Source organism: Labrus bergylta, chromosome 16 (genome assembly GCF_963930695.1).
Source record: "Labrus bergylta chromosome 16, fLabBer1.1, whole genome shotgun sequence".
In the NCBI taxonomy this organism is placed as follows: domain Eukaryota; kingdom Metazoa; phylum Chordata; class Actinopteri; order Labriformes; family Labridae; genus Labrus; species Labrus bergylta.
The window spans coordinates 5260576-5331396 of NC_089210.1; the positions used below are offsets into that span (position 1 = coordinate 5260576).

General features: G+C 40.4%; 6 protein-coding genes across 9 annotated transcripts in view; 3 read left to right on the top strand and 3 right to left on the bottom strand.

Moving 5' to 3' along the window:
• Nucleotides 1-4681: 4681 nt before the first annotated feature.
• On the bottom strand, nt 4682-14945 carry casc3 (casc3 exon junction complex subunit). 2 transcript variants are annotated; one of them, XM_065965131.1, is made up of 12 exons: nt 14737-14945; nt 12229-12253; nt 11832-11887; nt 11228-11533; nt 10433-10581; nt 10161-10334; nt 9014-9945; nt 7977-8168; nt 7510-7608; nt 7213-7382; nt 6674-6878; nt 4682-6099 (listed from the first exon to the last, which is right to left on the bottom strand). In XM_065965131.1, exons 1-11 carry the CDS (start codon nt 14920-14922, stop codon nt 6735-6737), a joined length of 2433 nt encoding a protein of 810 aa, XP_065821203.1. In that variant the 5' UTR covers nt 14923-14945; the 3' UTR covers nt 4682-6099; nt 6674-6734. The 2 variants fall into 2 exon arrangements, with proteins under 2 accessions (XP_065821203.1, XP_020508368.2); XM_020652712.3 differs by having other exon boundaries at nt 7977-8150; nt 14737-14943.
• Nucleotides 14946-16656: 1711 nt separating this feature from the next.
• On the top strand, nt 16657-22230 carry LOC109997998 (amine sulfotransferase-like). The gene is made up of 6 exons (XM_020652698.3): nt 16657-16699; nt 16798-17003; nt 18678-18804; nt 21199-21293; nt 21398-21572; nt 21806-22230. The coding sequence occupies exons 2-6, from the start codon at nt 16872-16874 to the stop codon at nt 21913-21915; spliced, it is 639 nt and encodes a 212-aa protein (XP_020508354.2). The 5' UTR covers nt 16657-16699; nt 16798-16871; the 3' UTR covers nt 21916-22230.
• Nucleotides 22231-23630: 1400 nt separating this feature from the next.
• sult3st1 (sulfotransferase family 3, cytosolic sulfotransferase 1) lies at nt 23631-26246 on the top strand. The gene is made up of 6 exons (XM_020652699.3): nt 23631-23888; nt 23987-24192; nt 24675-24801; nt 25370-25464; nt 25567-25741; nt 25969-26246. Exons 1-6 carry the CDS (start codon nt 23747-23749, stop codon nt 26076-26078), a joined length of 855 nt encoding a protein of 284 aa, XP_020508355.2. The 5' UTR covers nt 23631-23746; the 3' UTR covers nt 26079-26246.
• A 32-nt stretch (nt 26247-26278) lies between these two features.
• Nucleotides 26279-35104, bottom strand: eif3d (eukaryotic translation initiation factor 3, subunit D). Of its 2 annotated transcripts, none has more exons than XM_065964651.1 (16): nt 34980-35104; nt 33051-33176; nt 32702-32747; nt 32360-32496; nt 32177-32262; nt 31956-32028; nt 31431-31546; nt 31211-31343; nt 30974-31121; nt 29489-29619; nt 29234-29319; nt 28789-28918; nt 28400-28542; nt 28080-28272; nt 27866-27959; nt 26279-26396 (listed from the first exon to the last, which is right to left on the bottom strand). In XM_065964651.1, exons 2-16 carry the CDS (start codon nt 33171-33173, stop codon nt 26383-26385), a joined length of 1653 nt encoding a protein of 550 aa, XP_065820723.1. In that variant the 5' UTR covers nt 33174-33176; nt 34980-35104; the 3' UTR covers nt 26279-26382. The 2 variants fall into 2 exon arrangements, with proteins under 2 accessions (XP_065820723.1, XP_020508353.1); XM_020652697.3 differs by having other exon boundaries at nt 31431-31552.
• Nucleotides 35105-42993: 7889 nt separating this feature from the next.
• sstr3 (somatostatin receptor 3) lies at nt 42994-55735 on the bottom strand. Its single transcript, XM_020652709.2, has 2 exons — nt 55471-55735; nt 42994-48322 (listed from the first exon to the last, which is right to left on the bottom strand). Exon 2 carries the CDS (start codon nt 48232-48234, stop codon nt 46804-46806), a length of 1431 nt encoding a protein of 476 aa, XP_020508365.2. The 5' UTR covers nt 48235-48322; nt 55471-55735; the 3' UTR covers nt 42994-46803.
• A 13843-nt stretch (nt 55736-69578) lies between these two features.
• cyth4a (cytohesin 4a) overlaps nt 69579-70821 on the top strand; it is a 10064-nt gene continuing 8821 nt past the window's right edge. Inside the window, exons 1-2 of one of the 2 annotated variants that reach the window (XM_029280947.2) lie at nt 69579-69683; nt 70584-70645. In XM_029280947.2, the coding sequence (XP_029136780.1) occupies nt 69644-69683; nt 70584-70645 (102 nt within the window). In that variant the 5' untranslated portion in view covers nt 69579-69643. The remainder of the gene's footprint in view (nt 69684-70583; nt 70646-70821) is intronic. The other variant, XM_020652703.3, reaches the window with a different exon arrangement.

The window sequence follows — 70821 nt, forward strand, 5'->3', positions numbered from 1 at the left end:
TATATTCTATAAACGTGGAGTGAGGACCCTCCTGAAATGAGAGGACATTCTTCACATATCAGGGACATGCTGGGGGACGGGAAACAAGGTCATTTTGGGTTGTTGTAAGTATTTATGAGAAATTGAAAGATTCTTTTTTATTGCCGACTTTTTTTGTCTACAAACTTGGGTCATGACGAAAGTTGAGGTTAATCTTCTGACATCGGGACACTGTTTGTGAGGAAAAATAAATCTGGGAAAATGAGGACTCTTTCACGTCAAGATCTTTTTTTTTTTAAATTGAAGATCTTATTCTAAAATAAGCAGTTAAGACTAAACAACCTTTTCATTTTATCTTCACTTGCTACAAGAAGAATCAGGTTCAGGTCAGAGACACTTCACAACAATTCATCACTGTGTATGTACGTGTGTCAACAGCTATATGTAAACATTTGTTGACTATTGATCTTCAGTGTAATCGTATGACCCTTTATTGATCTGTGTGTGGAGTCATTGTTCATGTGTGTGTGGAGTCATTGTGTGGGTGTATGTGAGGAGTCATTGTGTGTGTGGTAATCTGACCTGGTCACAGGTTCATAACCACAACAATCAGCTGGACAGCAAACATGTAACTCGACACACCCTGACATCTCCCTTCTCCTCCCCCTCCTCCTGGAGGATTCTGTAAAGGGACACCTCCTCCATCGACTTTATCGTCCGACTGAAAGTACGGAGGCCAGGACGTGTTAACTCTGACATTTAATTAGAGCCCTTTAAGATCAGAGACAAACGTATTTATTAATCCAAGTTCATACATTGAAAAATAAATAGTTATAATAATTAAGAAAATCAATGATCTTGTTGCACATGATAACTTCAGGTCATGTGTGCAGAAGACTAAATATTCCCACAGTTTTTACGACCTTAAAGGCTCCATGTTTGCCTCTGAAGGGAAACAGTTTAGAAAGTGAGTACTAATACTTTTCTCTGGTGCAGTATGAGTACCTCGGCGTTGTCCTTTCACACAGTACATTAGCTCACGCACTCAGTTAAATTCTTCTGCTGGATCAGACTGATCTGAGGTCTGTTTGTGTTTCACTGAGCAACAACAACAAGACAACAGGACCCTGTGTGTGTGTGTGTGTGTGTGTGTGTTACATAATACAGTATAACAGTGTGCGAGTACGTGAGTATATGTCTGTGTGTGTGTGTGGGAACTCATGTCTGGATTCAAACAGTATGCTAATGTCCAACGCATCACTGAACATGTGTGTAACTGTGTGTGTATGACATCAGCAGGCTGACAGAATGGGAGCTCGCTTCTGCACACGCTCAGTGGCTCAAATGACAGACAGACACATGACTCAGTTTGGGGGAAACACACACACACACACACACACACACACACACACACACACACACACACACACACACACACACACACACACACACACACACAAAACTGAATCACCATTAATAAGTCATGTAGCCTAAATTGGGTATATGTGCGTTGACCTGTTTTTAATTAGCATGTCATTTTAAATAAAAATAAAAAAAATAATATATATATGTTCTCTTTGTTTTTGCTTTGTTTTTTGTTGTTGTTTCCCATCAAAGCGTCTTTGAGTATTTAGAAAAATGCTATATAAATCTAATTTATTATTATTATTATTATTTGTTCGATTTTCTAACTACAGCAAAAATGTAATATTTTCATTATGACCTCATTTATATCCTGTCGTGGTTGATTTCTTTCTGTAACTGTGACATTTTTAACAGTTAGCATGAAGCTACAATTAGCCCGCTGCTTTCTTCCTCGTCCTGCACGCTGGAGGATTTCTGACATTTTTTATCCCGAGTGTTTCAAATGAGGAATAAATTAGAGAAGAATTAATAGAAAGATGACAAAAAGTAAAAAGCTGCACATTTTAAAAAAGTGCTTGTGGGTGCATTTTTTTTTTTTTAATTTGGACGGATCAGGCTAGCAGTTTCCATCCGTTTCCAGTCTTGTGTGTTGAGCTAAGCTAAACACTTTATTTTGAAAATGAGTCTGATGTTTCGCTGAATGTCCAAACAAACATCTAATCACCTGATTAATTAGCAAATTATGACAGGACACACAGAGGAGAGAGGGTGGAGGAAGAGAAGGATGGAAGGAGGGAGAAATAAAAACAGATTATGAAACACTTCAAATCGTTTCTAAAGAATAAAAAGGAAATATTAGAGGGTGAAAAGGAGGAAAGGAAGATAAAATAAAATTCAATAAAAAAATGCAAAGAAAGAGGAGTGTGAAGACCGGGAGGAAGAAAAGAGAAGAAAAAAAAAAAGGAGGTCAAGCAGAGCAGGGGAGAACTGGAGGAAGATATTGTGAGTGTTCTGTTACATCACTGATAAGGAGCCAATCAGAGGGCAGGAGGCTTCAGTTCACTTTGTTTTTTGATGGACGAGTCATTACATCATCACCTACACTGGGATGTCAATTACAGCTCATAGCCGTGCTTACATCAGGGCCCTGGACCAATCAGACGCAGGGAGGACAAAATGAAAACCTGACATTTGACCTCGTCTATCTTTATTCCTCTCCTCCTTCATCCTCTCCTTTCATTCATCCCTTCCCTCTCCATCCCTTTTTGACTTTCTACCATGCTTACTTCCTTTTCTCCACGCTTTCTAGCAATCTCCCTCCTTCCTCTTTTCACTGACCCTTTTCTTCCATCCCTTCTTCCTTACATCGTTCCCCTTTATTCATCCACTTCATTTTTTCCCTTCATTTCTCCCTTGTTTCCTGTTTCTCTTTCCTCAAGACCTTCCCATGTTCAACCCTTTCTTCCTTGAATTGTTCAATGTCTTCCATTCCTTCACCCTCTCTCGGATTCTCACTCCCCATCTCGTCTTCCGCCCCTCATGTTTCAAATGATTTTTCTCTCCTTCATGCTTCTCCTTTCCCCTCACTCTCTTCCTTCCTTTTTTTTTACATTTCTCCATCATGTTTCTTTCCTCAATATCTCTCTTCTCATCTTAATATCCATCCTATATTCCTTTCCTTCAGCCCTTTGCCCATCTTCATTTCCATTTTATCTTCATCCCTTCCTTCCATCACAACCATGGTCTTAATATTTCTCCTTCCTCTTCCCACCATTTATTTACTTCTTCCTCTTCAACCCTGTTTCTCTTTTTCTTCATCCCCTTATGCACTCTTTCTGCATCTCATTTTCTGTCCTTACCCTTCTATTCTTCCTTTTATGCATCCTCTGTTCCTTATTCTTCTTCCATACTGTTTTACTTTTTTCCTCCATGTTCTAACTTTTTCCTTGCACCTTTATTATCCTCTCATCCTTCTTCTGTTCATCTCTTTTCCCCTTATGTTTGTAAGTTGGTTTCTTTAAATGCCCCGTGTTTTTTTTCATTTTTCTTTCACCCTTCCTTCCTCCTGGACAAAGTGATAAAAATAACAGGTATGATAAACTGATAGTGAAGTGTGTGAAGATGTGTTCAGTGTGTTTGGATGCATAGGCCGTCAGACACTTAAAGGGTTAAACAAAATGAGCGGCCTCGCTCCTTTTAACAGCTGAGCCTCTCTTTGTGCTCGGCAGCTGCTGCTGAATATTCACCAACCACCGTCTGCAAGCTGATTGGCTGTGAGAGCCTGCCAATCACACTGTTTATATAAGTGCGGCCCTCCCCCTCCTCTTTATACATATTCATTTTAACCGACAGAGCAGCTGAGGGTGTGCGTGTTTGACTGGGGAGGGGGTAAACAAATTACACCGCCCTCAAATGTGTGTGTTTGCACGGAGAGAGAAGAACAGGTAGTCTAAAGACAGAAGAGAAGAAACAATGGAAGGTAGAAAGAGAGGCTACTTGTTATTTTACATTTGAAGAAAAACTTAATTGAATCAATTTTTCTCTCTGATCAGACCCTGGAGCAAGACTTTAGAGAACAAAAAAAAGGACTTCAGGTGGGGCTGTTTGATTCCTATTGCATTTTAAGGGTCCAATCTCAAAGACATCTACTCAACTAAATAATACAATGACCTTCCTATATCATCAGACATTAGGGAAACGTGCTGTGTTTAAGTGCTGCCTTATCTGACAACAGCGTAGCACACAGTTTGTCCTTCTAAGTTTAGATTCTGGTGCAGAATGGTTTGTTTTTGTTTAGACCCGATACAGACATAAGATCGGATCTGAACCATCTCTACTTTAACTCCCAACTCTACCTGCAATTTTTCCTCCCGGCCCCTCGGTTAAATTTTCACTCAAAGACGGGATGAGCTGATGTTAGAACGCAGCAGGAAATATTCATTCAGTTCCCACGCGAGCCAGTGGGAGGGGGTGGTGACGTTTACATCCAGCGACTGACGCACATCCATAGACTGCATGTACGCTACCGGTGTGATCTGTGTGCACGTGTTGAAACTGCTTCATTATGTTTTCTGCTCACCAGCATGTTCTTCGCTCTGTTGTTGATGAAGTGAAATGTGGAACTACACACAGCACTGATGTAGTTGAAGTTTGTGAATCAGGAACAAGCTTCTTCTTTATAGATCGATTTCTAAAAGATCATCTTGAGTTAAGCCAGGATAGTCCTGGAGGATTTCTGGCTCTTTTATTTGAGAATAAACCATTAACATTGTGTCACTTGAATAGAAAATGAACCGCTGGAATAGAAGGAGAAATGGAAAAATACACAGCAACAACGTTTTCGGGGGTTAATTCCAACTCTGAAAATGTATTTTATTTATCTGTTGAGGAGGAGTTAGTCGTTTCATCTTATAAACTGCTTTCCTCAGTGTGCCTTTAAGGGTTTAAACATGTGAAAACAAAGAAATCAATTCTCTCCTGCATTCACTAGTAATACAAAAAAAAAAAAACAGTATTCAAATCAAACAGTGACAATTGAAAGAAAGACAACAGAAAACAGACAAAGCTAAAGCCACACTGCTTCTTTATCGTCACTACATCTCTAAATTAAATCCATCGTTAACATTCGAGGTCCCTGCCGATGTGTCTTCAATTAGAAGCTGACTGTTCTGTAGCACTTTTATTACAATATGTTTCCTGCTCTATTGTATCTCTTCACACTCCTTCTATATACACATTTTAGATTCATATATACAGCAAACGCTCCATGTAGAGAACGGCAGAGAACGCCAACAATTCACCATTGTTCGATTCATCTACGCTCTACACACAAAGAAAATTGAATGACAACAACTCTTAAAACGGATTAATACTGAAGTCAATTCACCAAATGTATTCCTACTAGGTTGCGGCTTCTCAAAAGTACTCTCTTTTTTTATGATGGTAAATTGAAATCTCTGAGATTTGGAGAACAAAAACAGGACATTTGAAGGCGATTTTTTACTATATCATCCGAGTTTGATCCCCTAAACTATCATAAGTTTGAGATTCTTTAACTTCAAAAACCATCTGTGTGTGTGTGTGTGAATGAGGAGGAACATTTAAAAAAGAAGCAGCCGTCTTCAACTGTAACATGACAGTAACTGGAGGTTTTCAGGAAGCACCGGGTAGACTGAACACTGACACCTGCACTCAAACTACACACACACAAACACCACTCAAACCGTAGATTTACTCTGCTTTAACATAGATATCTATTCACCTCCTGTTGGTCACAAAAACAGCTGCTGTACAGTGTAAAGTAAATGGCTAACAAAAAGTGTCTGCACACTGTTTTATATTGCCTGGATTCAGTCTGACTTCTGTTTGAACCGAACACATCACTATGAAAAGGAGCTAACGGAAAAAAAAAAAAAAAAAAAAACATGATCCCAACACACCTCCCCGACAGCTCAGATTCTAACCGTGTTTGTAACTCTGTATGAAGGTAAATGCTTCAAAGAGGCTCTAAAGGGTTTGAACTCATCAGAGAGACGTTTTCAGGTTCAAAGACACGTTGGTGGGACAGAACCTCCGACGCTGAGTAACAGAACAGTCTGTGCGCGGTTCACCCGCCTGCTACAGGCCCGAAAACTAAGAAAGAAAAGAAAACCAGAGTCTGATTCCACCTGCAGAGTCCGTCCTCTCGTCCCTCCCTGGATATCTGATGGCTGCTGTTGGAGACCGCAGCTCCTCACTGACCCTCCCATCCAGCTCCTGAATCACAGAATACAGACAAAATGTTTTTAAATCTCTGACTATAATCAGACGTCTTCAAAGAGAGAACACATTTATTTTTTTAATACATAAGAACCAGAAAACGTGGCCCTGCAGCATCGCGTTCAGCGGACATTACACAGTTGTCATTTTTCAAAAAAATGAAAAACATCTGTTCAAAAAAAAGTGTCATAATTCAATCAATAAAAGAGGAAATGAAGAGGAACGGAGAAACAGAAAGATATAGTCATCAGGGTTTGTTTTCAATGTCTTTCATACATTCAGTGACAGTTTGAACTACAACAAAATAACATCTGATGTTTGGAGTTTTTCACCTTCATCAGATGCTGAAGGAATGTTTTATCTGGAATCTCTGTTCACTCTTGAGCCAATCACAGTTCAGAATAAAACCCAACATGATGTAGAAACTAGCAGCCTGCATGTCAACATCACAATGAAACAAGGCGTCCAGCAGGTGAACTTTTAAAAAGAACAATGCTGACATGTTTTAGAGATTCTAGAAGACGGAGAACAGGGAGATGTTAGTGATCTTCTTTCATTTCTAAAATCTTACCTGTAGTTTTGCGATCAGAGTGAGGCTGAGACTGGGAGGCGGGGAGGGGTGAGAGGCGAGGTCACTCTGATACGAAGTGCACCTCTGGAGGGGGCTTGATGGTGACGGGCTGGGACGTGCGGCGGGGGGGTGAGGGTTTGGGCTGAGCCTGCTGCTGCATGGTGTCGTAGTACGTTACACCTCCGTAGGTCACTTGTGCCTGAGCCTGTCAAACAAACAAACAACCACAAATTTAAATCCCCTAAAACTTCATTAACCATAGCAGGACACTCAGTCGAGACACAGCAGAGTTCTAAGAATGTTTTAAAGGCGAACTGTTAAGGTACATATAACTTATTCAAAATTTAGACTGCCACAACAGGTACAAATGTATTTCCATTTATAGCTCCTCAGTAGAATCATAAAGATATTATTTAAAAAAGCCAATCATAATAAAACAGAGTTTGGATTGTAAAAGTCAATAACTGTAGTAGAATTGAGCCTTAATTCCATTTTGTCTATTTTATTTAAAGTGACAGTAAAGGATCTAGGGAACATACCTGCGGAGTAGGGTACATGGTGGGGTACGGGAAAGTCATGACACCCGGTGGAGGGTAGAAAGGTGGTGGCAGCAGCTGCTGTGGTGGTTGCCCTGGCGACAGGGAAACAGGAGGGCCTCCATAGAGGGCGGGGTTAGCGATAGGGCCACCTGATTGGTGGGGATGGAGACCTAAGGAGGAGGTGGAGAGGTGAGTATCTCAAACACATCTTTACTGTAGCGCTGTAGCTTCCAGCACTTTATGTCTATAACAGTTTCATCTGCAACTTCACTTTAGAAAAGGAAAAAGCTAACTGACCAGGGTGGGGAAGGTGCATCTCTGGCTGGACCAGCATGCCTTGGGGCGGGATGGGGGCGGGGCCTTCCCCGTGGGCGTAGATTGGTCCCTGGTATGACACTGCAAGGGAAAAGGTTGGTCAATCAAAAGAACATTGTTGTACATTCAATCAAAGTGCAATGAGGTTCAAACAGGTTAGGAGTCTGACATCGGAAACATTTGAAACATCAGCAGACACAGAAGTCACATCAAAAGTGAACAAAGTCGTTGTTTTTAAACACCTTCATTCAAAGAACAGGATGAAAATACTCTTCAGTCTGAGAGATGACACTTGATGGTACCCAACAGATGTGTAAAGCTAGGACTGATCTTTACTGACCTCTGCTGGGGAGGAGGAAGAGCTACACTGAATGCAACTGATTAAAAGTTTTTTTTACTGCAGCTGTCCCAAGAAAGTTTGAAGTTTGTACGTCACATTATATTCTTACTTGGTTCGTAGTAGTGTCCCTCCATCACCCCCAGATGCATGGGCGGTGCTGGCTCTGGTACGGCTCGCTGACGTTGGGAGGAGTAGCGTTTGGCCCGGTTGGAGGCGACACCTATCTCCTCAATGCTGGAGAAGGGAGGCGGGCCGCTGGGGAGGTGCATGGTGTTGGGGAGGCCTGCAGATGGAAATTTAACTTAAATGAACAAAACAAAAAAACATACATTAAGACATCCACTATTTCACAATCGTGTTATGACCTATGATACCCTGCATTCGTTTTTACCAAAGTAAAGATAGTTTTACTCCAGTAAAGAAATACTCTGTTACAAGTGAAACTCCTGCATTCTTACACTGACTCAGTGTTTATTGATGCATCAACAACATGTTCATACGTGAAAGTTGAAGCTCTTTTTAAAGACTGTCCATACTGTTAAGCGTATCTTGTAAATCTCAATCAACCCTAAAAACACAAGACGTCTTGAGCTTCAGTTTAGAGGAGAGACGCTACAGCTACATAAAGCCAAATACCAGTGAGTGGTTGATGTCATCAGGCTCTCTCTGATGCTGCCCAGAGTAAAGTTGACAGGGACAGAAGAGGGATGATGGCAAAGTGTGGCGAAATATTTTCAAAATGTTCTTCTGCTGGTTGTTTGATAGCCTATGAATCATTACAGATTTTTACCAAGAGCATTGTTGCAAACAGGTGACTTGGCACAGGGGTTATATGGGGGGCTTATGTGTGTATACATATTTTAATCAGGCAAATTTTGAGTCTCCTCCAACTGGTCCAGAACGCAGCAGTATTTCTTATTTCGTTGTACAAGTAGTGTCTTTTTACGGTCTGGTGAGAACTTTGGGTTCTTCCTCGACCATTTTTTCAGTCACCTGTGCCCCGACATCTACACCCTGCGACCTGGGAATTAAACTCACTGTGCCAAGCAAAAACAATTTGCAAGTCATATCTAAACTTTTGTACAACCTGCCGTCAATACACCTGAGAGGCTGGTACATAAAGCTGTGTGACACCTGTGTTCTCACCTCTCATTTCAGAGCGGATGTAGGACGTCGGGCTCTGGCTCCAGCTTTGTCCTGCCAGACTGAGTCGAGCAACGTCCTGGTCAAGTTCTGCCAGCGCTCCTCCTCCTCCTCCTCCGGTCTGACTTGAGCTGTCGCCTGTACTCGCCCAGCTCTTCCCTCCCACGCTGCTGGGGGAGGAGGCGTTCCCTCCTGCTGCAGACTCCTCCACAGATGGCTGTTTGCTGCCCAGATCTGCGGGCCGGGAGCGAGTCCTGCGAGCCAGTGCATATGATTTACGCTCCACGGGTCGCTCTGTGGGAGGGGAGGCCTCCCGATTGGTCACTGGGGGTGTAGACGACTGCAGAGCAGGGTCAGTGTTGGAGGAAGGAGCAGCCAATCCTTGTGCAGTTCTGTCCGTGCTTCCTCTATGATCCTGCTGATGTCGTCGTGGCGATGCAGACTGGTAACCACCAGGCTGTGATGCCACAGCTGTGGTTACAGCACTGAGGTCCTGATCCCTAACACCTCCTTGGCTGACTGTAACATCCTCAATGACCACAGAGGGACCGCCCCTGCCCCCACCAGCTCGCCCTCCCCTGCTGAACCGCTCTCCTGTGGGGTCGGACGGAGCTCTAGAGCCCTGGCGTTCTCTGGGATGTGTCTGGGGTCCTTTTGATTCGTGGTTCCTGTACTGGGACTGAGGCGGAAGGTGCATCTGACTCTGGTGGGGGGGTCTGCTGCGGGAAGGGGGAGGTCTGGAGGGATTGCTGCCACGCTGAGCAGAGGAGAGATGGAGAGAGGAAGGGGGTGTAGAGGATGGATGATTGGATGAAGGTTGAGGAGCCCCTCCTCGATTCAGACCACCTCCTCCTCCACCGCCGCTCTGCCAGGATCGGACTGGTCGCTCTCCTCCGTCTCTCCACCGCTTATCTCTGTTGGGAGACATGTTCTGTCTGTAAGGGGACACACAGACATTTATATTTAACATATAATATTATTCAAACTTTATAAAGCTATTTTTAAACAATGAGAGCAAAATGAATCCATATAACGTCTAGGTTGATTTTTTACAAAAGGGTGGAATTCTGTAAACATTAAACTCAAAGATTAATCTCCTTCTGTCGTTCCTTTCTGCTGTTTTGTTAAACTCAGGAAACCCAGAGCTCACCTGGGTCGGCGCTGACGGTATGTTCGGTCCCCGTGCCCGCCTCCGTTCCGGATGTCGTAACCGTACATGGCAACGAGCTCCTCGCGGCTCTTCGGCGCCTGCTCCTCTTCCCTGAACTTGTCGTGTTCCCAGCGACCCTCGTCCTTCCACAACTTCCTGTTGCGACCTTTTGGTCTGAAACATGAAGACGTTGTGAATTTAACTTGCTAGTGACTAAAAACTTGTGCATACCTCATGGTTACGAGCTGGAAAGTTGGATCAATAATATATACCTCTCCTCCTCCTGAGTGTTTCCTCTCACATCGTGCTCGAAGAACAGACCCTTCCTCGGGATGAAGGCCGGGTTCTTTCTGTCCTCGTCATCATCCAGCTTCTGACCCGGTTTTCCTCCCGTCTTTGTTTCAGGGTCATCTGTCGACTCCTGTGTGTGTGTGTGTGTGTGTGTGTGTGTGTTAAATGAAACAGAAAGACACAATGAGGGCAGTGTCTACATGTTAAACTTCAGCTACAACTAGATCTTCACATTTTTGCAGAAAGTATTTTATGAATGAAGCTTGTGTAACAATGCCAGTGGCACAATTTAACTTGAAGTTAAAATAGAAAGAGTGAGAAATGCTTCTTCTAAAATTTGAGCCCAAGAGAGACTCATGGAGACAGACAATATCTAACTATTTGGTTTATTATTATTCTTTTATTAGAAGAGTTATGGGGGCTGAGGGTTTGAGCTCTAAACATTGGATTGATGGAGTGAAACACTGATTGTGTGTATGTGAACCTGAAGGTTGTTTTAACACATTTTGTCTGACTCGGCTCTCTCCGTGTGATGCAATAACAATCGGACTACAATGCAAACTGAACCACGTCCCTATCTGCTCTATCTGGTGTTCTTAGCACCCTGAACTTAAAGAGAAGGAAGCAAAAGGTGTTTGGGGACTATTTTCCAGGGTGGATTAATTTATAGTTCTTCCTGTGATGAGTGTTTAGAATAAAGAACGGTGCTGATAGACAAACAGAAAGATTGAGCAGACACTGAATCGTTTGTAGTAAACCATGAAACAGAATCTCACCTGTCCGTCACCACTCTGTCTCTCTCCGGCCAGGTTTTCCTTTTCCTCGGCTTTACTCTCCTCTTTACTCTCCTCTACCCTCTCCTCCTCTGCCTCCACCTCCTCTTCCACCGCCTCCTCTTCACCCGCCTCATCTTCCCCTTGATGCTGATGCTGCTGCTGCTGCTGCTGCTGCTGCTGCTGCTGCTGCTCATCCTCCTCCTCCTCCTCCGGTGGAACATCAGCAGCGGAAGGTTTGGACTCGCTGGCTGCTGCAGGGGCCTCTTCGTCGCTTACACGTTCAGCCTCCTCTTCCTCCTCCACTCCCTGAGAGGAAACAGGATTATGGTAACTTGTCTCACAAATGTCGGCTGGTGGAGCCCAGAATATCACTCTGATGAAACCGTAGCTTTATATTAAAATCTACTTAATTATTTTAAATAAATCGGGTTTACTATGTTTAATTACGACACAACGGACAAAAGGACACCCTGTCTATATTCTATTATTATTAACGCGTCAGTGAAATTGTTTGCAAAGTAATTTGGTGTGACAGCACTGCTGGAGGTTTGACAGAATGTGACTTCAGCTAAACTTGTCGAGTGTCATGCAGCTTGTGTGGTACCTCTGAATGGGAGCCGTTATCCTCCGGATCGGCGCTGTCGTAGTCGGAGAGGACAGCTGGACAAAGCAGAAAAAGATAACGATAAATCTTTTGAAGTAAATATTTGGAGGCTTCAAAGCTGGAAGCCTGAACAGAACAAATGTCTCATGACATTCAGGTTGGATACGGTTTGGCTTTTGCTAAATCACTGCTTTTTAAACAGCACTGGTGCCTAATCAGTGCCTGAATCAGTACTTTTGAGAATAAAAAACACAAGGCGATGGACGACAGCATAAAAACACTTTGAATTGCAATACATTCAGCTTTATACAAATTACTCTCAACTCAATCATTTAATTTTTGTAACTTTTTCTACTTATCAGATTGTATGCTATTTGTAAGAACTGATGAGTCTTACCTTCTCCTACTCCATCTTCACTCTCCTGCAAAGAGAAAAACACACAGATCAGTATCACTACCTAATGTCCTGTCTGGTTTTTATTTTTTGGAGGAATAAGAACTCTTTCAGCTCTGCTTGGAACAGGGTGAGTTCAAATCAGAAGCAGATCCTTCTAATAAACCATCTGTTTTCTATTAAACTTCATATTTGTTTTTCAACAACACTTTGGATAACCTTAACGGTTTGACATGAGAAGTGCACATTGTTGAGCAGGACCCCTCCTTCCCAGTATTCTGAACCTGCAGATGCTTTCGTTAAATGAACTTAGAGACACTGACTGACATAGATGTGCATTGCTATTGTTAATATGACACATGATATGCAGTCGCTATATGTTTATGCTTTCACTTCCCCCCCATGGTTAAGTGTCAGGAGAAAAAAAACAACCTCATAATTATGATTATAAAAATGCATTTGGGTTAAGCGCAGGTATTGTGTCATAATGAACCAATAAGCACATTCACCCGGTACTAGGGATGTTAAGATTAATCGTAAAATCATGACAAATAGATTCAAACGTGTCAATATTCATATCGGTGCTCTGAAAAATGAATCACAATAACATCGTGAGCGTCAGCAGCTGTAGGGCAAGATTTTGAAATTGAAGACGCACCACTGTCTTTTGAATCAGAGGTGTGGAAGCATTTTGGCTCCCCCAAGACAGAAAATGAACGAGCTGAGACGATAACAGACAAGAAAAAAACTGTGTGCAAACATTAACAAGAACACAGGGAACTACACAAATAGAACAACCAACACGACGCATCATTTAATCGACACTACAATGATAAACTCCAATCGCCTCCCCTTGTTGTGATAATAAACATTTAAAGGCCAGACCACACTGACAATTCTACAATTCACTTAGCAGACGCTTTTATCCAAAGTGACGTACATCAGAGAGGAAGAACAACAAGAAAGAAAGGGAACAATGTCAGTAAGAGCAAACGATCAGCTTTGAGTCTGATTGGACACACAGGTGCTGACAGGAAGTGACCAGAGGCAAAGCACAACATTGAGGGCAGTTCTTGAGAGCTCTAATCAGTATAGAAACCATCTTATAAATCGTCGTTATCAAACAAAAACTATCGTCACAACCATCATCATCATCAATAATATGGAGACCATCATCATTAAGTTAGTAGGTATTCATGAAAGAGCTGGGTCTTTAGCTTTTTCTTAAAGGTGCAGAGGGACTCTGCAGATCCAATGGAGTTTGGAAGTTCATTCCACCACCGGGGGGCGACAGAGGAGAAGAGTCTAGTTAGAGACAATTCAATTTATTTTGTATAGCGTCAACTCATAACACGTGTTATCTCAAGACACTTTACAAAAAGCAGGTAAAATACCTTGCTCTTTTGTAATGTTAACAGACAAAGAGTAGGTAAAAGACCTTACTCATTGTTATGTTACAAAAAGCAGGTAAAAGACCTTACTTATTGTTATGTTACAAAAAGCAGGTAAAAGACCTTACTTATTGCTATATTACAAAAAGCAGGTAAAATACCTTACTTATTGTTATGTTACAAAAAGCAGGTAAAAGACCTTACTTATTGCTATATTACAAAAAGCAGGTAAAAGACCTTACTTATTGCTATATTACAAAAAGCAGGTAAAAAGACCTTACTCACTGTTATGTTACAAAGACCCGGCCTATCCATCATGAGCACTTTAGCAAAGCAGCAAAAGTTACAAAAGACAAGTGGGTTTGCAGCCCCTAAATGAATCTTTTTCAATCATAATGTGTCTACAGTCTAATTTGGTAAAATAAATACTGAGAGAATCCAGTATCGTGAATCCAGTATCGTGAATTGTATCGTGAGTTGAGTGAATAGTTACATCCCTACCCTGTTACTACCTTTTTAATAGTGTATGTGTTTTACCAGACATATACGTGAACTTGAGGTTGAGGCAGTTTTAATTTCAATATGTTTCCACTGCCAGAGAGATGCATTTAGCTGATAAGTCATTCCACAGAGTTAAGACATCTCCTGGTCTCCCCGCAGCGGTAACAGCGTGCTGGACGTGGCAAGCTGACGACATGAAGCGGTACCGTCAGCGTGGCCTAGCTGGGTGCTGAACAAGAAAATCCCAAACCAGAGCAGATTTCCAACAGTGCACTCACAATGACCTGCCCTTACCTAAAGGCAAGCGCGCAAAATAATCCACTGGGAACGAACAGCTTCTTTAATAAGAGTGAAAGTAACCGGGGGCTCTACAGTGTGGGTGTTGTGGTGAAATTTGTGTCCCTGCGAAAAACGTTCCAAGTGGCGCCTTTTCGTCTACGTTTCACAACGAGACCAAATGACTCTGCTTTGATGTGCTCGTCCTGCCTGTGTCAAATACTAAAAGTCAGTTGAACATACATTATAGTTTAAAAAGAGGATGTGTGTGTTCTAACACTACGTTAGAAGCCAAAGAGAGAGACTAGCTCGAGCTAGCCGACGTCCGGACTCCGCTACTCACACACTCGGACTCCGCGTCGCTCTTCACCTCCACCCGTGTCACTGTCGGCTCCGGCGGTTCGGGTTCTTTTCCTCGGTTCTTAGTGGCAGGAGACCCTGACCTCCCGCTGTCCGAACCCGAACCGGACTCGTCGTCGTCGTCGCTGTCCTGGGACGCGCGCTTCCTCCTTCGCCGCCGGTCCGCCATCTTAGGTCTCGAATGGCTGGAACCGGAACAACGCAATGAATTGTGGGTGGTAGAGTTCTTCTTCGCTGACGCAGTACGTTATCGTCAAATAATTTTTTTTTTTTTTAAAATACTGCCATCTTGTGGAGATAATCTCATCATTCCATAGTTTGAAGAGTGGACCAATATTTAAATTATTCATTTTTTATTCAACAATTGCACACAAAAAAACAGTAGGTAAAGCGAAAGCCTCAGTTTAAAGGTGCACTACGTAGTTTTGATAGAAAAATGTGAAATAGAATAGAATAGAATTACTTTATTGATCGAAGCGTACAGATTCTGTGGTTTATGTTCATAGCTCTGTACACAAACTGTCCTCTGAGGAAATTTTTGTCCCTGTAACACTGTTTGAAGATAAAATGCTACCCGAGAAGTTATGGTTGGGGGCCCGCAACAGTGAAACAGTATCTCTCTTTAAGCTCCAAACCCAGGGACCCATTTTTTCCTTTGAGTAAAGTTTGTGTATTTAGTTCAGAAAATACAGCATAGAATTGTTTCACTTCCCCAAATTTCAAATTTCACTACCAAATCTACATAGTGCACCTTTAAGGTATCACAGTAAAAAAGTGCCAAAGTATTCCTCACTAAAGTACACAGATGATTGATGTATTTTCTCTTGTGACCACCAGAGGGTAGCAACCAATAGTCTAAAAACAGTTTCATCCCAGCCTGATGGTAAATGCAACTTTTTGTGAAAAATAAACTATCCGCATCCCCGTGATTGAACATTCATATATAGACAACTTTTCTGAAGATAAAGAAAAAAGGTAAAAGAGTTTATAGCTGCATGTTTTCTTTGAAACATGATTTGATGCAAAGTTGAATTGATCTTTTGGGTCAGTTTCTTGTCAAACATTAAAGTATCATAACATAATTGGTCTCAGACATTTTTAGGTAAACTCCACAGGATAAAGTGAGATGTTATTTATTTTTGAACATCATTGTACACGCTAGCTAAATGTACAAACAGAAACTAAATTAGTGTCATTATTCTCTGGGAACAGCAGACCAAAATGTATTTGTCAGCGAGATTAAAGGCTTCATATGTGATTTTTCACACTTAAATATAATATTAATCAAGTATATCCTCTGAAAATAACTCTGTGAGTCATGACTGTCTACAATGGGTGAAACACCCGAGTCCCACTGTCTGTGATGTTTTCAGAGTTTTCTGAGTCCTATCTTCAGTTTGTTTACATCGCCCAGACGGCCGACTGACTCCTCCCCTTGCGTATAAAAGTTGTTTAATTGAGGGACTAGAGAAAAGAAGAATAACATACTGTACTCACTGCTTAACTGTGTTTCTAGATCACGCTCATTTCAGGTAAATTTACATGCAGTGTGAAGATACGAACATAATAATACTAGCATTAGCATGCTAACACAACAATGCACCGCGAGTTGTTTTGGTTTCATGCTGGTGCTCAAGGGCGACATCTGCTGGATCAAAAAATCGCATATAAAGCCTTTCTCTTGTATTAGGGTAAGCACCGACCCGTTTTTTGATTTTAAATGCATAAAATAAAAAAAAATGCTCTGGTGAAAATGATGACCTTTGTTTTGTTAGGTTCGGTTTCGACCCAGTTATAATATAAGATTATAAAACAATAATTAGTGTCAAAGCTGAATAAACACACTGTCAGCTCACTAACACTGTTAGCCAACAGCCCACTGACAGCAGCCCACTCCTATGAAATACGAGATAGTGATGTCTTCCTGGTTACATATCCAAAGTCAGGTCAGTAAAAAGTTTCTTTGTATTTACAGATTTAAGTCATTTACTGGGAACAGTTTTAGCTGGTAAGATGTGTCATATTTTCTTTTGTCCCTCCTCAGGCACCATATGGACTCAGCAGATCCTCATCTCCATCTGTGAGTTGGACGGAGGTCTGAATGAGTATAAAAACAACATGGCACAGATGCCTTGGATTGAGTACTCAGCGTTTGGAGAGGATTTCTCATTACGACCGTCTCCACATCTTTTCAGCTCCCACCTCACCCCGGCTCTCCTGCCTCCAGGACTGACGGAGAAGAAGGCAAAGGTAAGGAACTGTCAGGAAAATAAAGATGTATATATTTAAGTAAAGTCCTCAATGAAAATAGTGTGATAGTGTAACAGTAAATAGTTTTGTCCATAGGGTGCCAACAGAGGATGAAAATAGGTCTTATTAATACATTTTTTCCCAGCAAAACCAATCGACCGAATTCCAAAGACAATTTAGTCACTTTATTGTAAAATGGGAAAAACAGATATTTTAAAAATCTGGAGTAATCACCATTGTTGGCAAAACAAAGCTTGAACAACACCATTTCATAAAAAAAGGGGTCGCATTTCATCTGTGAATCAATTGGTACGGTGGCCTGTAGTGGTCAAACGCTGCAAATTCAGCCTTAAACGGAAGTGCTCCAGGCCTGTAGGGGCGCTTTGGATCTGTTTATTTATGGGAGAGAGTAAGAGAGACCGCTAGGAACAGAAAGTTATGTTTAGATAGGGAAGTTGTATCATTGAAAGACACAGGATAACTTCAATTTTACCGAAGCATGGAGATAAAGCGAGTCCAACCGGGATTTTGACATCGGGGACGAGAGCCGAGTGTGGGTCCGTGGCTGTAGCCCCGGGATGCCTGGAGCTAGTGCTAGCTTTGGGGCTATGAGCTCCAGCTGCAACTGATCCCTCTGGACCCGCTTTACCAGCCTGACACTTTGTGCTTTTACCATCCCCGGTGTCCGGGTTAAACTCGCTACTCATCTCTTTGCAACAGTTTAACATTCTCCCTGTCATCAAACACTGACACTTCACCCACGGAGAGCCCTCTACCCTGGGCCTGACAAGTTCAAAATTCTGGCGGACTGAAGTCCTGTTGTCAAGCCAGGCAATGGTGCTGGTAGCCGGGCAGCCAACTTAGCAAAGCTACCGCTCAATAAGACCTCATTCCTCAAAGTTGTGTTTTCCCCCCTACATGTTATAAAGTCGTGTTTGCCTACAATAGAAAGTGGGGCATAGCCCCGGCGAAATGCTGCTCCGGTGATGTTTAGATAATAAATTCACTTCCCCATCTCTCTCCCGCATCTGTGAGCGACCTGAGGGGGGATTCAATGAGAGCAGCCCCAACAACAAACGTCCTGTTTGACTCCGGGCAGGACCGTACATGGCCTTGTCTCCTAGCGTACCGGGGCTGCTCTCATTGAATCCCCCCTCAGGTTGCTCACAGATGTGGGAGAGAGACGGCAAAGTAAATTTTTTATCTAAACACCACCACTCTCTCCCGTAAATAAACCGAAATAAACAGATCCACAGCACACCTACAGGCCTGAACTTGCAGCGTTTCTGTGTTTGCTGTGGTTTTCTGGTTGTGTGTGTTTTGACTTAAGTTTCGTTTCTGTACTTGCAGCGTGTTTCTGTCTTTGCAGTGCGTTTCAGCCTTTGCATTTGATGTGGTAGTTTGCATTTGCTTTTGAATGTGCAGCGTTTCCATATATGCTGCACGTTTTTCTAAATGTCTGTCGTTTCATTATTTGCTGAGTGTTTGATCCCTACCGGCCACTGTACAATTGACAAATCATTTCAGATTCAGATTTGAGAGTTAATTATTTCTGAAGTAAGTTTGTACCTGAACTAAAAATCAAAGAATGATGAAACTATAACTACGAGATTGAAAGGAAAATTACGAGTTGGTTTAACCTTTTAGCTGATTGTTTTTTCTGTTTACTGTCAGATTATCTACGTGACGCGGAATCCAAAGGACATCGCCGTCTCTTATTTTCACTTTAGCGCTGGCAGTGGAACCTTTGACACCCCGCAGAGCTTTGAACATTCTTTAGAGGATTATTTGAACGGCAAGGGTGAGGTTTTAATAGTCTATAATAGAGTTTAGTGTGGATACATTTTAACGATGTAAAATCAAGAACAGAAAGTAGTACATCAAAATAAAGTCCTTTAAGATAAGCAGGTCATCAACAGTCACGCTAACTGCTCTGTCCCAGAAGCCAGGATGCTCCAGTGTTCTCAGATTGATATTGTAATTAAAATAAAACACTTTGTGTAACAGATTAGGAAACTCTTCTGCACTCATCTACCCCATTTCTCCTTTTGCAAAAGAAACAGCGACCCTCTGATATGTCACATACAGCTGTAACTTCACTCATTATCATTTTAAAGTTCCCATGACAGAACTTCAAGAGTATGTAACTGCCATGTTGTGGCAATAGATTGGAAATAAACATCGCACAAAATGTAAGGGAATTTGTGTTTGGTAGATTATTTCTTTGTTGTGACAACTCTTCTTGGCAATAAATCTGATAGCGCTGGAAAGCCTGTTTATTTCCCTTTTAAATGGTGCCACATTTGTAAGGAAAATGCATTTTTGGGTTGAGCAGCAGAGCTGAGTATGTAGGTTTCACCCATGAAAAACTTGCCAAATCTTCTCTGCCAATGCCAAACAGCGTATTGTGTTGTTGACTCTTGCTTGGTGTCGTTTAGTGGATTGGATAATTGACATCTGAAAAAACAAGACATATTGGCAATTTAACAATTTATGCATTTAACAAAACTAACCTAAGCAAACAAACATTATCAAGAAAGGCTTGTGGAAGAGGAGTAAGAATGGAGGTGTGTGTGTGTGTGTGTGTGTGTGTGTGTGTGTGTGTGTGTGTGTGTGTGTGTGTGTCTGTGTGTGTGTCTGTGTGTGTGTGTGTGTGGATAAGAGAGAGAGAGGAGGGGGAGAGAGGGGGGAGATGGCTTCGTACCCACGTGGTCGCCCTTACGATGGCACACACGCACACGCACACACCCAGGTCTTTGTTAGGTGACCACATGGGTACGAAGCCATCTCCCCCTCTCTCCCCCTCCTCTCTCACACACACACAACTACATTCTTACTCCTCTTCCACAAGCCTTTATATTTTGGTTATATTTCTCTGATTCCAGGGTGGTGCCCCAAGAGTGATTAAACATAGTTTAATGATATTGTTATTTATATTATTAATAATTAAATATAATTATTAAAGAATATAACCAAAGTTGACTTGATAAAACCCCAACAAATGGTGCCCCATGTGAGGCCTTCAATAAAACCCCAACAGAAATAAACAGGCTTTCCAATAGTATAAGACTTATTGCCAAGACTCATTGTTACAACACAGAAATGAAAATTAGACAATGCTTTATTGAAAACGTCTGCTAAATAGCAGATTAATGAGCATTTAGCACAGGAACGCTGGATTAAAACCGGGAACATGTATTTTTCATTTCATTAAGACTAAAGATAATTCAAAGTTTCTGACCCTTCATCAATATCATCTTCATCGCTATTTGGTTGAGTTGGAACCAATCACTTACAAAGTGTCATTTAAACCCAGCCTCTTAAGAGTCTGTCAACTTGTTTGCAAAACAAAGAATCTTGGAATATGTTGAGTCACAAAGGATGCACTATATCCATCCTGCATGGCCCAGGAAAAGTAAGACGCATTTGAAGGAGCCTTCGAAATGGGACAGCAAAGTTGCAAAGTTTTCAAATGCCCTCTAAAGGATACAGCCCCTGAATTGATCTATATTTGTACAGAGGTAACAAATATAAAGGTAATAAAGTCAATCCACTGTTTCATCGTTCATAGCAGAGAACTACACAACTCAGCTCAGCTTTCTGTGCACCATGCTGGCTGTATTTAAATACTGTAGAATTATATATTTTTTTCTAATGGACAACTTCAAAGGTCACATATTATTCTCCTTTTCAACAACTTTAAATGAGTCTCAGAGCTCCCCAAAACATGTCTGTGAAGTTTTTTCGGCCAAAACATTTCCCCTCTATTTCAGCCCTGCTCAGAAGACACTGTTTCTGTGTCTGTAGCTTTAAATGTAAATGAGTTGTGTCTGACCACATCCCCTCTCTGGAAGGATTTCTATAAAATCGTCTAAAATTGTCTAAAATCATGCCTTTTGTTTAGATGAGAAGGCAGACTCAGAGGGCAGAACAAACACCTAGCTGTGGGAGTGTCAACCACCTGGAGGAGGGGTTACAGCCCTTTGTGATGTCATGAAGGGAAAATCTCCTATTTGAGCACACATTGCCTGAAAAGTGGAGCAGGCAAAAGGCAGGCAGAGGATGGACTTCTCATAATTGAGGGGCTTGAATACAGACTAGGGACACATATTAGTGTTTCAAAAGCATGGTAAAGTGTACTTTGCACTATATGTGACCTTTAAATGACAGACGATTTTATGCCATTGTTTCACAGTTTTTGGATCATCCTGGTTTGACCACACCAGAGAGTGGCACTCAAAGAGAAATCAATACAACATCCTGTTCCTCCGCTACGAGGATATGATCCTGGTAAGATGTTTGTACATTACATTTAAAGGAGCTCAATGATTGGAAAATAAAACTTGGTTGAAAGAAAATGATTTTCCTCTTATGAGTTCTTGTTCTTTTTTTAGGACTTGAAGACGGCTGTGAAAAAGATTTGCACTTTCCTGGGTAAAAACCTGAGCGAGGCAGCCATTGATGAGGTCGTGGAAAAATCTGCATTCAAAACGATGAAGACAGACTCCAAAGCAAACTATGAGTTTGTGCCGGAAATGAAGGTGAAGAAAGGAAGCTTCATGAGAAAAGGTGACAGAGCATGTGTTGCACATGATCATAATTATTATTATTTTTGTTTGTTTACAGAAAATATTCTGTCATTTCAGTGTGTCATAAATGTCAGGTCATTTAGCATGCAGGGTTAATATGATCTGATGTTTTAAAGGTTATTAATAGTCTTTGGACATGCACAGAAGTTAACTGTACATTACTGTAATATATCATCCACATATATCCATATTTGTATTTCTATTCAAATCCAGGTAAGATAGGAGACTGGAAGAACACCTTTACAGCGGCTCAGAGTGACCGAGTGGATCGCCTGCTTCAGGAGAGACTCGGGGATCTGTCTCTGAAGTTTATCTGGGAATAATGAAGAGCACACACAAACCTGGAGATCTTTACACTTCTTCTTACCGCTGAGAATGAATCACAACCATCATTACTGTGTCTGATTTTAATTTAATAAAAAATAGTTACCTGTACCTGTGAGTACAGTATCTTTATATGAATAATTAAAATGTTTGAGGTTCATGTTAGGACTTCTGAAATAAACAAAATGAGCAGAAAATGTGAATGAACTCTGTGAGCCAATCTGTGCTCTTTATTAAAGGTCAGAAATGAAACAGATTTTCTTTATGGAGGGTGATGGCTGCTGGTCACTGGAGCTCCACACTTTAATTCTCTTCATCTGGAAGGAAAAAGAAACAAAACAGAGTTAATATAGAAACACGTTCTCTCTGTAAGCAAAGGAAATCATTCATTTTGGTCCTGACAGGGCGTGACTCAGGAAGTGTTCTCTGTTCAAATTCTCCAGATGACTTGAGTGAAGTATATTATATTAATATAATATAATATTTATTGATTTGAGCTGAAGCAGCTGAATGTTTGGCAGCACTATTAGTCCAAGTCAAATTTCCTCAAGGGGACAATAAAGTGAATCGTATGAATCTCATAGACAACTTTTCTGAAGATAAAGAAAAAAGGTAAAAGAGTTTATAGCTGCATGTTTTCTTTTAAACATGTTTTTAACTGTTTTGATGCAAATAATTGAATTGATCTTTGTAGGATTGGGTCAGTTTCTTGTCAAACATTAAAGTATCATAACATAATTGGTCTCAGACATTTTTAGGTAAACTCCACAGGATAAAGTGAGATGTTATTTATTTTTTGAACATCACTGTACATGCTAGCTAAATGTACAAACAGAAACTAAATTAGTGTCATTATTCTCTGGGAACAGCAGACCAAAATGTATTTGTCAGCGAGATTAAAGTCTTTCTCTTGTGTTAGGGTCAGCACCAACCCGTTTTTAGGTTTTAAATGCATAAAAGTCTAACATAAATTAGTTTATTGCATCAAGGCTTTTTGACTTTGTCAGGAACCTCTATTAAAACAAAATGTTAAACTAATACTAATAATTTCACTAAATTATAAAATGCTCTGGTGAAAATGATGACCTTTGTGTTGTTAGGTTCGGTTTTGACCCAGTTATAATATAAGATTATAAAAACATAATTAGTGCCAAATCAGCTCACTAACACTGTTAGCCAACAGCCCACTGACAGCAGCCCACTCCTACCACTGATGCCTCTCATTCAATCGCTGTCATTACATTATAACAAGTGATGACACTTAAGTGCTGATGATTCTTGAGAAACAATGGATGATTTAGAAAGTCAACTGGCTACACTCCTTCTTTTGCAAGAATGGATCTTTTCCCCCCTAAAACCAGCTGAGAAAAAGGACTAATCTAAAGAAAAACAAAAAGACTGAAAAAAAGACAACCGGGTGTCTCCAGCCCAACTTAAATAAAAAAGCCCAGCAATCTGAACATGCATTGGATAACAGAAACCTGGACAGGAGGGCACTTTAATTTAAATTATTGTTTAACTGTAGTGAATATTAGGAAATGCAACTCTGTCAGATGTCTGCAAACTGTGGTAAATATTTACATCAGATAATCTTTGTTGTTCCACATTTTGGTTACGAGGCCTGGGAGAGTTTTAAGAATTAAACATCAACTTTTAGTGTTATATATTAAACCTGCAGTAGCAGTGGGTATGGCAGTTAGTATTTTATAGTTTCTAATGATAAAACCCCTCTGCTTAAAAAAAGTCCAGAGTCCAGCTGCTGCTCTCTGATCAACTGTGTTCTTATATAAAAACATCAGCCTCTCATCCTGCGTCCGATTCAGAGCAAACATGGAGCACATCTCTGACAAACTTCAAAGGTATAAAAACTATAACTTTGTCATTGGATACACAACTGCAGAGCACATCGATTCTCTGCAGAGATTTGAAATACGAGATAGTGATGTCTTCCTGGTTACATATCCAAAGTCAGGTAAGTAAAAAGTTTCTTTGTATTTACAGTTTTAAGTCATTTACTGGGAACAGTTTTAGCTGGTAAGATGTGTCATATTTTCTTTTGTCCCTCCTCAGGCACCGTATGGACTCAGCAGATCCTCATTTCCATCTGTGAGTTGGACGGAGGTCTGAATGAGTATAAAAACAACATGGCACAGATGCCATGGCTCGAGTTCTCTGAGTTTGGAGAGGATTTCTCATTACGACCGTCTCCACGTCTCTTCACCTCCCACCTCACCCCGGCTCTCCTGCCTCCAGGTCTGGTTGACAAGAAGGCGAAGGTAAGGAACTGCCAGGAAAATAAAAATGTATATATTTAAGGAAAGTCCTCAATGAAAACAGTGTGATAGTGTAACAGTAAATAGTTTTGTCCATAGGGTGCCAACAGAGGATGGAAATAGATCTTCTTAATCACTTTTTCCCAGTAAAACCAATTGACCAAATTCCAAAGACAATTTAGTTACTTTATTGTAAAATGGGGAAAACAGATATTTAAAAAATCTGGAGTAATCACCATTGTTGGCAAAACAAAGCTTAAACAACCCCACTTGATTAAGAAAAAAAGGGGTCGCATTTCATCTGTGAATCAATTGACAAATCATTTCAGATTATGATTTGAGAGTTAATTATTTCTGAAGTAAGTTTGTACGTGAACAAAAAATTGAAGAATGAAGAAACTATAACTACGAGATTGGCTTGAAAGGAAAACATGCATGAGTTGGTTTGACCTTTTGGATTATTGTTTTTTTCTGTTTACTGTCAGATTATCTACGTGATACGGAATCCAAAGGACATCGCCGTCTCTTATTTTCACTTCAGCGCTGGCAGTCGATTACTTGACACCTCGCAGCGCTTTGAAAATTTTTTAGAGGATTATTTGAACGGCAAGGGTGAGGTTTTAATAGTCTGTTTTTTAGAGTTACGTGCTGATACGTTTTAACAGTATAAAATCAAGAACAGAAAGTATAAAGAATTAAACTTCTTTAAAAAAAACTGATCAGCAGTCATGCAAACTACTCTATGAGCTGAAGCACCGACACCAATGTATATTTTTCAAAATACGGTTTAGGTAACTCTTCTGTGCGGCTGCTGCCGTCTCTGGTCTACCCCGTTTCTATTTTTACAAAAGTAAAAGTGACCCTCTTACATCACATAAAACAGGGTTCATCAACTACATTTGTACAAGGGCTTAATCTTTAATCTACTTAACAGCCTGTGATGCAATGTTTTCAAATGCCCTCTGAAGGTTGCAGAACCTGAATTGATCTATTTGTACAGAGGTAACAAATATAAAGGTAATAAAGGTTGGCCCATTGATTCATCGTCCATAGCAGAGAACTACAAAACTCATCTGAGCTTTCTGTGCACCATGCTGGCTGTATTTAAATTGAAAATGAAGATTTATATATTTTTACTGGACAATTTGAAATATCAGATTAATTAATGACATTGTTTCAGTTGTAGGATCATCCTGGTTTGACCACACCAGAGAGTGGCACTCAAAGAGAAATCAATACAACATCCTGTTCCTCCGCTACGAGGATATGATCCTGGTAAGATGTTTGTGCATTACATTTAAAGGAGCTCAATGATTGGAAAATAAATCTTGATAAAAAAAATGATTTTCCTCAAGTGAGTTCTTGTTGTTTTTTTAGGACCTGAAGACGGCTGTGAAAAAGATTTGCACTTTCCTGGGTAAAAACCTGAGCGAGGCAGCCATTGATGAGGTCGTGGAAAAATCTGCATTCAAAACGATGAAGACAGACTCCAAGGCAAACTATGATTTTCTGTCGGAAACGAAGGTGAAGAAAGGAGGCTTCATGAGAAAAGGTGACAGAGCACGTGTTGCACATGATCATAATCATTTTTGTTTGTTTACAGAAAATATTCTGTCATTTCAGTGTGTCATAAATGTCAGGTCATTTAGCATGCAGGGTTAATATGATCTGATGTTTTAAAGGTTATTAATAGTCTTTGGACATGCACAGAAGTTAACTGTACATTACTGTAATATATCATCCACATATATCCATATTTGTATTTCTATTCAAATCCAGGTAAGATAGGAGACTGGAAGAACACCTTTACAGCGGCTCAGAGTGACCGAGTGGATCGCCTGCTTCAGGAGAGACTCTGGGATCTGTCTCTGAAGTTTATCTGGGAATAATGAAGAGCACACACAAACCTGGAGATCTTTACACTTCTTCTTACCGCTGAGAATGAATCACAACCATCATTACTGTGTCTGATTTTAATTTGTATTAAAAGTAGTTACTCTACCTGTGCGTACTGTATCTTTAAATGAAACATTAAAATGATTTAGGTTCATGTTAGGACTTCTGAAATAAACAAAATGAGCAGAAAACATGAATGAACTCTGTTGGCCAATCTGTGCTCTTTATTAAAGGTCAGAAATGAAACAGATTTTCTTTATGGAGGGTGATGGCTGCTGGTCACTGGAGCTCCACACTTTAATTCTCTTCATCTGGAAGGAAAAAGAAACAAAACAGAGTTAATATAGAAACACGTTCTCTCTGTAAGCAAAGGAAATCATTCATTTTGGTCATGACATGGCGTGATTCAGGAAGTGTTCTCTGTTCAAATTCTCCAGATATGACCTGAGCGAACCTGCTTTTTTAACACAAAATAAAGAAGATTATTCTCAGACAAGATTAAAACATCACAGGAAGCGGGAATGTTTAACTTATTATCACCGCATAAAGAAATGGTTTAAAGTTTAAGGAAATCATCTCCAAGATCACTTCACTGCCAACATCATTGACCATAAAAGAAAAGCCCTAGTTACATACACATCAAGTACCGGTAGATACTTGATGGCCCAGAGACCACGGTATCCAGGATGTGGAAACAAAGTGTGATTCTTTAATCCACAGGATAGTTTTCCACTTCACCTCAGTTCAACTTAAATGACCTCAAGTCAAGTGAAAGCGACGGCCTTTCTGGATCTGATTAATATACAGTTTCCTCTTTGCATGATAAGAGTTTCATTCAGTATCTGAGAATGCAGTGATGAGCCGTTTGTTTTCTTGTATTTTTTTTAGATCCCCATTAGCATTATACACAAAACCCACGTACATGTACAGTTACTTTCCAGTTGAGGGACCATCTTGCTCACATTATTTATATTTTTCCACAAGCGGTTGATAACTGTATTTATGGGATCAAAGCAGTAAAAGTATATCTTTCTATCTGTCTACAGATTGAACATAGATCTAAGAAAGATAGAAGAAAGACCTAATTTACACGACGGCATGTCATTTCTGTCTCCACTTGGTCGCACGTTTACAATTCTCCTCTACTCTCAGTGTCGTGCACGGCGGAGTTTCGCCCCGATGTGCGCACGCACGCACGCACGCACGCACGCACGCACGCACGCCTCCAGCGTTTTGGAGGTATCTCGACAATTTGAACCACTTTTTAATTTTATTTAACAAAACCCTGATGTCTGAACTCTTCATAGGATCAAACAATCGTATTCTGTTTGTTTGTGGTCAGAAAATGACTGCATCTTTGGTCTCCTCAAACATGTTCTCAGACCGGCAGAGTGTTGTCTGACCCGCCTCACATCCGAGTATGAGCTTCTACCTTCTGGCAGACAATACAGATACCCCGACGTAAACTGAACCGTTATAAAAACACTTTTGTTCCCACGTCAATCAGAATTCTGTATAATGTTTGTGAGGCTGTGTGGGTTGTGCAATAGCGTCATGGTGTTCTTTTTTTCTATTCTCTTACCTTTGTTCTCTTATCTCTCATGCTGTGTTTTTGCAGATCATGAGCACTATACGTATGTTGTGTTGTCTTGTATTGGTATTTGTTTTTCTATTGTTTTCATTCATTGATTCGAGCTGAAGCAGCTGAATGTTTGGCAGCACTTTGAGTCCAACTCAAATTTTCTCAAGGGGAAAATAAAGTGTCTTGTATGAATCTCACCTTCTTCCTCCTCGTCCTCCTCGTCTTCTTCTTCCTCCTCCTCTTCATCAGAGCTGAAGGTTCCATCAGGCAGGCTGTACACCCGGATCACTTGCTGTTTAGAGAAAACAAAAACAAAACAATCACATTAGCTGTCAGATTCTCCACTGCCTTTCAACAGTTAAGGTTTCTGACTCCTCCCAGCTCAGCGCGGAGCAGGATCTCGTCGACTCGCCTTGTTGGGGTCCTTCAGGATCAGGTACTTCCCCTCGTCCAGCTTGCGGCAGATGTCGATGACACAGCGCAGGATCCCCCAGGCGTTCTCCATGCTCAGGTTGATCTGGCTGGCGAACTCGTTGGGTTTGAACTGCTGGGTGCCCAGGATGACATGACGAGCCGAGTCCTTTGCGTGATAACGGGAGACGTACCTGAAGGACACAGCGATCAAGTTACACTCAGTCCTAACTTTTTAAAAACACTGCTCACTTCAGGTTGTATTTGACTTCTGCAGAGACTGAGAGAAGAGGTTTAGTGCGGTGTGTTTGTGTTCCTCACCCCAGTTTCAGGTACTCTGATCCAGCAAGCATGGCACAGCAAGTCCAGCGGGCCAGTTTGTAGCTGTTGTTCTTCAGCTCGGTGGCGAGCACGGCTCCTCTCTGAGAGTCCAGCTTCTGACGCCAGTCCACCCCGTTACAGTGCTGACAGGGAAAAACACAAGACAGATTAGTTGTTTGGCATGTCAATGATTAGTTTGGTTTAATGAGTAATGCTGATTTAATGTCCTAGATATTATGTATAGACTTCCAGAACTTGATTTTAGCTTTATTATGAAGACACACGTTTGGTCTTATTTCAGATTCAGTTGCCGACCTTGGTCAGTTAAGCAGATAATTAAAAACCAACAAGATGAACCACTTTCAAATCAGCTTCTCCTGCACTCTCACCCTGGAGTCCCACTCGTTCAGAGTCTTCACGTTGATGAAGGAAACCTCTCCGTTGGCGCCGGTCATCACGCCATCGTGCTCACAGCGGACAATCAGATCGATGTCCTCCCCGAGCTTCCAGTGACGATATCTAAAAAAACAAAACCAAACGTCAGGCTGAGAGGACGCTGTGATAACACCCAGTAAAATAAAGAGTGCTAATGTAAGACTCTATAAAAGTTATTAAACCTCCATAATGAGCTCAGAGGGTTAAACTGTCTCATAACCAAAGATCAGACGTCGCTCTGGTTATGAGACAGTTTAACCCTCTGAGCTCATGGAGAGGCTTTAACCATCGATCTGGATAAACTTCAGAGGTCGCTCAATCCAGAATGCATTCAGAGTTTCAGGACTCTTTTTCTGTAAGAGGTGTTTTTAAACCCAGCAGCTCCGTTCACCGTCTCACCTGTAGGCCACTGATGCCACCTCACTCTTGTCCATGTCCTCCTCCACAAAGGGGTTTGGGTTGGGAAACTTGTGGCGGTCTCCGCCCTGAAAAAAACAAAAGAGAACAAGTTCTCCTTAAAATAAATCTAGGAAGAATTACTGAGCTCTCTTCTTGAAGGGAGCACATGTTGACAATCTGCATCCAAAAGACTGGAAAAAGATGGAAACAGCCAGCAAAGTGGAGTTTGCATTGAATAAATATTTTCCCACTCACCATTCGTAAACACTGCTGGCTGAAGTTGTGATTGATGTAAGTTGCCTCCATTGCCAGGTTGCGAGGAGAGTTGAAGGAGTTGCCCTCATCCTGCGGTGGCTCGTTGGCCGTCTCGCTCACGGTGAGCAGATCTGAAGCGACAAGATAAAGTCACATGATGTTAACGTGTATCTGATGTTCAGTGTCAAGCAAAACAATGGGAGGACAAACATGAAGATGTCAGAAGAAATCTGTTCCAATGGTGGATAACCCGGATTTTTGATCACAGCTGTCCTCGTGCGTCTTGGCACACTCTGCACCAGCAGCCTTTCACATGGCTCTTTGGTCATGTTATGCCACGCTGAGATTCAAGCAGCTCCGCTTTGTTCGATGGCTGCTCATCAGGTGATCATCAGAACAGTATGTCATTAACTAGAACAAGGTGTACCCGTGTTGGAATTCAATTAACTGTGACTCAGCAATCACTGATTGTAGAGATAATGATTGAAGGAACATTTTGGAGGTATCCCTACATTTTTAACCACTTTTTTATTTAATTTAACTAAACCCTGATGTCTGAAATCTTCATAGGATCAAACATTAGTATTCTGCTTGTTTGTGGTCAGAAAAAGACTGCATCTTTGTTTTGTCGTAACCTGAAGTTGTTCTCGTCAAATAAAAACCTAAAAAAAAAAGTGAGTGTACTTGCAAGTTGTGAGTAGTGATGTGTATCATTTCAAAACTCAACACTTAAACCTATACATAGTAAAAGAAAAGCAGAGTGGAGGTGGTCTCTTGATAGTTTTTCCTGAGCTGTATCATTCTCTGTGATATAGCAGTGTTACAGATGTCATTTAAAGTTCACTTATTATTCAAAATACACTTTACAATGTTTTTCTAACATTAATATGTGTCTCTAGTTCCCCCAATGTTCAGAAAAGTCCATCCTCTCCATCTTCTGCCTGCTCCACTTTTCAGAAAATGTGTGCTCAAACAGGCTGTTTGGAGATTTTCCCTTAGTGACATCACAAAGGGCAGTAACCCCTCCCCCAGGTGGGAGACACTCCCACAGCTAGGTGTTTGTTCTGCCCTCTGAGTCTGCCTCCTCACTGTAAACAATAGGGCATGGAGCGAGAAAGCCTAGGCCACATCCCCTTCCAGAGAGGGGGCGTAGTCATACACAGCACATTTGCATTTAAAGCTACAAACACAGAAACAGCCTGTTTTGAGCAGGGCTGAAACAGGGATTTATAGGCATGATCAAATACAGGATCAGAGTGGATTTATAGCAATAAACTTAACAGCCATGTTTTGAGGAGCTCTGAGACTTATTTAAACTGGTTGAAAAAGGAGGACAATATGGGACCTTTAAAATATCTTCTCACAGCCAGAACTCAAACTATCTACAGGTGCCGATGAACAGAATGTCAGACTGTTGACTTCTACTGGACAGAGACAAATCTCTTGACAGTTGAAGTCCTTACAGTGAACTTTTCAAAGTCTCACCAAAGTCAGAGTTGTCCCTCTTGTCGAAGAACAGCTTGTTTCCGACTCTCTGCACGATGATGTCCCAGGAGTTGACTGAGCGCGTGCAGCACATCAGGGTGGCCAGGATGGCGTCAGTGGCAAACACGTTGCCCTGAGTCTTAGCCAGCTGTGAAAGGACAATCACACAGCTGCTGTTTAAAAGAGATGAATTTTTGATGTAATCGTTGTGTTAACTGGCGCAGCTCGTTAGCAAACCTTGCGGATGACGGGGTCGTCGGTGGTGGTGACGGTGTGGAAGATCCTCTTGATGCTCTTCAGTTGCTTCTCGTTGCGGGTGGTGACTCGGTCGAAGGCCTTGTCGTAGTACTCCAGAGCGCCGCAGCACTCTCTGCAGGAGGGACAACACACTCATGATCATCATCGTATCCCTCACGGAGACGGGTTTAATGACTTCACGGCCGACGGGTTCACTCACATGTCATCGGGGTCGGCCACCTCCATGTATCTCATCTTCATCAGTCGGGGGAAGTCCATCTCCTCCTTCACCTCCCAGTCGCTTCTAACCTCCACTGATGAGTCTCTGGGCTTCAGCTGCGCCTTAAACATCACCGAGTTATTGTCATCATCATCTTTCACCCCTTGCCATCTCTACTCATGTGTCTGACCAAACAACAAGGCATTTTGACAGGTGTTCTTAATGGTATTTTAAAGGCTTTCTGTCCTGAAAATGAATAAATCAACCCTGTAGAGTGTAAATAATTAGTTTCTTCTATTTCTCTCCATTTGTGAAGCTTTTAAGATTCGAGGAATATTCTATAAAAGTTTTTTTTTTAATTACAGATTGATCTGCCGGTCATATTCTTCAATAAATGTAACACAAGAGAAAATGCTTATTATATTTCCCCACAATCTAATGTTTTTGAATGCCTTGGTGGTCGGGGAAAGACAAAGGTATTCATCTTTCCATTATATGTCACAAAAAAGAAGCCGACCACTTTACCTGAGATTTCTGGTCCCACTTCTGACGCACTCCAAACTGCTTCTGAAACTTCTTCTGCAGCCGCATTCGGTCTCTGAGGAGACAAAACCACACGTTAAGCTGAAGTCTCCAACATGCTCAGACTTTAAACACAAAGTGTACAGACGCCACCTCCTGTCGGGCTCTTGGTTCTTCTCTTGTTTAGAGGAAACACTGAGGAACATTTGCTGTGAAAGCCTCACCTCTCTTTCTGCTTGGCGCTCTTGGGGAGCGTCTGCATGTTGAACTGGGTCATGTTTCTGCGGTCTTTGTCCCGGCGCAGATTCCTCTGTTTTTAAACACACAGCGTCATGTTAAAGGACGAGTTCAATCTGACTACAACCAACTGAAACTTAAAGACTCACGTTAAAAAATAAAATTCTCACCTGAGCAAACCTCATGCGGTTCCTCTGGTAGGCCGTCTTCTGTGTCTTGGCCGTGTCCACCAGCTGGAAGCTCGTCTCGTCCTCCTCGTGGAAGTAAGCATACTGACTTCCTCCTCCGAACTGAGATGAGTACTTATCTGCAGGTAAAATACAGGATGTGAACTTAGGACTTGTACTTCAGATTTAAATTAAATCACGCTGTATTGAAATATCCTTTTCCGTATAGTATTTACATAAGATTATAAAACACATCCTCAGGTATCCCCGAGTGAGACATTTCAGATGAAATACATGCCACTATATTTTAATCGGAGGCTTAAATATGATATCCGTCTCACTCACTTGTGTATCTCTTGTCCTGATAAGTGGCTCCGGTCCAGTCAGCGACCTGTCAGAGAAAAAACAAACAAGTGAAATAAAATTGTATATCAGATGTTACATCTTTCACCACAAACCATTAGAGCTGCTTAAAGCAAACCAGGGCTGAACTCATTTTTACCTTATTGTGTTTTCATTTATTTTTTGAATATGTCTTTGGAATTAGTGTATCGTTATCATATATTTCAATCATCATGCGCTCATTCAATCAATGTTAATTTCATCTTTCTTATCAAATGAAAGAAACTTGACTAAAAAAAGCTGAAGGCATTCTGTCAGTGACTTCATGAAAACATAATGAAAGATATCAGACCTTTCCCAGGCGGTCTCCTTTGCTGAACGGCTGGTACGGCATGTCTTTGAACTTCTCTGGGACCGCACATGGACCCCATCCGGACGGGTTGTCCTGGATCACAGGGGCGTTAAACTTAGCCATGACCTGGAGTCATAAAGAGAAGGACAGAGAGAGGGAGACTTCAGTAATACATAAAAAGTAACAACAGACAACAAGAACATAAACATCACACACACAGGGTCTCAGCCAATAAGCAGCACTGATTTCTCCAGCAATGCACCACAAATATGCACTGATCAGCTTGCGCAGTGGGCTAGTCATCATCGACCAACAAACATACAACAAGAAATCTACTTTTCAAATGTAGAACTGCAACCTGCTAATTCTACTTCTTATCACCATTATTATTTCACAAGCTAAAACCTAGCGATGTTTATTGTCATTTAAACTGATAATCATGAAATTACAGAATTACAAAAAAACTACAGCGTGGTAGAACTGACAAACGACCTTATTTTTGTAAATAAATCAAATAGCATCAGATTGCAATAATTTACTTTAATACTTTATACCTTCCCCTTCTGTTTATGAACTGATCAGTTTATAGCTGTACTAACAATAAGTAAAGCACTGGCTCTCATTACTGTCTATCATTCGCAGTGAGTAACTTAAGTATCAATACACATTTTTATATATATCCACTAGGTTTACAGTGTGTGTGTGTGTGTGTGTGTGTGTGTGTGGGGGGGGGACAAGCCGACACGACAACACAAAATGACTTCTTTCCCTGATTTCCACAAAAATAACACAAAAATAAATCTTCCCCCAATATAATGGTAGGGGAAACACTGGGATAGAAGAAAACCAAGTCTGTGACCACTTTTAACCTTTAACCTCTATTATTGTCTTGTGTCACTTGTGCCTTTGTATTTGTATTTTATTTGTAATTTATCTTCCTCTGTTACCTGCCTCGGGACAACAGATGGAAACTAGCACTTCTGCTATAATCTGTCATTTTTACAGCTGTAATTATTATTGTTCATTAATATGCACTGTCCCTAACAAATAAATAAAATAAATAAAATAGATAGATAGATAGATAAATAAATAAATAAATAAATAAATAAAATAGATAGATAGATAAATAAATAAAATAAAAATAAATAGATAAATAAATAAATAATAAATAGATAAATAAATAAAATAAAAATAAATAGATAAATAAATAAAATAAAAATAAATAGATAAATAAATAAATAATAAATAGATAGATAAATAAATAGATTTAACGGATGCAAAAGTGAACTGTGTTCATCTGACACTGTATTTCTTTAGGAAGGGGTGCAGGAATCTGAATCTGTGTCTTTAATAGAAGAAGATTGAATGGATGATGTTTTACTTTATTAAATACATTAAAGGCCATTAATGATCTATATTCACGAGTCTTTCGGCCTCTAATGCTTCTGTAAGCCTTTCTGGTGACACTAGAATACCAAAACAATACATTTTAAATACAATATAAGTAGTAATATTCATGCATTTTTAGTTTTGTTAGCATTTTCTCTGCTCGGTGGTACCAGCTGACATCCTGCACAGCAATGTTATCTTTATTTCACTACAGCGTCTCATGTAAACACAAGAAAATAGATTAAACCTTTTAAATAAAGACGTATTTGGATGAACTTTCCCGCTCCTGTGTTTACAAAGAGGTAGAGTTTAGTTTTCCATCAGATAACAGTAAAGGCCGTGGGCTCTTTTCAGCTCTGACCCGGTGAGCTAACTAATGCTAATGCTAACCCATTTTGCCAGGTGGCCGCGTCGGAGATGCTAAGCTAACTGGGTGGAATGCTACATTCACGTAAACACGACACGCTAAGATTTATTTTTCAAACACGACTGAAAAGAACATCTTTTCCTAAGTCGGCACATGGTTTAGGGTTTTCTTACCGTGAAAGATTTGACACACTATCGAACCTTTTAGTCCAACTGGTCCTCTCACGGTGTAAAGCTCCCACAGAGCGCCGGTGTGAAAGGAAGTATGACGCTGCCGCAAAGTGGACAGTGGTTCTTGCCGTACAACGAGTGACACTGTCGTAAAGCTGAACCTGCAGTGCACCGATGGTTAGAATAGAATAGAATGCCTTTATTGTCAATTGTACAACGAAATTATTTGGCTTCACCTTAAAGTGCACACACATACAAGCATCCACAGCTAAAAACAAGAAAAGAAGGTAAGATGGGCAATGTATGGTAGGAGTTATTTACAGGTAGTAGCATAGCAAAATATAAATAGATAGTGCAGAAATATAAAATAAATATTGCACAGTATGAAATGTAAAATTATTGCAGAAATATAAAATAAATATTGCACAGTATGAAATGTAAAATATTGCAGAAATATAAAATAGATATTGCACAGTATGAAATGTAAAATTATTGCAGAAATATAAAATAAATATTGCACAGTATGAAATGTAAAATATTGCAGAAATATAAAATAAATATTGCACAGTATGAAATGTAAAATATTGCAGAAGTATAAAATAAATATTGCACAGTATGAAATGTAAAATATTGCAGAAATATAAAATAAATATTGCACAGTATGAAATGTACAATATTGCAGAAATATAAAATAAATATTGCACAGTATGAAATGTAAATATTGCAGAAATATACAATAAATATTGCACAGTATGAAATGTAAAATTATTGCAGAAATATAAAATAAATATTGCACAGTATGAAATGTAAAATTATTGCAGAAATATAAAATAAATATTGCACAGTATGAAATGTAAAATTATTGCAGAAATATAAAATAAGATAAATATTGCACAGTATGAAATGTAAGATATTGCAGAAGTATAAAATAAATATTGCACAGTATGAAATGTAAAATATTGCAGAAATATAAAATAAATATTGCACAGTATGAAATGTAAAATTATTGCAGAAATATAAAATAAATATTGCACAGTATGAAATGTAAAATATTGCAGAAATATAAAATAAATATTGCACAGTATGAAATGTACAATATTGCAGAAATATAAAATAAATATTGCACAGTATGAAATGTAAAATATTGCAGAAGTATAAAATAAATATTGCACAGTATGAAATGTAAAATTATTGCAGAAATATAAAATAAATATTGCACAGTATGAAATGTAAAATTATTGCAGAAATATAAAATAAATATTGCACAGTATGAAATGTAAAATTATTGCAGAAATATAAAAAAGATAAATATTGCACAGTATAAAATGTAAAATATTGCAGAAGTATAAAATAAATATTTCACAGTATGAAATGTAAAATTATTGCAGAAATATAAAATAAGTATTGCACAGTATGAAATGTAAAATTATTGCAGAAATATAAAATAAATATTGCACAGTATGAAAGGTAAAATTATTGCAGAAATATAAAAAAAGATAAATATTGCACAGTATGAAATGTAAGATATTGCAGAAGTATAAAATAAATATTGCACAGTATGAAATGTAAAATATTGCAGAAGTATAAAATAAATATTGCACAGTATGTGTGGTGAGGGTGGGACGGTCAATGCATGTCCAGGTTCAGTGTGGTTATGGCTCTGGGGAAGAAGCTGTCCTTGAGTCTGTGTGTCTGTGCTCTGACAGACCTGTAGCGTCTGCCAGAGGGCAACATGTCGAACAGATGAAAGCCGGGGTGTGAGCTGTCCTTTACAATGTTTTTTGCTCTGTTCAGGCAGCGGGAGTTATAAATGTCCTTAAGTGAGGGGAGTGTGCAGCCGATGATCTTTTGTGCTGTGTTTATTACTCTCAAGCACCTAAAAAAAAAGCTTCAGTTCTGCATGCCACCACACGAGGGCGGCATACTGTCATGATTTTATATAACTTCGTTAAAAGCAGCTCCATTGATAAAAAACTTGTACACAGAATTATTGTAATTTTTCTAAAGGAGGCCTAAAAAAACGAATTACTTTTGTAAAATATTTAACTTATGTCAATACTGTCCATTTGCACATTTACATTTAATCTTCCATATTTAATCTTCCTATTTAAGACTTGTAATACTAAATTAAATCCTGGTTGTATATATTCACATTCTTAGTTTTGATATCTTTTAGTACTTATTTACTTTGTAGTTAATATTATATTATGTTTAGATTTGCTAACATTGTGGTTTTTTACTCATATTGTGTGTTGGATAACCTGCTGCTGTAACGCCACAATTTCCCAGTTTGGGATCAATAAAGTAATTCTATTCTATTCTATATAGTTTTGGTTTAATAGCACAAGAGCGCCACTCCTGGTTGGTGCATAGAAGTTAAAAGTCTCTTTTAAACAGTGTTTAAACACCATTTGTATGGACTATCACACACAGAGAAACACATTCATGTAAAAGGCAAAATCCATCACACGCAACTTATAAATAAATAAAGTGCCAGAGTCTAAGATCTTGATGAGTTAAACATACATAAGTAGCCATGTAGATTTAAGGTGCAGAAGTCATAGTCCACATTAGTTATTGCACAGGCTCAGGTTTGGTCATTTTAAATGCTGATCAAGAAGGTGAATTGCTTTCGGGGAAAAAACTGTGAAAGAGTCTGACTGTCTGTGACTTTATTGACCTATAGCGCCTCCCTGAGGGCAGAGTGTCAAACTGGAGCTGTCCTCCCCGCGAGCTGTCTTAAACAATGCTTGTTGCTCTTGTGAGGTAGCAGGTGTTAGTAAGAGAAGAAAGCAGCCAATGGTTTTTGTGCTGTATTGATTACCCTCTAAAGTGCTTTTTTTTGATCAGCCAGCATACCACACAGAGGCAGTATGTCAGCACAATCTCTAATGTGGAGCGGTAAAAGGTCACTAGCCTTTGATTAGTATTATTTCACCTGAGACCTTTCAGGAAGTGCAGAGGTTGCTGTGGCTTTCTCACCACAGCCGTGGTGTTGTTGAGCCAGGATATATTGTCTGAGGAATTTAAAGCTGTGAACTCTCTCTCCCACACATTCTCCATTTATTAAGATGGGGAGAGACTCTGCTCTACACTTCCTGAAGTCTGTGACAAGTTCTTTATTTATTTTTTGGTGTTCAGCATCAGGTTGTTTCCTGAGCACCATGACGACAGCCTCTTAATCTCGTCTCTGGAGGCAGATTCACCTCGTCCTGAAATGAGACGACCACAGTGGTGTCCTCAGTGGCATATGTTGTGAATGTGGTGTGGATGGGTTTACAGTCATGAGTGTAGATTGAGAAGAGGCTGGGCTGGAGCTTGGGGTCGACCTGGCCTTTGATCCAGGTGCAGGTGTGTGTGTGTGTGTGTGTGTGTGTGGAGTCCCAGGTAAGAGTTTTCTGGTCAGAATGTCAGGGAGGATTGTATTGAACACAGAGGTATAATCTATAAAGAGAAGCCATACGTAGCTCCCTCAGTGTTCCAGGTGATTGAATGCTGTGTGGCGAGCTATAATGATGGCAATCGTTGAGGACCTTTGACCTGTATGCAAACTGACACGGGTCAAAGGGAGGATGGAGGCCAGCTCCGATGTGCCTTAGTGCAAAGCATTTCATCACAATGGGGGCGAGTGCAACGGGTCTGTAATCATTCACACTGTCGACAGGTACAGGAATGAAGAGGGATAACAGCATGTGCAAGGGACAGGAAATACTTCCCCAGTGAGAGTCTTACAAAGTGTCAGAGTGTCCTTTTTTAATGAAAGATGAAAATCAATTTCTTTTAAAAGGTTTGCTTATCTCAGCCTTAAAAGAAATGTGCTCTCTCAGTGTGTTTTTGTCATCGACTGTAAATATTAATGGACGAAGCCTGAGTGACGTCGACCAGTTGTTCCTGCAGGGGGCTTTGGAGTCCCATCGATATCGGTTGCCATGATGGAAAGGCTGTCTCATCCTATCTTTCAGTCAACCTAATAACAGGCTAAGAGCTGGAACTGGGGCGGTGTTTAAGCCCTTTGACAAACCGTTACATCATACTCGCCTGTCAGTCTTGCCAGCTAATGGCCTTATTCCTCAAATACTTGCTTTTGAGCCTCGCGTACACGTAGACAACCACCGCCTTCTGCATATTTTGTGATACATCCAGACCACTTAGGTCGTCTGTGACAGGTCTGATTTCTGTCCCCAGAGTCAGAAGCAAACTCAGAGAAGCAGCGTTCATTTTCTATGCTCCTTATAGCTGGAATAAACTCCCAGAAAACTGCAGGTCAACATTTATTTTAATAAAATTTGAGACTATAACTCTGTTACTTTTACACCCCCTGTACAGTGTGTGCCGATTAAGAAATGAACTAATCCGACCTTTTTCCGATTTCCGAACCAGGCTGTAAACATGTTAATTTCTGCTCTAAAAGAGGCTTTTTATGAATGGGTGTGTATGTGACTTCCTGTACTTCTGCAGCCAGCCTCAAGTGGACGCTCGATAAACTGCAGGATGTTGCACTTCCACATTGGCTTCAATTTTCATCATCAGAGGTTGCCGCTTGTTTTTTTTGTTTTTTTTTATGAAGTGTGTTTTCATCTTTGTTTTGCATTTTCTCATTTGTGTTCTCCGTCATCATCAGTCAGCGCTTCTTAACCTCTTATTCATGCTGTTCTTCAGAAATGATGCAGAGTGTGCTCCTTACTTCAGAAGTGTAAATGAGGAAGTCTTCGCCTCATGTGTCAGTGTATTATCACAGAAGAATTACCACCATCAGCTTGTTTGATCTCTCAGGGACACACACACGCTGATCGACTACTGAACGCATTAATCACAGTCTGAACACGCACTCATCGCACATCCTCAAGTGTGATTCCTCTTAACAAATCCTTAGATCTTGTAAAGATGTTTTTCTACACTAAAGGTCAGAAATCGTATTAGTCCACACATGGATGGCCATCAGGGAGACACTTCTTTCACATTTGCCCACTTGCTGCATGATAAAGAGTCACATCTGCATCATCCTCCCATCATGAACTCCATCACTGACCTGTGGAAGGTTATGAAGTACATTTACCTAAATTCAAGGTTCTCTACCCGATGAATGGGCTGCGAGGTCAAACTGAAGCACTGGTGGGTGGTGAGGCACAAGGTTAGTCGACTGTCGACTTTAACTCTCTCATCCAGGTCTACACTCTTTTTGTTTGATAACGACGACTTATAAGATGGTTTCTATACTGATTAGAGCTCTCAAGAACTGCCCTCAATGTTGTGCTTTGCCTCTGGTCACTTCCTGTCAGCACCTGTGTGTCCAATCAGACTCAAAGCTGATCGTTTGCTCTGACTGACATTGTTCCCTTTTTTCTAGATCCTTGCTTGTGTTGTTCTTACTCTCTGATGTACGTCGCTTTGGATAAAAGAATCTGCTAAGTGAATTGTAGAATTGTAGACTGCAGCGGGGTATCTGGTGTCTTAACCAGCTTTATATGGCAGGAGTGATCACATGATGAGAGCCAGTTGCTTCTTCTTAGAGAGACCCAGCTCAGCCCTCCTCTGAACACACACACAGACTGCCAGAGAGAGACAGAAAGACGAGTGGAAAAACACCAAAGTAACACCAAATGCAAAACTGAACTCCAAAACAAATATCACGGGTTAACAACGCTCGCTGTCCCTTGATAATGAGTTGATTTTAAGAGATCTTGAGAAAACAGCTGATGTTTACTTCTTATCACAGGAAAACCAGAGTTCATCCATATGGATAAAGTTCAACATGCCCGAGGACAAACGCGACCACACACAGAAATGTGTGATCACATTATGTGATTTATTTTTGTGTATTGTGTATATTTCAACATGTAAATATGTAATTGGGAGCATTAGTTCTGTTACTTTGTGGTAAAATCTCATTTAGAGTGTGGTTCCAAATTGTGCCACAAGAGGGCGTGACCTCCAGGTGAGACAGCTTAGTGGGCTCGGTAGCCCTCCTCTTCAGACTGGCAGAAGCGAGGAAAGGAAACACACTACCTGTTGCTTGTCTCATTATTTCCCTGTTATTTACAGGACAGATCTGATCTGGCAACAGTCCTCCATACGGGGCCTGTTACACAAACAAAAGATTTGGAGCAGAGAGACGGTCCCCATCCAACTGACTTACACATTGGCGCAAAGAAAATCTTTTACCTTCATTTTACTCTACGATTCTTTGATTTCAAATGAGAATGATTTCAGTTTAATAATCACCATATATGAGGTGAGCGTCAGTTATCTTTGCACAGAAACAGCTGCTTTAATGTCCTACACTGTGAGACTGCACAACTTTACAGCAGTAAACAAGTCACAGCAGTACTAACACTTCTACCAGAGTGTTTTTCTTGTCTTTTTTCAAGTATATCTGGTTTTCACAGAGGCAACCATTATGGTAAAAGACGATAGCCCATGGCTTCGTAGATGGTTACCTTTACTCCTCCCCCTGTGACTGTGTATTACTTTAATGATCTCTGGAGAAATTCCACTGAGAGAGAGGCGTCATGAGGAGCAGCTGGTCTGTGAGTCACTTTCAAACTGTCGTCCTTCACACGCAGAGAGACAGACGGAGAGTTCAGTATGAGCTACAGTCACATTTATCTATGGGTGCAGTGTTATGATTTACCTTCGTTTAGTTAGTTTATTCCTTGGTTTTGTTGCTTGAATGGGATTTAGTGTTTAATTTTGTCATCTGTATCCTCTGTTTTTTCTGTTTCCTGAGTATTTTTCATATTCCATAGGTTAAGCTTTTAGTCTTTCCTGTTTTATTTTGTAATTTGTATCCTTGTGTTTCTTGGTTTCCTGTGGGTTTTTTGGTGTCTTTTCCTTCCTCATGTTTCTAAATTTCCCCTGTGTGCATTTCTTGTCTTTAGTGTTTCCTGTTTCACTTTGTAGTTCTTGTCCCCAGGGTTATTGTCTTCTCTTACCTCCTCCCTTCGTCTGGTTTCTTTCCTTTTTGATTGCCTTCAGTCGGCTGTCGGTCCGTCGGCGAGCGGTCGTCGCCCTAGTTTTTTGCGGTGTGTCCAGCTCTGTTGCTACCCGTCGGTTCCAGTTGGCCTTGTTTTGGCTGATTCCACATGTTGAATCGTCATGAGCGCCATGAAAGTGGGTAGGAATCTCTCTGATTGGCTGTTCAGCTAAGCGTGTGTACCTGTGTTCAATCAAAGACACCCCCCCCCCCCCTTTAAGGAACACTTGAATGACAAGAGAGAGAGGGGAGCAATGCTCTTAATGCATTTTTAAAATACACACAGTCCATTGTGCACCACACACACTCCTCTTACTCTGTTCTTAGAGAAATTACACAGAAAACATTTTCAGTGTTGTTGCTAGGCAACAATGGGAGTGTTGTTGAATCAGCTCTATAGCTTAAAGGTCCACAGTGGTCAAGTTATTTATGGAGTTTCCAGCTTGAACAGTGACATGTTAAATGTTGTTTTTAAAAAGATTTTTTTTTAAAACACAAAGCTTGTGGGGTTTTTTTTGGAAGAGTGGGAAGAAGAGAGAGAGAGAACTGTAAAAAAAAAAGCTCTTTATTTGAGTGTGTACACTAATGGATTGTTTTGACAAAGGAGAAACAAGACAAAAAACAATAATTTCACTGAAACACATCTTTTATTTCTTCATTCTTGAAATCCAAACAACATGATAAAGAACATTTTTGTAAGGGCGCAAAATATTCGATTCTGCAACCGCTCCAACAAGAACAAAACATAAAAACAAAAGATAAGGTGCACAAATGACATCCAGCAGGATTATGATGCATATTTCCCTCGTGGTTTGAATGAATCTTAAACTATTAAGTTTGAAGAGATGTAAGGTTTTATAGGTTAATCTGTTGTGATGAGGGTTTACGGACCGTGGGGAAATGTTCCTGCTGGAAAAATAATCACTGCAGCTAAATTCAGGGAGGATTCCTGAAAAAAAAAAAACACAAAGTCTTAAACACTCAGCAAACATCAAAGCGACTATTTTCATCTTCTGCATGCGTCAACGTGCAACAGAAAAAGCTTTCTGAGATAATTAAATAATCAAATATTGTAATAACCTTGATGTGTTGCTCTCATTGCGTTTAGCGCCTGCACAGTTCGTGTTTTTTTTCTCTTTTTTTTTTTGTTCTGACACACAAAGTGAAAACAGCCTGTCAGAGTTAACTGCAGTCTGTGGGCAGAGAATCTCTCTGACTCATCAGCTGACCATCACCTCTGTTCTCAGGTGGGCTATCACTGCGGGGAGTCTGCATCACATAGCACACACCAACATTATTTATAGACAAACACACACACACACACACACACGTAAACAAACAGGGAAGCGCAAACAAGCACTCTAGGACACACAACAACAAATCTCAGCTCTCATCAGACTGCTGCCTCGGGGGCCTCGCAAAGAGAATATGAGCCACGCAAATCCCTTCGTAATGTGCCTTTAATGATGGTTTCTGCTGCTCTGAGGAGCTCTGCAGCGAGAGAGAGAGTGTGTGTGTGTGTGTGTGTGTGTGTGTGTGTGTGTGTGTGTGTGTGTGTGTGTGTGTGTGTGGGCTGAAGACAGGCTGAGAGCAGAGCTAACACAGGGAACAAGCAGAAGCATCATTCAGCTGTATTTACAGACGGATAAACATAACCAGGGTGTTTATGGCCGCATGTTTGTTTAGTGTCATGAATGAACAGCGCTCAGGTGAGTTTTGATGAATGAGAGAGAGTTGTTGCCTTATTGAATGTGAAAAAAACAACAACATTTTTGTTCCTGCAAAGATTTCTCTTAATAACACAGTCCTACTCAATATGCACACCAACAGAGTGTAACTTGGACAATGTCTCATTCATACATAAAATCATCTGTATTCCTTTAGCAACCTTTAAGCTCCTATAGGAACTTGTCCTGTGCATTAGTAAGATGTGTTTTTAACAAAAATCTCATCCTGCTTTCTTTTTTTATTTTCAAATTAATCACTCGTCGAGACTCTTTGCTGTGCAGAATTTTAAAAAAAGGTATCGCTCTGTAAAGACCCCTTTCGACTGCAGGAACTTTCCCCGCAAAACTACAGAAGGGACCTTTAGAGGAACTATGTACATTTGGACCACAGGAACCAGGGTCTAAAGTTAGTTCTGGGGTAATTGGTCTACCCCTAAAAAAAGACCCTGTTTAGGAGATAGTACTTTCCAAAGGTCCAGGGACCTTCTAGGCCTGCAGCGTTGATCATCTCTGATTGGCCAGGCCCTCACAGTGTAGGTCAAACTTGAGGAACCCCTTTAATTTTTAAATGGATTTTTAAACTTTGGGTGGGATTCTCACTGTGAAGAAGTTCCTGTTCTTTGGCTATCATTGTGTAGAGTCTGCTCAAGGTGAACCTCCTCCATGCAGGCTAACTAGTGTTGCACATATGACGATGCTGACCTATCAGTCGCCTTTCATGGCATCATCTTTGCTGCGTAGTCTTCTTCTTCTTCTTACCATGGTGGAAATGCTGACAATTGGCCACAGGAAACATTTGGTTCCTTGAAGAGAAGTTTTCGATCAAAAAGGGGCTTAACTCGCTCTGTCTGTCTCTCTCTCTCTCCCCCCCCCCAGCAGCTTCTCTAGACATTAATAATGAACTAGTCAATCGTCATGTTGATGGTCTTTTAAGCCATTATTGGTCATAAAGTGTCATCAGTATTAATTTCAGTCGGTTTCATCAGCAGTTCAAAAATCCTCATAGGTGCTTTAAATAAAGAAAAAAGGTATAGTGTAGAGAAAAATGATTTGTTTCTGCTCTATGGAGAAAGAAAAACATAAATCCTGCATATGTCCTGGTCTGAAGTTAACCATTTATATAAAGTAACATGTACAAAAATATGACATTTCATGGATCTGGACCTGGTTTCTTAGAAATCATGTTTATACTACAGCTACAAACACAATTATTTACATGTGTACAACTGCACAAAATGGATTCTGCAGCAGCGCGTACATTTAAGAAATTGTAAACAAGGAAATTGAAAAAAAACTAATTTGATCTGAAATAATAAATAAATTAATCATTGACACTCCAAAATGTTCTATAATACAGCCTACACTTAGAAACCCATTTTATTTGTGCGTAAGACTTCTTGAAGTGAAGGAAGTTTGCATTTTTTCACCCTTTGTTTAACAACCAAAAATATCCAAAGAAGCAACCCTGCAGTTCCTTGAGTGACCACTTGGGGCTGCCTTACAAAAGTGAGTCAAACCCCACAGAGCGCTATGTAAAAATGTCCAACTTTACAGCAGAAATAAACACCAAAACAAATCAGGGTTCTCTGTAATTTTTATATCATGAAGACTGTGTGGGGATGACGTTTATTTTTTTTATAGAGAAAACTTGTTTTAATTAAATTAAGGATTCAAGTTATTCATAATTAGGGGCGTGGCTTATTTGAGTGACAGGTGGGAAATCCTGGCTGTCTGCTATGTGTCAACTCTGCTAAATCAGTCTATGAATTTAAACTCTGCTGTTTGAGGTGTTGAGCCTTTTGGAGACATCAGATAAATTATGTAGCTTATCTTGCTGTGTGGTTTACTTTACTAACAGATCACCATGGGGGCTTCATCCAATATTTATACAGTCTATTTTTAAAGCATTAAAAATGAAAGTAGGACAGTAAAACCTTAAGGTTATAGCAATGGCTTTGATGTACAACTTTAGCTAATCTGTAGATGGTTTAAACCCAGTGGGGACTAATTGTTATTTAGGTTGAAATATGGTTTGAAAAAAAAAAGGAAAAAAAAGTGAAATCAGGTCAGTCCATCCATGACATCTTTCCAACAAATGTTTTGACCTACTTAAATATGGTTATAACATCAACATCTGACAAAATACAATTTTGTTAAATAAAACTATACATTTTCTTTTACAGTAACAAGGAGGACAAAATATGATGATTGTAGGGGCAACTCCTGGAGATCATTTTGAAGTGTGAAATCCAGTTTTCTCAAAGATGTAATTTAAACAAGTTTTATTCTTCAAAGAAAAATCATACATGCGTCCTCTTTTATTGCCTGTGTGCTATTTACAAGACAGTCCAGAACGGTTCAGAGGCTTTTGAGAGAGAGAGCAGTTTAACACATTTTAAACAGAAGAAGAAGAAACAAGACGTGTGTGTGTTCAGGTACTTTGGCTGTGCAGCTCTGACTACGAGGCAGAAAGACCCCCCCGCAGAGTGCTGACATGATTTATTGATACCTGACGGGAGAGATGATTTGAAAGAATTCTATGGCCAAAGGTGGTTAATATTTAATCTTATCATTTTATATCAAAGTCAACTCCACTAGATTTTGTTCATGGTTTTTGTTGATGTGATTCACTGCTCAGTAATGCGGTTGTTAAAGTAACAATATCTGGTTTGGGATGTAATATGTGTGAATGTTTGACCAGTCTTTTGTCTAGTGAAATCTGGTCTAAACATGGTTGTTTAATCAACATTTTTAAAATAGCTGGTGATACAGATTTGCACTTTTTAACCAGGTGTGAACATCTTCAACAGAAAAATGCGCACTGGGAATGTTCAGTAATGTGTAATAAAAAGGCTACAAGTACGAGGATCATCAAGGAACAGACAGTAAAACTTAGGAAAGGCACAACTTTACATTCATCCATGCATATGTACAAAGAATAAACAATAATACATTCTGTATGAGGCTGAAACTTCAATTGTGTCCTCGTAAGAAAAATGATCCTAAGGCCTCTTTTAGTTTCATTAAAGTGTTTCTTCATGTGTTCTGATGTATGCTTCATTACAAACAGCTGATTGTTGTGTTTTCTTGAAGGCAGCCTGCTGTGTAACTGTTCAGTTGCTTTAAACTATAAGTAACTGATCTCCAGTGAGCTGCTCTGGTCCTGGTTTTCCTCTGGTAGAGTTTTAATGCTCCCGTTCTTTGTCCCGTTAAGCAGCAGAGGGACGCTCAGTGAGGACCCGTTAACTGTGTCCGTCCCCCTCAGGGTCCCGGCCGTGTCCCTCTTCTCCGGGGTCGATGGTTCTGTCGCTCCCGGCGTTGCCTCTTGCTGCTGGGAGCTTTGCCGCTGCAAGCTGCTGTTTCCGTTTTGAGCGATGCGGTAGATCTCAGTCATTTCTGAGACGTCCTCATCGTCGTCTTCGTCCCGCACGGCCCGTCTCAGGCTCTCCCGGGGCATGAGCGCCGTCCGCCCCTCCTCCCGCTGATGCTGCTGCTGCTGCTGCTGCTGCTGCCGCTCCATGGGCTCGTGGTTCTCCACCTTCCTCGAGGAGCGGCAGAGAGCTTTCCGGAAGCCCCTCTTAAAGTTGTCCGACAGGAAGCAGTAGACGATGGGGTTAGCGCAGCTGTTAGCGTAGCCGAGCACTACGACGAAGTAATAAAGCCCCTGGTACTCGGACGGCAGGGAAACCAGCAGGTTCAGGATGTTGAGGGCGTAGAAGGGCAGCCAGCAAAACACAAACACGGCAACCACAATCACCACCATGCGCGTGACCTTCCTCTCGGACTTCCTCCGCTTGGTCGAGGTGGCGTGGACTTTCTTCCCCGAGCTGCGGATCTTGAAGACGATGAGCAGGTAGCAGAGGCAGATGATGAGGAGGGGGCAGAAGAACCCGACTGTGGACGTGTAGATGATGAAGGCCGCCCGCCATATGTCGGCGGGTTGAGGCCAGGCGATGTTGCAGGTGCCGCCGGCCTTCTGGATGTTGGCGAAGATGACGACGGGCAGAACGACGAGAAACGACAGAGCCCACACGGTGGTGTTCACCACTTTGGCCACCTGAGGGTGTCGCCACTTTGACGAGCGGATGGGATGGACCACGGCGAGGTAGCGGTCGATGCTCATCACGGTGAGGCAGAAGATGCTGGTGAACTGGTTGATGGAGTCGACGGTCATGACGAGGCGGCACATGAAGGAGCCGAACGGCCACGACTGGAGCGTGTTCTGCACGGCCAGGAAGGGCAGGCCGAGCATGAAGAGCTCGTCGGCTATGGCCAAGTTCAGGATGTAGATGTTGGTCACGGACTCGATCTTGGAGTAGTGCAGGACGATGTGAATCACTAAAGTGTTCCCCCCGAGGCCGATGATGCACACGATGATGTAGATGAGTGGGATGAGGACCCCCGCGACGCTGGGCCCGGAGAAGACGTCGGGGACGGTGGAGTTGGTGATGTTGAACAGCGTCTCGTTCAGATCGCTGTCGTTGAACATGAGCAGGAACAGAGGGTGGCCCTGCGAGGGGCCGGCCAGGCTGCCGTTCACCCACGTTCCATCCGTCATCTCCAGCCCTGGAGGTGAGGAGACACCCACCGATGTAGCGCTGCCTGACACTTTGTCCTCCTGCCCCCTCAGCTCCAGCCCATCTGTTCTGTTATAGGGGGGACAAAAACAATCAGTAATCTGAATGAAGATTCAATATTTTCTATGTTTTTCATCTCAGAAAAGACTGAAAAGGAATGAAATGAAAACACACATTTGTTACCCAAGGACAGAAGGAAGGTCTGAGATCGTTACTGACACTTTAAGCAGTTTTTAGTGCTGCTGACGTCTTTTAGAAAAAACTGTGTGTTGAACAATTCAGCTGTGATAACCATAAGCAGGCATGTTGTCATGGTAAGATAAAAGATTAAAAGGAGTTTGGGACGAAATTAGATTAGCCTCTTTATTCATTTGATAAGATCTGCCATTATACCAGTGTTTTTGAAAGTAATGATGTGTCCAACACTGGCAATGATTCAGTAATTTGTTAATTTTGTGATAAGCATTTCATGTTGGTGGATAAATGCGGTGACGTGAAGAACCATTGGTTATGTTTGTATAAGTCTCATGTGGTATTTTGAAAAAGCTTATTTCGTGCGTCACTTTTGGTTCTTTGCAATATTAAAAGACTGAGCACAAAACAAATGTCTGATCCTGGTAAAATCAACACATTTAGCAAGAAGATCCATGAGGCTGGTAAAGACTGAGAGGACAAGTTAAGGAGGAAAATACAGAAGAAAAGATAAAGTGGTGAAAATAGACGGTTCAAGTTGTTTGATTGATTTGACCACAGCAGCTTTATAAATTAAAACAGATTGCTTCCCCACACATGATCGATGGTGATACATTACATTTCATTAGCAGCCCAGCGGCACACTGGTGGACATGAAGTGCGACACAGAGGAGGCGAGAGTGTGCGAGGTCTCACACTTGGAAAATAGTCTCAAACTACTCAAGCTAAACAACAATTGGCAACTTCACACTTATCACTTTTCTTGAAGCTAATTTTAGCAACACGAGCTGATACGAGGCATGCTAGCAATGTGTTATAAGAAATTATAACTGTTTCACTTCGATTAAGACTCTCGTATCCCAACAGCTGCTTCAGTTCATAAAATCTGTACAAACATTCATGGACCAAAGAGGCTAAATTCATTACCTTCAAAATGTTAACATCAGCTATAGTTGTGTGTACTTATAATGCAAAAAAACGTCAGCACTTTGCGTAAAAATCCCGACGGTGTCTGGTTAAAAATTGTAATCGCTGCCTGCCAAGATGCTCTGTGCAGGGTGTTAAGTAGGGCGTTAAATCTTGTTTGATTAATCCGTCCATTTTTGCAAAGTTAGCTATTTCCTCCTGCTTCTAGTCTTTCTATGCTAAGCTAGTTTGCGCTTCATATTTAGCTGACATGAGTGATATCAATCTTCTCATCCAAACCTTTGCAAGAAACAGAACGACGGTATTTGATTAAATAGTTAAATAGCTAAATGTTGATATTCTATCACCGGTGGTGTACATGCAGTCATTCCTTAAAACAATACAAGATGGGAACATCCACAAAACTTCAGATAGATGTAAGATGACCTTAGCTCAGCGATGGGCAACTTTGGTGACAGCAAGGGCCACATTCATTTAATTCTCACTGCCAGAGGGCCAAATTAAATGATTACAGTCGATTATGTCTCAAATTAACTCAGCATGTACCAGTGATCATGATGAGTTTCATGATTTCATGGCAGATTTTTATCATGTTTTCTTCATGTTTCCAATTAATTGATGTGTAAAAAATTAACCTAAGGGCCACGTTGATGGTTGATGGGGGCCGCATGTGGCCCACGGGCCGCCAGTTGCCCACCACTGCCTTAGATGTAAGAGGTCATTTCCCTTTTTATTAGCTACATGAAACAGGATTCATTCTTAGAGCACTATAGGAGCATCACACACACTGTTTCAGAGGGAAGTCATATCAGAATTGTTTTTTTTTTTCCACATCTCCTTCAATCAAATGAGATTTTCTTTTTTTGGATGATGCTTTTAGAAAATCAGTATAGAGAGGAAACCACAGATGTGCCCTGAGCTCCCTGATGGAGTTCATCAAACGAACCCTGTGAAAGCTTATTGTTCCCACTGCGGTGACAGGGTCTGTAAATAGCCATCCACTTTTTCTGTCTGACTGGAGTTCAATTTGAAGACACACGGAAAGCAACAAACGGAGAAAAACAACCCCGAAGCAGCAAAACAAGAGACCAGAGAGGTTTCTCCAACTTTCGGCACACCGACTGTCACATTTATCTTTTTCCAATATCTACAATTCCTCGTGATTACGGAGGTTTCACATTGCATTTGGCAATTCAGATCACCATGGCAACCAGAGGGAGAAAGAAGAAGAGATCAGTGTCGTAAATCAAATGGAACCAAATAAAACTGCAAGAATGTGAGAACAGATTTCTCTCTAAAGCCTGGCTCACACTGCAGGATCGTCAAGAGTCAAAAGTCTGTTGTGCAAAGTGAAGTGGAGATTGTACAATCAAATGTTGCGAGTTAATTGCTGCACACGATCTGGGCGCTTATAAACGCAGGGCGCAAAGACGTTGGATTAAGATGCTTGATTACTCATCGGCGTGTTTTGTGCATAACATGCATCTAACCAATCAGAGTGTCAGGGTGGAGGCAAGACATCACTTACAGCCTGAATAGTCAAGTTTCTTTAAATAGCACATTTCATATGATGAGCTTAGACTCAATGAATGGGGATAGACTCACCTCATTAGCCATTGGCAGAATGGCATGTCGTGCTCTGGCCTATCTAAGTGATCAGACTATTGTTTTATTTTCTTGTTTACGAGCTAATTATCCCGTTATCAGGAGAGAAAGAAAGACTCCTTATCTCGAGATAATAAGATACATTTATTTTATCACCAAAACCAGTAACATTAAAAAAAGAGAAAACATTTTTGAGATATCAGGGAAACCACCAAAAAGTCTTTATTCCGGGATAATGTAGATAAAATGTAAGGATCCAGTCTGCTCAGGGCTTCTGTTAGGGGAAACATATAAGACATACATCTTTGACAAGACTGTAATTACTGAAGAAGGTTCAGATGACCTTGTGAAAAATGTTTATCTGAGCCTGACTGTGGGGGATGAACAGTCAAATTGTTCTGAGAAAATCAAACTATAAAAGACAAAGAGAGACAAAATTGGATTTTGAAAGATTAACTCGGTTTTGAAACAGCTTTAAAGAGACAGACACAAAGTGCCAGTGAAGTTATGAGCGTGTGGAGTAATTAAAGTGTGTAATCCTCTTAATTATGTTTTTTCAGCAGGAACTGAAAACTTGAGAATTAGATTGAAGAATAAAATAGAAAATGTAAGAGATTAAACAGAGGACCCATTAAAGCTCCTGTGAGGAATTGAATCCCGGTTTCTCTTTATGACCCTCAAAAGTAAACAAGACAAGAATGACTATTTCTACATTGTGATTTTAACTGCTGCCATGTGGAGGAGGTGTCAAACCAAGTGATTAACAACCTTTTTTTTCTAACACCTTCTGCATCAAAGTTTCACAGTGACTCATGTGATTGACTGTTTAAAAAAAAAAGGAGGAACACTTTTGTCAGACAACACCTCTTATGCATTTAGAGGGCAAAATCAGCCACAGATTAGAAGTACCACTTTGTCCACATGGGGGGCGCCAAAATCAACAAACTAAAAGTTCCTCACTGCAGTTTTTTTTTTTATAAGATGGACTGCACTGATTGACAAAAGGATAAAATGAATGAGTGAGCTGACAATTCATAACCGGTTGGTCACGCTATCTCTGTATTTAGAAACAATGCAGATACAGAATTTTGGGGGCGAAAAACCGATAATGATATTGGGGAGAAAAACAAATCTAATCGATATATTGGCTGATGTCTTTCTTAGATCTGTGTTCTATATGTAGAGATAGATAGACAGATATAGATATACACACATTTATTGCATTGATATTCCATACAGCGCCCTCTGCTGGTGAAAGAAGACTGCTAATGTATGATAAGGAATTTAAATGATATTTGGCTGGTGAATAAATCGAGTAATATCGGCGCATATCTGCGCTAAAAATGAGCCGATACCGATAATCACTTGATAAGCTAACATCGGCTGACATTATTGGCCAGACGATTAATAGGTCGGGCTCTATAGAAACAACGTTTATGACAAAATTAGCAGTTTTGAACAAAATATACTGATTGTGATGGCGTTAATTTTCAATCTAATATGTGTGGCTGTTTAATGAGACATCAAACATTCAGGACAAATATCAGAGGCTTTAAGAATGTGTGTGTGATGTTCGTGTACATTTCTGTTTTTCTTCTATAAAGAAGTTTGATTTAACCTTTTCATTCTGCGGGGAGAGCTGTAGGATTAGAGAATGAATTAAACTCAGATCAATACACACAGCAGTATATGTGTAGCTCCGACTCCTAGTTATTGACCTTTGCAGCAGGTATGGAGGTATTAAAACTACAGGTCCCAAACCTCTGCAGTAGCTATAAGATGGTTCTGATGGGTTTTCAGGGAATACCCACTGATCCCATTTTAGAGATGTACATTTTCAAACCACACTTTTTAAATCAATCTGCTTTACATGATAGTCAGGCACCTTTTAAATTACCTTTACGTACATGTTAAAATCCAAATCAATTAGTTCATTCTGAGGTTCCTGACGGTTCCTCCTCTGGGTTCAGCGAGTCAGACTAATAAACTTAAGAGAGTTATACGGGAGGAGATTATTGTGACCTTAGCTTGAAGCTTTCTGACCTTTTGCCGTCTCACTGATCCTGTGTGTGAGCATGACAACCTGATGGACTGAACAAAGGAAAAACATCACGGCAACAACAGCCCGCTATTTTTTTTCAGGAGCACAGTGGGGACACAAGCTTATCACACAGGAACCTCTTGTGACGTTTCTATACTGTTACTGCTGCACGGTGCACAAAGTGTCTCCAACCTGTGGAAGCTACAATAACAAATGAATATTGATTTGCTCGTGAAAGGCTGTGGGCTACAAGATTTAACGGCCTTTCTGCCTTTTTGACTTCCGAATTAAGGAAATTTTTGCCTAAAATGATGCTGAGCTGACTCAAATCTGCCCGCGGTGTATGCATGTGTGTGTGTGTGTTGGCGTGTGTGTGTTTGTCAGATTCACTCTGTGGATGGACAGATGATGGCTTAATTGCTTTTAGCGCATGAATACATCAGGCTTATTTCATCCTCCAGGATCAAACATCAGATTATGTCCGGGTATTTAGCCTTTTATCACATTTTTAACACGCTTTTTCTCCATTCGAGATTATAAAACAAAACAAAAAACCAGATTAAATGCAGCATAAAGTTGTTAGAGGGCATCATTTTTACACATTAACACAAGTGTGATGATGTTTTCTCTGAATTAAAAACAGAACAGATCTTCGTCTTGGAATGTCATCGGCCCTCAAACACAACCGGGAGCATTTTTACATGAACAGTTTGATTTCTTCATGAGGTGGATCGAGTGTAGACCATGTGACCGGTGCTCACAGTACCAGGTGGGATGATCAAGGACGAATTCATTATAATACAGCATGTTGATGCAGAACACAAACCTGCCTGCTGCTACATACAATGAATGTTTCAGTGTCTGTTATACAACAAACATCAGTTTTAAGGCACCAAAAATGACAACGTGCTAGTCCCAATTGATCGATTTATCTTTGTTTATTGGCTGATTTGATGCATGAGGTGACAATTAAGAACATACTATAAGTTGTGTTGGAAAAATACACTTTAAAAGAGATAAATAGAGATAAGTAAGACTTAAAATGGACTGAAACAAAGACATAGACAACACAAAAAAACTACAAAACTACAAACAGGAGATACAAATCAGCCTCAAAGACACAAAACTACCAACATGAGATACCGCATACATTTGGGCTGCAGTAGCTTAGTCTGTAGGGTCTTGAGTTGGGAACCGGAGGAGTCGCCGGAACTTGGTCTGATAGTTGGAGAGGTGCCAGTCCACTTCCCAAGTACTGCCAAGGTGCCTTTGAGCAAGGCACCAAACCCCCAACTGCTGCGGTGTGCTTCCTACGTGGCAGTGTGTAGCAGCCCCCCTCTGACATCTCTCCACTAATGCATGTCCACCGGTCCTGTTTGTTCATGTGTGTATTTCAGGCCGACGTGTGTTAATGGTTAATGGTAAATGTACTTTCTAGTCTTCTGACTACTCAAAGCTCTTTTTACACCGCAGGTCACATCTACACATTCACACACTGATGGTAGAGGCTGCTTTGTAAAGTGACCATCAGAGGTAACTAATTCCATTCACACACCACCGGCAATGACAAAGCAGCGGGAGCAACTTGGGGTTAAGTGTCTTGCCCAAGGACACATCGGACCACAAACAGACACAAGATTATGAGACGAACCACAAAGACACTAAACACTCGATGCATCACCAAACAACCACAGAGGTGTAAAAGACTAAAGCCAACCTCTAGCTAAGCCAAGAGACGCAACAAAATCAGACACACAGACCTTCAAACAAGAGACAAAAAAACACAGAGATGCAAAACAACCTCAAACAGACAAAATAGACCAACGAGACACTCAAAGCCAAAAAAGGAACAGTAAGAGACTCAAGCGTTAAACAAAAATAATGAGAAGCAAAAATAACTTTATAGACAAAAAAGATTGAAACAGCCACATAAATAAAACTACAAGAGACACAAACAACTACTGAGTCACAAAACGATCTTAAAGAGATGAAATATTACCCAGACCACAAACCAAAAAAAAAAAAAAGAGACTAAAATTCAACAAAAGAAGCAAATTAAGACCGCAAATTGTTAATTTCTATGTGTTAGGAGGGGAAACGGGAGCTAGTTTAATAATGTAGATGTTTTATTTTTAATTTGTGAAATGCAATAGCCTACATGATGATTCTGCAATAATGTGCACTTTACCATTGCTGGTAAACATGCCTTTAAACTTGATTCTTACAATGAAACAGAAACGATGTCTGCAAGCCCTCCGCAGTAGTTCAGAGTATTTATTATGCTGGTCCTGGTTTGATGTTTGACTTCAGAGCAGTCACTGACACATGATAGGCTGTGTGACATTTATTTGAACGTCCACCTGGTTTTATAGGTTATTAACGTACCTGAGCCTCGTGTCAAAAAGAAAAAGAAAAAGAAAAAAAAAAAAACATTATGATGATGCAAACTCACCTGTAATGTGAAACTCTACACCCCGCTGTGTTCCGGTGATTCAGGATATAAACGAGGAAACAGCGCGAGGTGATCGGATTAATTCCCTGGTCAGAACGAGTTGTATCTCATCCTCTGCTCCTCTTCTATGTTCTCCAACAGTTTCCCTCCGTCTGATCCCGGGATGTAGCTCTGAAACATGCGCAGAGAGAACACTCAGAGCCTGCACGCTGCAAGCTGCACCGAGAGAGAGTCTGTGACACTCCGCAGCATCAGAGCTGAACTGAGCGCAGATCGTCTCAGTCTGTAACCTGGTAACAGACTGAACACACACACTATCCTACTCTCTGTGTGTGTGTGTGCGTGTGTGTGTGCGTGTGTGCGTGTGTGTGTGTGTGTGTGAGAGAGAGAGAGAGAGAGAGAGAAGGAGCAAGTGTGTGCATAGAAAACAACAATTAAAAAAAATTACAGTTACAGGTTAAAATGTAATATTAATAAAAATGAAAAACAACTTTAATAGAAAATGAGTGTGTTTCAAGTTATGAGCATTGTCCCAGTTTTGATCATATTCAGGGAATGGGTTCACATCGTAGACTATAAATAGGCTCTTAGTGGGGGAAGCCTGAGTGACGTCACCCATCTGTTCCTGCAGGGGGCTCTGGAATCCCATCGATTAATGGCCGCCATGCTGACAATGCTGTCTCAACCTAACTCTTACAGTCAACTTCACAACAGGCTGAGAGCCGGAGCTGATGCGGGTTTTAAGTTTCTTGACAAACCGTTACAATGTGCCCACCGAAGGAAACTCATTACGGGCGCTTGTATACACGATCTCATTCTTTCCGCCAGTTCCCATAGTTCATGAGCATAATTGAGAGTTGTACCGAAGATCGAGCGGTAAATCGAGCCTTCAGATTCAGCTCCGTCTTCTCACGGTCCGGCACAACACCCGCATTAACTGCTGACACTGAGACAATCCGTCTGTCAATCTCATGGTCCATCCTACCCTGACTCGAGATCCTTAAACTCCTTCACTTGGTGCCAAAAGTCCTTCATTGCTAACTACTGCAAAGCCCGTACATCAAGGAGACCTAAGAGCTCCTCCATTAAAGGGACGCATACAAACGCAAGGTTAGACAGACAGAGAGATTATGCACCTTTTCTGGCCTGGGAGGGTCGGGTAGAAAACAATTTTGAGGTAGACGTACATCGGGACCACTTAGCTTGTCCCGGGATTAACAGCAGATGATGTACGAATATAAGGAGGATGGATCCTTAAAATCGGACAAATTTCAAACTGTGAGCTCAGGTCCTCGTCCAATGTCTTTGTGTCCCATCCTTTTTAATTCTGTTCCACCTTTGGTTCTGGAAAATGTAATAAAACCCGTTAAAGACCTCGTAAAAACATAAAAGTTCATGACATTAAGACTCTGTGGCTCTAATTGTCTTTCGCCTCTGTGATAAATAAGAGGAGACATTTTAATTAGATTTTTTTTTTACGCGCGTGTGTGTGTCTGAGTGTGTGTTACAGTGTTTTACAGCCTGCCGACTGATATATCTCCTGTTGCCGATCAGCTGATTGCTGCCCTGGGGCTCATAAAAACAGACGCTTCTTTCCGGCTTTTCCTCTGAGGTGTATTGATCGAGTCCACGGTGTGGCGACAGAACAATAGATGATTCCCTCTCTGACTCATGGTCACCTCAGCAGAGCGTCACAATTTGACCTCCGCTAATAGAAATGATTCTATTATTCATCCCCTGTGGTTGAAAACCGTTTTAGACGACAGATGTCCTCTTCCTAAAGACGACAAGCAGGGCAGGCTACAACCACAATAAAGATCATTGATTGTAAAGAACAAAATATGTTGGCCACATGGGAATGAGTTTTGAAAAACATCACAAAAAGGACATATATACTCGCACCCTAAGAAGTTATCATCCTTTTAAGCCAATATATATTTTATGTGTAATCACCAATGGGATATCTGACGCTGTTATTACCATCCATGAAGCGTCTCTTTAAGTTTCCTGGTTACCTGGGTGACAAATTCCACCTTATCTAGATTATTAAGATGATTCGATGTCTGAAGTGGGCAGTGCACCATCTCATGCTGCTTTTAATGACACACACTTGTAAAAAGCAGATGCGTTCGATGACACTTCAATGTTGGAGTTTCAATTAAATAACACTTGACCTATCAGATCTGGAGGGGGGGGTCACTTGGGTGGCCAGCAATATTTCATGGCTTGCCGTGACAAAGAGGAAAAACACTACCAACCTATTAATCAACGATTAATTATTGATTGATTGATGATTCAAATGTATTTTCATATGATTCTTCTGTTGTTATAATTTTGTCCAACTTGAATCCATGATCCATACAGATAGTGGTCGTACTCACTTTTCCGTTATATAAATACCGACCTACTGTGTGTGTTGCTGTGAGAGAACTTCTAGAAAAAGATAAATGAAGTTGTCTCCTCTGAAGTAGAGACTGAATCTACTCGAGTAGCTCTTATTTCACACCTCCAACATTTAATCTAATTCTATTCTGTCTTGACTTTCATATGTCTCTCTTCGGTTCGGTTACACCTGAGGTTACCGTGGCAACAGGCACTCCAGGAGCAGCTAATCTGACGGAGAGATGTCAAAAGAGCAACTTCTGTTGTCTAGTTCACAGCCAAAAGCAGACACATGTTTCAGTGTTTCTGATGATGTATGTCCCCCCTGGAGCGAGTGCGTGCTTTTTCAAAAAATTCCAGTGAAGCCTGAAGTTTGAAAAGGTATACTTCCAGCTTCAACTTCCTTGGTAAAGCAATAAACTCATAAATAACTTGACATTATTCAGAGTCAAATTAGAAACTCTGTGTTTAGATCAAAGCTACGCTAAATTCATCGTTTCAACACCCATTCATCTGTTTCTGGTGAGCCTCCAATGAACTCTAAATAGTAAGTCAAACAGTGGCTTCAGTCTGACCTTCTTTATGACTCTGAAAAAGTAAGTTACTGTCTTTTTCACGTTACTGAATCACTAGCAATTAACAGGTCTCAAGTTTGCATATCAACAGCATGCAGTTTTTAGATTTTGAAAATCTACAAATGATAGCTTTTTCTGGTCTGTCCTCGTGAAGAGAGGCATTTTATCGTGACCAGCCTAAGGCACACCTGTGCAATAATCATGCTGTTTAATCAGCATCAGTATCTCATCAAAGGAGCGGTGCATACTGGCACAGATTTAAAAAAAAAATGTATGAAAAAAAACTCAGAGAAAGAGACCTTTTGTGTGCAAAGAAAACGTCTTACATCTTTGATTTCTACTCAAAGATTAAATAGAAAATTGGAGCAAAAACTAAAGTGTTGGGTGTATATTTTTGTTCAGTGTATTTGTAGATCTGTGTACGCATCGTTATGCTACAATAATAGCTCCATACCTGCTCCACTGATTGAGCTAAACCAGCACCCCTCAAATATTCTCAAAGAAAATCCAGTAAACTCGTTTTGAAATAAATATCAATTTCCACATCTAATTATTCAACCTGGAGCCAGATTATCACACTACAGCTTTCACATTACAATCTTTGAATATATAAAGAGTGTGTGTGTGTGTGTGTGTGTGTGTGTGTGTAGTGGGAGGGGTACAGTACCTCAGGGATTGACTCCCACTGCGTCACAAAGGTCAAAAAACAGCCCACGTTCATCCTGCTGTCTTCATCAGAATAAAAAACAATCTGTAAAACATCAACTGGATCCTGCAGGAGAAAAACAACAACAACACGAGTGCAGAATGTCTTCATATTCAAGAGAGATTAGAGGTGAGTTAAATCTGAAACCATTGCTCATATAAAACAATGATTTATTAACCATCATGTTTCTGAGAGGCTCTTTAATCTTTAGCTTTTTTTATGCATTTCTACATAAACACTGATGAGGGAGAACATAAAGGGAAGATCTATTTATTGAGCTCTCTGCTTGTTACCTTTTTTTTTTTTGTCTTTAATGTGAACTAGCACAAAAAAAAGCTAAAACAAATATTGCATGTTCAAGAAATAACTGTATCAATAGAGCGGTAGTCAAATTGAGCTTTCGGAGCCGGCCTTAAGAGGACACTCAAGCTTCACCTGCAACAGCTAAAGTGTTGCTCTGATATTGATCTATCAGTCTAAACAAACCATAGCTCATTGAAGACATACAGTACTACTGCAAGACTGAGGACTCTACTTTTGATGCCTAAAGGAAATGTTTGTGATAAAGAAATAGTGGTAATTCAGGTGTTTTACTTGTAATGGAGTATTTTTTTCCATCATCGATTGGAAACTCTAAATATCAAATTCTCATCGTACAACTTCTTCGACTTCATCCCAGATCGGTGGATAAATGTCTGACAAACAAATGCCCTCGTGGTTAAAAGGTCGACCGGCTGTAAGTCTGACAGCTTTAACACCCGTTGGCACTGCATTGATCCTGAAATCAATTAACCCTCCAGAGATCAAATGTCTGACATTTAATACATTCATTAGTTTATCTTTCAGGAAGGGAGGAAAGCAAGAAGGCCAGCCTGAGGCAGAAGTGAACAAATCTGTCAGCATTTTTAAAATGCTCTCATACACTGAACCAAAACTTTCTAAGCATTTTCTTGCTCATTTCTTTTTGTTTCTACGTCTAACACAGGGCAACACAAAGCAGCCGGTTAGCTTAGCTTAGCTTAACACAGGCTAAGTATTTTTATCACACCTTAGTTTTTGTACTGATTGAACTGTCATTGATGAAGGCCAAACAGAATGAACTTCAGCTGGCACTATGTAGATTGTATATACACTGTTTATTTATATTCTGTATATTTACACTGTATTATTACTGAGCGCAAACACTCAGTATCCATTGTCTCACAAGCACTCCTGAAAATTTCCAGAAAAATTTCAGGCATCCTGACCCTAAAATCTTGCGGAGTTGCTTGTTCACACATGCACCTCACAACGGGAAATGTTGCCGGTAGGATTGGGGGTCTCGGGAAGAAGTCATGACATGATTCCCCGCCTCCCCCTTACTCACAGTACATTTACCTCAATATTACCTTCTGTTTTCACACATCCACAGAGATTTTACTAAAGGGGGCCAGCAGGTAAAGATCTAAACATAGGGTGCATGTGTAAATAAGACTCATGTAAAGCTTTTAAAGCTTTTGAAGAGAAACTAATACGTTTGAATTGTCTTGCTTTGAGTCTGAGAAGAAAAACACAAACAAGAGGAAAGCATGATCCTTTTTTTTTAGACACTTTAATTAAAATCTATTCTGTTTGTCTGCTGTTCTCCATCAGGACTGTTAATGGGTTGTTTCCTCATTCAGAGGAGAATAAACAGATGAAATCATATAAACACTGCCTGGTTCCCCCTCAGGCTTCAGAGGACAATCAACATGTTTTTATTTCGTCCAGGTTAACAGGAGGGCACGTTTTGATTTGGCTGCATCCAGGTACAAATTAACAACACAACATGCCCCTTGAGCAGAGGTGCTGCTTGTCAACAGGCAAGACAGGCAACTGCTTGGGGCCTCAGACCAGTAGGGGGCGCCTGAGGGCTTAAAAAACATTAAACCAACAGCATCAATTTTGCAGTGACAGTAGAAAACCTCCTAAAGGGGGCCCCGTGTGACAGCACTGACTCTTGTTGCCCTGCTACATGTTGCATGCATTATTGCTGTGAAAACCAACGTTTGTCACTGAAATTCAACTTTATGATGATGTAGAGGAATTATCTGTCTACAGCAGAGAAAAAATTAAACAAGAAAAAAAGGCCAAGAAGAGTTAGCATCAGGACACTGGCAGACATGATCGTGATGAATGCTGGTTGGAGGGGCCCCAAAATGATGTTTGCCTAGGTCCCCTACAGACTCTAGAACGCCACTGCCCTTGGGTAGCAACTTTCAAGTGCCCCACTGGAAATCTGCCACCTAGCAAACCCATCAACACTATCGCCCCCCACTACCACAGAAAGAGGCACGACTGCTTGCAGTGGCACTGTGTGAAACACTGCTGTGGCTCCAGCAGAGAAGCTAAAGTAGGGCGAGATCTAACCCGATGTTTTGCTGATGCACTTACTGCCAGTTGTCTTAAAGACTGCAACAGGGTGTAACAGCTTGAAAATCTGCATCTTTATGTCCAGATCCATATACCCTGCTTGTTTACCAATCTGTTCTGTGATAAATAGTTTAATGTTAAAACCATAAACCCAGAGTTAAATGTTAAATGTTGTGTGTCTGTGTGTGTCTACTGCTGATGCTGAATGTCTTTCTCTGTCCTTTAAATAAAAACTGAAGCAGTTTCTCTTTTTCTTTATCGTATCTGACAGAAGCAGCTGCGGCTCAGATGATATAAATCTCTTTTTTCAGACATCACAGTTCCCCAGTTTGATTTAATCCCTACCAAACCTGTGTTGCTGCTCTGCTGCTCACATTGGATGAAAAGCACAAAAACACAAACAGGGTTCAACAGAGACAGGATCAAGTGGAGGCAATGAATCTGAATCTGTTAATTGGATCTGTTTGTATCCACTGATTGAAACAGATGTTTATGTTTAATGCTCCACTGCATGCTTTATATGTTTGCAGGCTTCAGTCCCCTGGGATCAGATCCTCATAGACTCATATTAATCAGTGTTTCCATTCGTGCAAAACACATTAAATATAATCACACTTTTAATTTAATGATTAAAAGAACCAATGCTTGGCATATCTCTATGTTTCGCTCTACATGTTGTCATATATTTCATCACAAATAAAACATTTCTTTTCATGTTTTACAGCATTTTCTCGGTTTCCTCCAGCAGTAAGAAGATCTGCACAGACCTCGACTCATTTTGTTCAGTTTGTTCACGGCTCTAACTGTCACGATCTTATAATAACAAAAAGGAGCTGGACCCAAGTGCAGAATTAAACTAAAAATATTTACTGAAACAAAAAGGGGAAAAGGCAAAAACATGGATTACTTTTCAAAAAGTCCAAACTGAAAAAAAAAAATCACAAGGAGCCACGAGGAATCACAGAAGCACAAAGAAAAACTGATATCTGACACGAGAAAGAACAACATCCAACAATGATCTGACACAGAACGGAAGAAACACAAGAGACTAAATAGACACAGGGGTAATCAAACACAGGGGAGACTAATGACACAGGTGAAGACAATCAGGGCAATCAACACTGGAGGGAAACACACACAGAGACAGGATGAAAGACAAGAAACACTGGGGACTACTGCAATGTAAATCAGGAAACACTGAAGACTCTGAGAACTCAAGAATGTAACAATAACCACTAGAAGAAACACAAGGATGAGAAATCACAAAGTTAAACAGGAAACACTAAAGACCAAAACTAGGAAGCATCAACACTAGGAAAGATAACTAACAGAACAAGGAATAAACCAACTAAATAAGAGTAAACCATGACAGTCACGGAATCCAGTTGTGGCTGAAATGAGCGCTACCTTGGAAGCACAGATCGTGTGTAGTGGCGTTTCCAGAGACTGGTGGGGCCCTAGGCAAAAATCCTCAGTCCTAAAGACTGTAAAGACAAATAATTCCAGAACGTGATCGCCAAACATTTTCAGAACGTTATCGCCAAACATTTTCAGAACGTTATCGCCAAACATTTTCAAAACGTTATCGCCAAACATTTTCAGAACGTTATCGCCAAACGTTTTCAAAACGTTATCGCCAAACGTTTTCAGAATGTTATCGCCAAACGTTTTCAGAATGTTATCGCCAAACGTTTTCAGAACGTTATCCCCAAACATTTTGAAAAACGTTATCGCCAAACGTTTTCAGAATGTTATCGCCAAACGTTTTCAGAACGTAATCCCCAAACGTTTTCAGAATGTTATCGCCAAACGTTTTCAGAATGTTATCCCCAAACGTTTTCAGAACGTAATCCCCAAACTTTTTGAAAATGTTATCCCCAAACGTTTTCAGAACGTTATCCCCAAACTTTTTGAAAACGTTATCCCCAAACGTTTTCAGAACGTTATCGCCAAACATTTTGAAAACGTTATCCCCAAACGTTTTGAAAACGTTATCCCCAAACTTTTTCAGAACGTTATCCCCAAATGTTTTCAGAACCCTTATCCCCAAACATTTTCAGAACTTTATCGCCAAACGTTTTCAAAAAGGTTATCGCCAAACATTTTCAGAACGTTATCCCCAAACATTTTCAAAAAGGTTATTGCCAAACGTTTTCAGAATGTTATCGCCAAACATTTTCAAAACGTTGTCGCCAAACATTTTCAAAACGTTATCGGCAAACATTTTCAGAAAGTTATCCCCAAACATTTCAGAACGCTATCGCCAAACATTTCAGAACGTTATCGCCAAACATTTTCAAAAAGGTTATCGCCAAACATTTTCAGAAAGTTATCCCCAAACATTTTCAGAACGTTATCGCCAAACATTTTCAGAACGTTATCCCCAAACATTTTCAGAACGTTATCCCCAGACATTTTCAGAACGTTATCCCCAAACCTTTTCATAACGTCTTTGCCAAACGTTCTCAGAACGTTTTCGCTAATTGTTTTCAGAATGTTATCGGCAAACATTTCCAGAATGTTATGAGAACCACCTTCCTTTTCTTTGTTGACTTTCATTGACATCTTTGGTTTTCAAAGCAATAATGCATGCAACGTGTAGCAGGGCAACGAGAGTGAGTGCTGTCAGATGGGGCCCCCTTAGGGAGGTTTCCTACTGCCATTTAAAACTGCACATTTTGGGCCATTGCTTTGGTTTAAGTTTGTGAGCCATCGGGGGCCCCAAGCAGTTGCCTGCCTTGCCTTTTGACAAGCAGCGCCTCTGACCATGTGTGTCCTTCTCTTCCTCACGTGGCCCCTTAAGAGGTGGAGGAGAGGGGGAAGATGAACACTACCAAGGCTAAGGACTCTAGCCTCTGACATGCAAGAAAACCGACAAAATGAGCACTGCTCTTTGTAACTTAAGAAGACATAGTAGCATCACATACTGTAAGCTGTAACCTTCCCAACCTGAGTAGATTCGCAAGAGCAAAAACACATCCGTCTTTGACATCTAAATATGAGGCTTATTTGCTACATAGAATGAAACAGATCTGGGCAGTCTGAACAAGGCCACGTGATTCAAAATCTGCCTCTTCAATTACGGAAAAATATTCAACAGGTTTCAACTGTCATCTCTTCACTTTTGCATCTTTTCGGATGAACTTGACATACTGCTTCTGAAGCTGTTGAATCTATATTCAAAAACACTCAGTGACTCAGCGGTAAATGAGAATGAGGTGTTTTATAATCTCTGACGAGGATAAAGCCGAATGGTGGATGAGGTTCAATGAAAGGCAAAGAGCAGAACAGTTTATTTCTGTTCAAGAGCGACGAAACCTTCAGTCAATTTTTGGCTCCGAACAACTTCAGGGTTTGGTGTTAGTCATTCTTTCAGGAAAAGATGAATAAAGAGTAAGAATACATCATGCTGCTTTTGTCAAACAACCTTCAGGATTGAATCACCTCTCTGTTAGCCAAAACGAGACAAAAACAAGAAGAGGATCTTCACTAGAATCAAACAGAAATATCAGCCGGAGGATGTTCATTATGTTTTGCCAACCCTGAAAGAGGAAAATTTTGCTAAGATAGGAATATAAAAAATAATAAATTAGACATTTTATTCATGCAAGCAGCGTAACTGCCAGAATTCAAAGTTGAACAGTTGGTTTGCAACAGTCTGAATTTTTTTGCCTAAAAGATTAGACAAATGACCAAGGACGTTTTCTTCTCGCAGACCCCAGGAAGCTAGCATAGCGTTATGCTATGCTGAAGCTAAGTGGGATCTTAATAAACAAACAAAAACAAACAAACCATATTTTTTTTTAAAGCATTAGGCCACATGTCCACCTAGCCTTTTTTTTCTGAGCTCCAGCATCTTTTTTTCAATTTTATTTAATGAGTAGAGAGCATCTCAGCAGAAAGCGGAGACAAGACTCCTCTGATCTTCTTTGTCTACAGGTTGGAAAACTCATTTAAAGGAGCAGTCTGTAAGATATCTACTGAATTAAATGATAAAATGACTATTTCATCAGACATTAAGGAAACATGCTATGTTGAAGTGTTGGCTTCTGCAACAACAATGCAGCAGCTAGTATGGCCTCCTGGTAAGTTTGGATTCCCGTCCTGAATGGTCTGTGTTCGTTTTGACCAGAGAAGGGAGACGGCACACAGACGGCCCTAGGTTTGCCAGGCCAACGACAAACTGACGGGTGTTGCAGCGATGAAAGTGGGCGAGCGAAACCGGTTCAGATAAAACTCATTCTTACCGAGAATTGAATGCCGTTTCTCATTAGCTAAGCTAGATGTAACAGAAACTGTTTGATCCTACAATCAATGTATTGTTAAAACATTACAGCAGGTCAGAGATGTCCTTTAGCAAACAAGCTAATGTTGGTAAGGCATCAGGGCTGAAGACTATATTGATTTAATTTAAGTTTGTTCAACTAAAAGGCGATGCTGGTTTTGTTTTTTTGAAAGATGCGAGCAAAGCGACACAGAGCATCAAATAAACACATATGGTTTCATAACAGACATTTCACTTGTCAAGGCAGAGAAAAGTGTAACTAACAACCAAGTATTGATGTCTTTGTTCTATAAAGTGTTCCCTGTGAAGCTATTTCCTGGATCTGGCACATTTCATTATGATCATTAGAGTAATTTATGAGCAGACACCTGTGGTCCATCTGCCACGACAGCTCCAGAGCTCGCTCTCTCACACAATCATGCATGTCAAGTTCTTGTTTCTGAAAGTGTAAATATAGCTTGATTAGTCAGACAGCTTCAGCAGATAAACCTGTGTTAATATAGTTCAGTGTTGTATAGATGTTTATCGAGAGGTCGATGGCCAACCTGAGCTCCAGCTTGTTGCCTTTATTTGACCGAAAGCTAGTTTTTCACTATGGCAACCATCATCGTTGGTCTTAAAAAGTCTGCTTCAGAAACTGATGTGTGATGTCACTGAGACTACGTCCGTCTTAATAAAGTCTGTAGCAGCACCCAGAGAGTTTACAATAATACTTTGTTTAATTTGAAGGTCTGTGTAAGCACTCATGAGTGTCTTTTGGGATGTTTTATGAGACTGGCTGTAGATCCTCACACTGCAGACCGTCTCGAGCTCACCATAGAAACAATAAGCCTGGATCCTGTCACTGCTCTCTGCCTACACTCCCCTGCTGTAAATAGATTTACATTAGCTACCACAAGGTATCCAATCTGACAAGGCTGTATTTGCATTATGGATATCAAATTACTATGGAAACTAAATAAGAAAACACCAGGACCTTGAATAAGAGACTGAAGAGGAATATTAAGTACCAAAGTTTCACCTTAGATGTTTGCAAATGTTCACCTGTGGTACAGACGCAGGGTGATACTGTTAAAGCCTAATGACAAATCTAAGCACTGATTACTCCTGTTTGTGCAAGCGGAGCGCTCTAAAAGTCACAAATTGGGATGGATGGCACCTCAGTAATCACAGATATGAAGGATGATTTCTCCCCCTCTTTCCTCTCTTTGTGCAGCTGTTGTTTATGCAGCGGGGTCCACAGTAAATGTTCATTCCTCTTGATGCGAGGGACTGTCAATGCAACAGCTGCTGAAGACCACTTTGGAAGCAATTACGATTGCTCTGACAGAGAATTGAGCAGCACACTTATCAACTGAGGAGTCACACTTCTTCCTCGAACACTCCCGACACTTCAAACAGACAAGGGTGTATGACAGATAAATCATAGTTGTCTCTTTGCTTTGCAATGTTTGTGTCTCCTTGTGCTTTAATTGCACACTTGATTCGTCTGTTTTCTTTCTTTGCAGTCACTTTGTGTTTGAGCTTCATCTCTTTGGATGTTTTTTGCATCGTTTGTTGATTGCTTATCGTGGAATTCACTCCTACAAAGCTCACTTTGGTTGTTTGTTTGTCTCCAAGTGGTTGTATCTAATCATTTTTTGTCTATTTGTGCAATACCTTCAAGGCATCTTCTTTCTTATTATCATTGTTGTATTATGTGGATCATTTGACAAACCTAAACTAAAAATGTATAGACAATTAGGTATTTGACAAATGTGAAAGGATAAGCACTCATTAGATGTTGACATCAGGTTATAGCTGGAACATGTGCAGTGGGCCTATGAGTAATCTATTTACAGATTTTACACACAAGGGGTCTGGATTTTAAGCACGGGAAGTGTTCTTGTTTCCATTTGTAGTACATTTGTAGTCCAAGCTATAGTGACCAATTACATATCACCAAGGTTTGGTGTATACAGGGAAAACAATGGTGTGGATAGATATCTTTATAAAGCATAGACTGTAAAAATAAACTGTATAAAGAAATCAACCAATTACAGATCAAAATGTCACTTTGAGCCTCAAATCAAATGTTTAGATTCCCTGACATTCTGAATGCATCTGAATGCATCTTATGGCTGCGGCAGTTTTTTCCTTGCCACTGTGACTTTGCTATATGTTGCTTAGTGCTGTGTATAGTATCTTATTGTATTGTGTCACGTTGAAGCAAAGGTGATGTTAACAGTCACGTCAGGCACAAACTTTTTCCAAGGACCTCTGAACTCCTTGAGCTGCTGCTCCTGTGCCCAGTAACTCCTCAAGGAATCCTTTCATGGCCGATATTTGATCAAACCTGCTGCAGCCCGAACTACCCTCAAAATCAAATCAGGGGAACAATGCATTTCACTTTACTGACAAAAGAATACAATGACAGAGGCAATTACGGGAGAATCGAAACACTGCAGAGAGAAAAAGGCTTCAGTAGAAAACTGATGTTATATAAAGCTCCCAATGATTTTCAGAAGGGAAGTGGTACCAATTTAAAAAAGGGTCAACTATGAACAGACCTGCTGGGAACACATTGTCAAGGATTTATTCCAAGTGGTCTATTTATGTCTGCGATGACAACATTTTACTGTTCGCGAGGAGACACATTTTGTCCCAATTAGAGCTGACACAATGCATGAGGAAGCATGCTATTTTTCTCAAACTTGCACATCCCCATCCTGCTGGACCTGAATATGTCTTATGTAAGTCAACACAATCGTTCTTACTTTCACGAATGCGTCTGACATTATGCTGAGGATTGGCTGCAAGGACCTCAATATATGTCTTGACACTTTCATTAATTAACAGTTAATAGGAAAATCTTAAGAACTGGACCCTTAATTCACACTTAAAGAGGTTTCATGATTACAGTAAGTAACCTTTGTTTCTTCTGTACAGTGAGTTTCAGTATGATGCAGTTAGTGATCTGATCTTTCCCACACAAAGTGCATTAAAATGCAAAGTGACTCATTTGGAAGTTTAAAATAAAAGCTGACTTATCACACAGATATAACCCCTCCCCTCTGCCCCACCCCCACACATGTATGACTTGCTTGTCTTGAGATCTTGATATTTGAAGTTTTTTTAGCTCTTTCTTCAACTTGCCTTTCCTGAATCTAAAGATAAAGTCATGTGGAAAGTGGCACGTATCAACACATCATGATTTTCAACAGTCTGTGAGATGTTAAATAATGTTAAATGTTTCCAGCAGGTGGGGCTTTATATTTAGAAATAAAGTGTCCTTTGTTCAGCTTCAGTTTCATTTCCTTACTGACTCATAATAGTTTTTACGCTAACCTACAGTATAGTGAAAGTTTCTGGTTTCATTAAGCTGTTTCAACGGCCACAGTTTATTAAATGACAAGATCACTTTGGTCAAACAGTTAAATTTAGTGTAGTTTGATGGGGAATAATAACCATTATGTTTCTTATTAAAGTTGATAGTTGGCTACTGTTAGCCCACTTTTTATGCACATTTGCTGTTTATTTTGAGACATCTGTCATATCTAAGGTAATTATTATTACATAGAGGCATGTACTACTGTGTTAGATGTTCTTATTGCAAACTTATGTATATTGGCTGTGTATGGTGTCTTTCATAGTTGCAGAGTGTACGTGACACGTCTTTTCTTCCTTACAGAATCAATGTGGACATTTGGTCATCAGGTCATCATAGAGTTGAAGTAACAAGAGACCTTTGAGTGAGCTCAGAGTGTCAGCTAAGCAGAATCTTTTTTTTTTTTTGTCGCAGCAGACTTTCAGTTGTTTCCTGCTCAGCCGTCAGACGCTGTGCACTTCAGAAACATGAACATACGCAGGAAAGACAGCTTCCTCTGGGGGAGAGGTACACTTTTATATCTTATTATTGTTATCATTTCATGCTTTTGGAAATGGCTGTCTTAAAGTTAGAGGATTTTATTAGATGTTTTCCAGTTTTCTTGGTTGAATTTTTCCTTGTATAGTCCATAAATGTGTCTAAAAATGCTGTTTTGTTATAACCTTTTTAGTAATGTTGACAAACATTTATTCTTTTATATTTTGTTTTAATTAATATAGATCTTTCAAAACAAGAAAAAACTACTCTATTTCAGTTTAGGCTTCATTGAAACTTATTTACTGTGCAACATGTTAAGATACATAACAATACAATTCAATACACAATAATTTTATAAGGATTTGAACAAAATATTAGGGCCAATAGAACTCCAAATGTTTTAATAACATAAGCGAATTGTAGCAAAATAAAAAGTCAGAATATTATCAAATATGATTTTACTGATAGCAACACTGTCCTTTGTTTACCCAGAATTAAGACTGAAGTTTACTCTTATTATATATTCAGAATGTGTTTGTAACATCATTTTTAATTACATTAACTTTAGTATAGATATTTTGTTTGTATTTAAAAAAGAAATTGGACTGTTATTCACTTTTGAGACTCACTTGTAACTATTTATTTAGCTGTCACTGAAACTTAACTTCTAGTCAGTTTCCTGAACATACACAAGTTATGTTTCTCCTTTTAATGCCCCCCCTGCTCTCAAACTAGTCTAGGTTCATTAAAAAGAGGAAGAGGAGCTGTTATTTTTAGTCCTTGTTTTCTCCCATTCATGCTCTTCTCTAACTGTGGGGGATGAATGTGATGCATGCCGGTCTGTGGGGGTGAGCAGAGGTGTCAGGGAGGTTGTTAAAACTGTCCACGTTTCTGCTAACTGCCTCATCAAATAACTGTCTGCACCCACAGCTCCACCTAAACCAGAGAGCAGTGTGCACACTAACAGGTGTGGGCTGCCCGATGACTCTCAGGTATGCTGCTGAATATTTTTCTCCCAAGGTCTCACATTTAAATCTGACTCTATTCTTCTCCATGCGCTCTCCATCTACAGAGCTTTTCACGGCATTTATGCAAAGACTCATATCAATGCACACTTTGAGAGAGAAAAGATTTGAAGGTTATTTTATAACTGCCCGAGATAAATTAG

Coding starts and splice junctions, on each gene's coding strand:
- casc3 (XM_065965131.1), bottom strand. CDS start 14,922: ATGGCGGACCGGCGGCGAAGGAGGAAGCGCGCGTCCCAGGACAGCGAC. Junction 11,888..12,228: donor TGAAGATGGAGTAGGAGAAG/GTAAGACTCATC, acceptor TGCTTTGTCCAG/CTGTCCTCTCCGACTACGAC. Junction 10,335..10,432: donor AACACTCAGGAGGAGGAGAG/GTATATATTATT, acceptor TTCATGTTTCAG/ACCAAAAGGTCGCAACAGGA.
- LOC109997998 (XM_020652698.3), top strand. CDS start 16,872: ATGGCACAGATGCCTTGGATTGAGTACTCAGCGTTTGGAGAGGATTTC. Junction 17,004..18,677: donor TGACGGAGAAGAAGGCAAAG/GTAAGGAACTGT, acceptor GTTTACTGTCAG/ATTATCTACGTGACGCGGAA. Junction 21,294..21,397: donor GCTACGAGGATATGATCCTG/GTAAGATGTTTG, acceptor TTCTTTTTTTAG/GACTTGAAGACGGCTGTGAA.
- sult3st1 (XM_020652699.3), top strand. CDS start 23,747: ATGGAGCACATCTCTGACAAACTTCAAAGGTATAAAAACTATAACTTT. Junction 23,889..23,986: donor GGTTACATATCCAAAGTCAG/GTAAGTAAAAAG, acceptor GTCCCTCCTCAG/GCACCGTATGGACTCAGCAG. Junction 24,802..25,369: donor GGATTATTTGAACGGCAAGG/GTGAGGTTTTAA, acceptor ACATTGTTTCAG/TTGTAGGATCATCCTGGTTT.
- eif3d (XM_020652697.3), bottom strand. CDS start 33,173: ATGGCTAAGTTTAACGCCCCTGTGATCCAGGACAACCCGTCCGGATGG. Junction 32,263..32,359: donor ACCGCATGAGGTTTGCTCAG/GTGAGAATTTTA, acceptor GTTTAAAAACAG/AGGAATCTGCGCCGGGACAA. Junction 28,543..28,788: donor TGAACGAGTGGGACTCCAGG/GTGAGAGTGCAG, acceptor TTTCCCTGTCAG/CACTGTAACGGGGTGGACTG.
- sstr3 (XM_020652709.2), bottom strand. CDS start 48,234: ATGACGGATGGAACGTGGGTGAACGGCAGCCTGGCCGGCCCCTCGCAG.